The sequence below is a fragment of the Neovison vison genome, chromosome 12 (genome assembly GCF_020171115.1).
Source record: "Neovison vison isolate M4711 chromosome 12, ASM_NN_V1, whole genome shotgun sequence".
NCBI lineage: Eukaryota > Metazoa > Chordata > Mammalia > Carnivora > Mustelidae > Neogale > Neogale vison.
In genome coordinates this window covers 12,279,727-12,351,815 of record NC_058102.1, presented here as the reverse complement: position 1 = coordinate 12,351,815, position 72,089 = coordinate 12,279,727, and the positions used below count along the sequence as shown (strand labels likewise).

The window sequence follows — 72,089 nt, the reverse complement described above, 5'->3', positions numbered from 1 at the left end:
CCAGTGCTCCATGCAATCCATGCCCTCTATAATACCCACCACCTGGTACCCCAACCTCCCACCCCGCCCCCGCCACTTCAAACCCCTCAGATTGTTTTTCAGAGTACACTTTAAAAAAAAAAAAAAAGAAATGCAGAATCCCAGGCCCCACCCTAGATTGACTGAGTCCAAATCTGCATTTTGACAAGATGCCCAGGGGTCTCACTGGAGTGACAGAAGCCTCAAGCCTTCTTTTAGGATACAGCTTGTGGTCGCCCAGGCTCCTAGCCTGACCCCTCCCACATGCTTCACTTCTAGAGTTTGCTTTGCCTCCAAGAGAGTCCTACCTACATTCCACTTTGATAACTGTATCCCTTGTTACTAGCATTCTTCCATGTAACTGTTTTGGGAGGGGATCCCTGCCTACTGGCCCCAAGCTCTCCACTGGGAACCTCAGTCTAAAATTTTGCAGTCTTGTCAGAAGAGAAAGTATGATCCTGTAGGTCTATAGATTCCAGATAGATTTTGGAATTAGAAAATCATGGGTTTGAATCCCGAATCCACTATTTAACTTGAAGTAAACTGCAAACTCTCCCAAGTCCTACCTGTGACATGAAAGCAAGAAACCTCCAAAGCAGGATTTTTAGGAGTATTTCATGGACCACAGAATAAAAAGCCAATCAGCATTCAGCACCGAAGGCCCAAGATAGGTGTTCAATAAATAGGTGTTCAATAAATGTTAGTTCTACTCCCATGCTCCTCCATAGATGACTGTGTAAATCTGCAGACAAGCTTCTATGATCCTGACATCATGACTCAGCGATCGCTTCCCTAAATTTGTTAGAATACTCCAAGCTATGGGTAATAAAAGCCCTAACTGAAAGTGGCTTAGATGATAAGGAATTTATTATCTCACATAATAAGAAATCCAAAAAAAACTCCGGAGTGGTCAGTTCAATGGTTAAATACCACCTTCAAGGCCCTAAGTGCTTTGCTTGCTTTCTATTCTGCTATCTTTAGCATGCCTTATAGGCCCAAGAAGACTTCAGCACTCCTAGGCATCACATAACACATTCAGAGAAAAAGGAGTTTCCTACCATGTTTTTTTTTTATTTTTAAGATTTCCAGAAAAACAAATAACCAACTTTCTCTCTGTCCCCTGGACCAAGATTGGACCATACACCCATGACTGTACTGTTCACTGGTTAGGCCAATCAGTATCTCCTCCCTGGGGCTGAGAAAGGGCCCAGCATTTAATGAGGCACATAGTTTTTCTGAGCAAGGAAACAAGGTAGGGGAAGCTTTTGGCAGATCAATCAACAGTGTCTGCCATACATCTGCTTCCCAGGGTGGGTCTTCCCACCACAGCCTAACTAAAGCATTACCCAAGCCAATGGCCACATTCTCAATATCCACCTGTAACACTGGTTCTCAAATTCATGTGCATCTTGGAATTGCTTGGTGCATTTTTTTGAAATACTGATGCCCATTCTCCATTCTAGAGATTCTGAACCTGAGGATTATTTAAATTTCCTGAGATGAGCTGATGTCTGGGAACCACTTATCTATACCAGCAGTTCTCAACTTTTAAGGTACATCAGAACTGCCCCTAGAGTTTCTGATTCAGGACATCTGGGGCGGGGCCTGAGGGTTTGCATTTCTAGCAAGTTCGCAGGGGATGCTGATGGTACTGATCCAGGGATCACAGCTAGAGAACCACTGGTCTAGATTAGTGCTTTTTAAATTCAATGTACATATGACTCACTTGGAGAATCTTGTTAAAATGTAGTCAGTTATCATATGGTTTCACTTATTTGTGGAGCATAACAAATAGCATGGAGGACATGGGGAGTTAGAGAGGAGAAGGGAGTTGTGGGAAATTGGAAGGGGAGGTAAACCATGAGAGACCATGGACTCTGAAAAACAATCTGAGGGTTTTGAAGGGGTGGGGGTGGGAGGCTGGGGTACCAGGTGGTGGGTATTATAGAGGGCACGGATTGCACGGAGCACTGGGTGTGGTGCAAAAATAATGCATGCTGTTATGCTGAAAATAAATAAAAATAAATTTAAAAAAATGTAGATGCAGGTGCAGGGGCCCAGGAGTTTCATTTACAAGATGCCAGGTGATGCTTGCAGCCCAAACTACACAGCAGAGTGTAGAGCAGAGCTTAGCAAACCAGGGCCTGTGGGCCAAATCCAGGCCACTGCCTGTTTTTGTAAATAAAGTTTTATTAGAACACCATCTCATTCATTTATTTACACATAGGCTATGGCTGTTTTTTCAGCATCAGAGTTGAGTGGTTGCAATAGAGACCACATGGCCTGCAAAGCCAAAATATTTACTCTCTGGTACTTTACCAAAAAAAGTTTGCAGAACCCTGATCTAGAATGACCACTGGTTTTCAATTTTGGCTGTACGTTGGGATCACCTGGAGACTTAAACGCTACTGATTCTACTCTTAGAGATTCTAATGTAACTGGTATGGGGTTCAGCCTGGGCATCCAGATTTTTCTAAACTTGCCAAATGGTTCCACTGGGCATTTGAGAATTGCTGGTCTCCTGGATGTCCTCCCAGCCCCTGCAGCTGTGCCAGACCTTCCATCCAGTACACCCTTTATTTTAGCAGGGCTCTGCTTCCAGGCTTCCGGTTTATCAGCTGCTCTAATTAAACAAGACAGTCCAGGAGGTCCTGAGCCATGCCCTTCCTCAGGGGAGCATTCTGGAGGAGTTTCCATTCATTTGGATATGTGAGATTTGGCGCACACATTCACAGTACAAAAATGGACATCCCCATCCCTTCTCAGCTAAGCCTCATCTAGACTGAATTTGCTAAAAAGCCATCCGGCCCCCCAACCCATTGAGAGAGACAATGGTGACATTGTCTCTGAACCATGGCATGAAGCCACATACCAGATGTGCTCCTGAAAAAAAAAACGTGGAATGTCCTTCTTGGAAGGAAAGAAAAGAATTACTGACAACAGGAAGAGGGTTGTCAGGCCTCTGTTTCTAAATGCAGTGCACAGGCCTTTGGCCACAGACCCCCATTAAAGTCCACGGGAGTCCTCAGGTAAAACACTTGCAGAGTCCTTTAGAAAACCTTGAAGCGGGTGCCTGGGTGGCTCAGTGGGTTAAGCTGCTGCCTTCAGCTCAGGTCATGATCTCAGGGTCCTGGGATCGAGTCCCGCACCGGGCTCTCTGCTCAGCAGGGAGCCTGCTTCCCTCTCTCTCTCTGCGTGCCTCTCTGTCTACTTGTGATCTCTCTCTGTAAAAATAAATAAATAAAAATTTAAAAAAAAAAAGAAAACCTCAAAACTTGGCTTCAGAAGAGCTTATTTATTTATTTTATTTAAATTCCATTAACCAACATAAAGGACATCATCAGTTTCAGATGTAGTGTTCAATAATTTATCAGGTGCATTTAACACCCAGGGCTTAAAAAGTCATATGGGCATGCTGGCAAATCAAAAACTAAAAACCATTCTTTCATTATGGATTTGTCCAAATCCATAAAACACCAGGAGTGAACCCGGATGTAAACCATGAACTTTGGGTGGGTACAGTGTGTGAGCTTCAGTGCCGTTGTCACAAATGTACCTCCTTGTTGGGGGAATGCTGGTAATGGGGGAGATTAGGTGGGGGCAGGGGATGTATGGGAAATGTTTGTACCTTCCCCTATAACTACTCTTATAAATAAATTAGTCCCACCCCTTCTGCACATACTCTTTAGCTTGGGGACTTCAAGACGTATTGGGTGGATATATATTATTTTATCTCAAGAACCACATTCCCCTTACTTTGAAGTCACAGCTATCTCCAGGAGGACGTTTCAACTCCACCAACCATGGGAGCTGCCACCTTCCACAGCTTCTGTGCTGCTGGCCACCGGTGATGGGCTCAGGAAGAAGCCCTGATTCCATCTGGGCCAGTTCCCTGGGATATCAGGGCAGGGAAAATGAACCTCAGTCTTTCTCTCGTGGGGAGTATGAGCTACATGAGAAGAGGAGTGTTGGCACATTTCCCAATATGGGGCAAAGCCAGCCTGGAAGAATGAAGCCAACATCCAAATAAAGCAAAGGTGGGATGGGGAGCGAGTCTTTGCAACATTCAAGACCCCATTCCTATTGTCCCTAAAGTACAGCTGTACCCCTACCCATGATCATTTGAGCCAAAGCATCCCCTTTTTGTTTGAAGTGGTTTTAATTCTGTTTCGGATACATGCAACTGGTTATTGTAGGGAAACACCACCAGACAAAGCATCTTGGTGAGGGGCTGCTGTGAACCGGGATCCCTCAGCTGGACCCAAGGTGCAGCACCCCCTTGGTGGGGCTCAAGCAAAGAAAATAAGGGGTGCAAAGTTCTCTTGATACCACAGGGAGGAGGAAAGGGCATGTATTGTCTATGTCTCTACAGCCATAAAGCCACATAATTACCTCCAACACTCGGCATCTTAACACAAGCACTTACTCTTTGTATTCCAGGCATTCTACCGAGGTGGGTTGGATTATTCTCAATTCTTCACTTCCTCTCTGTTATAGAAATGCACGCCCTTTGCCATGTAATTCTCCAGCACCTCCCAGTAGATTTTTTAGATTTCTCCACTCCATTGATGTTGGGCTCGATCACATGACTTGCCTTAGCCACAGGGACAGGAGAAGATTGAAGTGGGCAGAGATTTTGAATGTGCTTACATAGTGTGGCTTGGTTTCCTGTGCTCCATCACTGCCCTAGGAAGAGCTCGCCCTTGGGAGATGCTGGTCCCAGCATGGAGTTATGCAGAGCAGCCCTGAACCTGGAGCCAAGCCCAGGAAAGCCCAGCAGAACCACAGCTGACTCACAGGACCAAACACTTGGTGCTGCATGTCAGTGAGCCTGGAGCTACTTGTTACCCATCATCATCTCAGCAGACACCTGAAGGGCAGAGGGAGTGACCAAGGTAGGAGGTACTTCCTACAGCATAGATACTGTGCTAGGCACCTAGCATTACTTCTAACAACTCAGTGTGGTGGACATGATCATCCCCATTTTATGGACTGGCAATGGAAGCTCATGGAACTTATTTTCCCAATTTAACAGTACAAATAATGACAGCAGTTTGACAGAGTCTGACATGTACTGTACAGTAGATTGTGATGCTTGGTCCTCAAAACTGCATGGGCATTTTTTTCACTTGAGTTCAGGAAACAAACAGACACATGTTCCAAAGGGTCCTGGCCCTGATGGTTGGATTCCTATGATCATCAGATCCACCAGAAGACAGGAGACAGGAGCCCAGTAGTGGTTGTGGCTGTCAACCAGAAGGAGAGAAAGCTCCACCTAGCTCTTGCCAGGCTGAGGGATGAGGCCCAGTGTGCAGTTTCAACGTGTGGAAAGGTCATACGTTCCCCCCCATTCGGGTGCAGTGTTGCTCTAGCCCATCTGGGAGCTCTTCCTTCCTTATCCCCTGTGAGTAAAACATCAGTTTTACTCACAAAGTACCCAGCTCAAGAGATGAACCACATTTGATTCGTCCAAACTAGTCACACAGTCTTATTTCCCTTTGCTAGGCACTAGGTCCATGTATGGGCAATCAACACAGTTCTGGAAATTAACATGTTGGGTAAGGTCTATGAGGTGCTTCTAGGAATGCTATGTCTCCCTAATAAGTGAGGGACACACTCTCTCTTACTGTCTGATCATTGGCAGGAAGGATATGCTGCTCAAAGCTGGCACAACCATACTTCAGTCATGTTAGGAGACATCACCTAACACACTGAGAATGACAGAGCAGGAAGACAGAAAGATCTGGGTCCCTGACCATGGCACTGAGTTGTTGAAACTGTCCTGTAACTACCTAATTTCCTGTTACATAAACAATTAATCTTCTTTTACTTTAAGCTACCAGTAGTTCAGCTTTCTATTATTAATAGCCCAATGCATCTGTCTTAGTCATCTATTGCTGCATGAAATTAAAACAAACTTAACCATTTAAAATAAGACACATTTATTGGGGCACCTGGGTGGCTCAGTGGGTTAAGCCTCTGCCTTCAGTTCAAGTCATGGTCTCAGGGTCCTGGCATCAAGCTCCAAATCAGGCTCTCTGCTCAGCAAAGAGCCTGCTTCCCCCTCTCTCTCTGCCTGCCTCTGTCCCTACTTCTGATCTCTCTGTCAAATAAATAAAATCTTTTTTAAAAAAGACACATTTGGAGGGAGGAGTCAAGATGGCGGAGAAGTAGCAAGCTGAGACGACATCAGGTAGCAGGTGATCAGCTAGATAGCTTATCAGACCATCACGAACACCTACAAATCCAACAGGAGATCAAAGAGAAGAAGAGCAACAATTCTAGAAACAGAAAAGCGACCACTTTCTGAAAGGTAGGACTATTGGAGAAGTGAATCCAAACTGACGGGAAGATAGACCGCGGTGGGAGGGGCCAGCTCCCGGCAAGCGGCGGAAGATGGACCACAAAATCAGGACTTTTAAGAGTCTGCTCCACTGAGGGACATCGCTCCAGAGGCTAAACCGGGGTGAAGCCCACGCGGGGTCAGCGTGGCCCCAGGTCCCGCAGGGTCACAGGAGGATCGGGGGTGTCTGAGTGTTGCAGAGCTCACAGGCATTAGAGCGGGAAAGCCGGCTGCAGAGACAGAGCCAAGGAGTGAGCTCTGAACTCAGGGTTACCTTGAACCAGTCACAGGGTGGGTGAGCTCAGAGTGCGGCCGCAGGCCAGGGAGACAGGAGTGATTGAGAGCTTTTCTCTGAGGGGTACTGAGGAGGAGTCAGGCCCCGAGCTCTCGGCTCCTCCAGGCTGGAGATTGGGAGGCTGCCATTTTCATTTCCGTCCTCCAGAACTCTACGGAAAGTGTTCAGGGAACAAAAGCTCCCGAAAGCGAACTGGAACCGAGCAGATTACTTAGCCCGACCCCTGATAAGGGCAGGGCAATTCTGCCTCGGGCAAAGACACTTGAGAATCACTACAACAGGCCCCTCCCCCAGAAGATCAACAAGAAATCCAGCCAAGACCAAGTTCACTTACCTAGGATAACAGTGGAATTCCAGAGGAGGAGAAAGCAAAGCATGGAATTCATGGCTTTCTCCCCATGATCCTTTAGTCTTGCAGTTAATTACTTTTTTTTTATTTTATTTTTTTCTGCTAATTTTTTTAACCTTTACCCTTTCCTCTTTTAACGTTTTTTAACTAGTTTATCTTAAAAATACATTTCATTAAAAAATAATCTTTTTTGAAACTTCATTATTATAGTCATATTTTATCCTTCATTGTGTCTAACTTTATTTTTTGTATACACATAGGGGTTTTTCTTCTAAAAAATTTGGGGTACAATCTTCTTCTAATAGATCAAAATATACCCTAAATCTAGCTCCGGGCTTGTTCTATTCTCCAGCTCGAGGAAATTCTCTCCACTTTCTTTGTCTTTCTTCTCCCAACCAACTTAACATTATCAACTCATTTTTTTAGAAATTAAAAAAAATGTTTTTTCATCTTTATAGACATATTCCATCCCTTCATTGTGTTTACCCTTATATATGTCATTCTTTAAAATTTTGGGAGGTCGTTTCTTCTAAGAGACCAAAATACTCCCAAAATTAAGTGGGTGATCCTGTTCTAGTCACCAGTCTAATATATACAAATATTTTTTTCTTTTTTATATTTTTTCATTATTTGTTTTCTTTTTTAAAAATTTTTTTTGAACTTCTTTTTATCCCCTTTCTCCCTCCCACGATTTGGGGTCTCCTGATTTGGTTAAAGCACATTTTCCTGGGGTCTTTGCCACCCATTTTTTTTTCCTTTTTTTTTTAAGATTTCATTTATTTATTTGACAGACAGAGATCACAAGTAGGCAGACAGGCAGGCAGAGAGAGAGGGGGAAGCAGGCTCCCTGTGGAGCAGAGAGCCCAATGTGGAGCCCGAACCCAGGACCCTGAGATTACAACCCGAGCCAAAGGCAGAGGCTTAACCCACTGAGCCAGTCAGGGTCCCTTTGCCACCCTTTTAGTATTTTATTTCCTCCTTCATATATTCTTATCTGGACAAAATGACAAGGTGGAAAAACTCACCACAAAAAAAAAAACCAAGAGGCAGTACCGAAGGCTAGGGACCTAATCAATACAGACATTGGTAATATGTCAGATCTAGAGTTCAGAATGATGATTCTCAAGGCTCTAGCCAGGCTTGAAAAAGGCATGGAAGATATTAGAGAAACCCTCTGGAGAGATAAAAGCCCTTTCTGGAGAAATAAAAGAACGAAAATCTAACCAGGTTGAAATAAAAAAAGCTATTAATGAGGTGCAATCAAAAATGGAGGCTCTTAATGCCATTCCATTCAAAATTCCACCGGCATTCTTCAAAGAGCTGGAGCAAATAATCCTAAAATTTGTGTGGAATCAGAAGAGACCCCGAATCGCTAAGGAAATGTTGAAAAACAAAAATAAAGCTGGCGGCATCACCTTACCTGATTTCAAGCTTTATTACAAAGCTGTGATCACCAAGACAGCATGGTACTGGCATAAAAACAGACACATAGACCAGTGGAACAGAGTAGAGAGCCCAGATATGGACCCTCAACTCTATCATCAATTAATCTTTGACAAAACAGGAAAAAATATACAGTGGAAAAAAGACAGTCTCTTCAATAAATGGGGCTGGGAAAACTGGACAGCTATATGTAGAAGAATGAAACTCGACCATTCTCTTACACCGTACACAAAGATAAACTCAAAATGGATAAAAGACCTCAACGTGAGACAGGAATCCATCAGAATCTTAGAGGAGAACATAGGCAGTAATCTCTTTGATATCAGCCACAGCAACTTCTTTCAAGATACGTCTCCAAAGGCAAAGGAAACAAAAGCGAAAATAAACTTCTGGGACTTCATCAAAATCAAAAGCTTCTGCACAGCCAAGGAAACAGTCAAAAAACAAAGAGGCAACCCACGGAATGGGAGAAGATATTTGCAAATGACAGTACAGACAAAAGGTTGATATCCAGGATCTATAATGAACTCCTCAAACTCAACACACATGAAACAGGCAAACACATCAAAAAATGGGCAGAAGATATGAACAGACACTTCTCCAATCAAGACATACAAATGGCTATCAGACACATGAAAAAATGCTCATCATCATTAGCCCTCAGGGAGATTCAAATTAAAACCACATTGAGATATCACCTTACACCAGTTAGAATGGCCAAAATTAACAAAACAGGAAACAACATGTGTTGGAGAGGATGTGGAGAAAGGGGAACCCTCTTACACTGTTGGTGGGAATGCAAGTTGGTGCAGCCTCTTTGGAGAACAGTGTGGAGATTCCTCAAGAAATTAAAAATAGAGCTTCCCTACGACCCTGCAATTGCACTCCTGGGTATTTACCCCAAAGACACAGATGTCGTGAAAAGAAGGGCCATCTGTACCCCAATGTTTATAGCAGCAATGGCCACAGTCGCCAAACTATGGAAAGAACCAAGATGCCCTTCAACAGATGAATGGATAAGGAAGATGTGGTCCATATACACTATGGAGTATTATGCCTCCATCAGAAAGGATGAATACCCAACTTTTGTAGCAACATGGACGGGACTGGAAGAGATTATGCTGAGTGAAATAAGTCAAGCAGAGAGAGTCAATTATCATATGGTTTCACTTATTTGTGGAGCATAACAAATAGCATGGAGGACAAGGGGCGTTAGAGAGGAGTAGGGAATTTGGGTAAATTGGAAGGGGAAGTGAACCATGAGAGACTATGGACTCTGAAAAACAATCTGAGGGGCTTGAAGTGGCAGGGGGGTGGGAGGTTGGGGTACCAGGTGGTGGGTATTATAGAGGGCACGGCTTGCATGGAGCACTGGGTGTGGTGAAAAAATAATGAATAATATTTTTCCGAAAATAAATAAATTGGAAAAAAAATGGAGGCTCTTACTGCTAGGATAAATGAGGCAGAAGAAAGAATTAGTGATATAGAAGACCAAATAACAGAGAATAAAGATGCTGAGCAAAAGAGACACAAACAAATACTGGACCACGAGGGGAGAATTGGAGAGATAAGTGACACCATAAGATGAAACAACATTAGAATAATTGGGACTCCAGAAGAAGAGAAAGAGAGGGGAGCAGAAGGTATATTGGAGAGAATTATTGTAAAGAATCTCCCTAATATGGCAAAGAGAACAAGGATCAAAATCCAGGAGGTGCAGAGAACCCCCCTCAAAATCAATAAGAATAGGTCCACACCCCATCACCAAATAGTAAAATTTACAAGTCTTAGCAACAAAGAGAAAATCCTGAAAGCAGCCTGGGAAAATAAGTCTGTAACATACAATGGTAAAAATATTAGATTGGCAGCAGACTTATCCACAGAGACCTGGCAGGCCAGAAATAACTGTCATGATATATTCAGAGCACTAAAAGAGAAAAACATGCAATCAGGAATACTATATCCAGCTAGGCTATCATTGAAAATAGAAGGAGAGATAAAAAGCTTCCAGGACAAACAAAAACTGAAAGAATTTGCAAACACCAAACCAGCTCTACAGGAAATATTGAAAGGAGTCCTCTAAGCAAAGAGAGACCCTAAAAGTAGTAGATCAGAAAGGAACAGAGACAATATACAGTAACAGTCACCTTATAGGCAATACAATGGCACTAAATCCATATCTTTCAATAGTTACCCTGAATGTAAATGGGCTAAATGCCCCAATCAAAAGACAAAGGGTATAAGAATGGATAAAAAAACAAAACCCATCAATATGCTGCCTACAAGAAACTCATTTTAGACACGAAGACACTCCCAGATTTAAAGTGAGGGGATGGAAAACAATTTACCATGCTAATGGACATCAGAAGAAAGATGGGGTGGCAAACCTTATAGCAGATCAACTAGATTTTAACCCAAAGACTATAATAAGAGATGAGGAAGGACACTACATCATACTCAAAGGGTCTGTCCAACAAGAAGATCTAACAATTTTAAATATCTATGCCCCTAACATGGGAGCAGCCAACTATAATTAATAACAAAATCAAAGAAACACATAGACAATAATACAATAATAGTAGAGGACTGTAACACTCCCCTCACTGAAATGGACAGATCATCCAAGCAAAAGATCAACAAGGAAATAAAGGCCTTAAATGACACACTGGACCAGATGGACATCACAGATATATTCAGAACATTCCATCCCAAAGCAACAGAATACATATTCTTCTCGAGTGCACATGGAACATTCTCCAGAATAGATCACATCCTGGGTCATAAATCAGGTCCCAAATGATATCAAAAGATTGGTATCATTCCCTGTATATTTTCAGACCACAATGATCTGAAGCTAGAACTCAATCACAAGAAAAAATTTGGAAAGAACCAAAATACATGGAGACTAAACAGCATCCTTCTAAAGAATGAATGGGGGGCGCCTGGGTGGCTCAGTGGGTTAAGCCGCTGCCTTCGGCTCAGGTCATGATCTCAGGGTCCTGGGATCGAGTCCCGCATCGGGCTCTCTGCTCAGCGGAGAGCCTGCTTCCTCCTCTCTCTCTCTGCCTGCCTCTCTGCCTGCTTGTGATCTCTCTCTGTCAAATAAATAAATAAAAATCTTTAAAAAAAAAAAAAAGAATGAATGGGTCAACCAGAAAATTAAAGAAGAATTAAAAAAATTCATGTGTTGGAGAGGATGTGGAGAAAGGGGAACCCTCTTACACTGTTGGTGGGAATGCAAGTTGGTGCAGCCTCTTTGGAGAACAGTGTGGAGATTCCTCAAGAAATTAAAAATAGAGCTTCCCTACGACCCTGCAATTGCACTCCTGGGTATTTACCCCAAAGACACAGATGTCGTGAAAAGAAGGGCCATCTGTACCCCAATGTTTATAGCAGCAATGGCCACAGTCGCCAAACTATGGAAAGAACCAAGATGCCCTTCAACGGATGAATGGATAAGGAAGATGTGGTCCATATACACTATGGAGTATTATGCCTCCATCAGAAAGGATGAATACCCAACTTTTGTAGCAACATGGACGGGACTGGAAGAGATTATGCTGAGTGAAATAAGTCAAGCAGAGAGAGTCAATTATCATATGGTTTCACTTATTTGTGGAGCATAACAAATAGCATGGAGGACAAGGGGCGTTAGAGAGGAGTAGGGAATTTGGGTAAATTGGAAGGGGAAGTGAACCATGAGAGACTATGGACTCTGAAAAACAGTCTGAGGGGTTTGAAGTGGCGGGGGGGGGTGGGAGGTTGGGGTACCAGGTGGTGGGTATTATAGAGGGCACGGATTGCATGGAGCACTGGGTGTGGTGAAAAAATAATGAATACTGTTTTTCTGAAAATAAATAAATTGAAAAAAAAAAGAAGGATAAAAAAATAAATAAATAAAAGTAATAGAACCTTAAAAAAAAAATCATGGGAATAAATGATAATGAAAACACAATGGTTCAAAATCTGTGGGACAAAGCAAAGGCAGTCCTGAGAGGAAAATATATAGCAATACAAGCCTTCCTCAAGAAACAAGAAATGGGGGCACCTGGGTGGTCCAGTTGGTTAAGCCTCTGCCTTTGGCTCAGGTCATGATCCCAGGGTCCTGGGATCGAGCCCCGAATCGGGCTCTCTGCTCAGTGGGGAGCCTGCTTCCTCCTCTCTCTCTCTCTCTCTCTGCCTGCCTCTCTGCCTACTGTGATCGCTCTCTGTCAAATAAATAAATAAAATCTTTTTAAAAATTAAGAAAGAAAGAAGGAAGGTCTCAAATACACAACCTAACCCTACACCTAAAGAAGCTGGAGAAAGAACAAGAAAGAAAGCCTAAACCCAGCAGGAGAGGAGAAATAAAGATCAGAGCAAAAATCAATGAAATAGAAACCAAAAATACAATAGAACAAATCAAAGAAACGAGGAGCTGGTTCTTTGAAAGAATGAATAAGATTGACAAACCCCTGGCCAGACTTATCAAAAAGAAGAGAAAGGACCCAAATAAATAAAACCATGAATGAAAGAGGAGAGATCACAACCAACACCAAAGAAATACAAACAATTATAAGAACATACTATGAGCAACTCTACACCAACAAATTTGACAATCTGGAAGAAATGGATGCATTCCAAGAGACATATAAACTACCACAACTGAACCAGGAAGAAATAGAAAACCTAAACAGACCCATAACCAGTAAGGAAACTGAACAGTCATCAAAAATCTCCAAACAAACAAAAGCCCAGGGCCAGATGGCTTCCCAGGGGAATTCTACCAAACGTTTAAAGAAGATCTAATTCCTATTCTCCTGAAACTGTTCCAAGAAAGAGAAATGGAAGGGAAACTTCCAAACTCATTTTATGAGGCCAGCATCACCTTGATCCCAAAACCAGACAAGGATCCCATCAAAAAAGAGAATTACAGACCAATATTCTTGATGAACACAGATGCGAAAATTCTCACCAAAATACTAGCCAATAGGATTCAACAGTACATTAAATGGATTATTCAACACGACCAAGTGGGATTTATTCCAGGACTGCAAGGTTGGTTCAATATCTGCAAATCAATCAGTGTGATACCACACATTAATAAAAGAAAGAACAAGAACCATATGATACTCTCAATAGATGCTGAAAAAGCATTTGACAAAGTACAGCATCCCTTCCTGATCAAAACTCTTCAAATCGTAGGGAGAGAGGGCCCATACCTCAATATTATCAAAGCCATCTATGAAAAACCTACTGCAAATATCATTCTCAATGGAGAAAAACTGAAAGCTTTTCCGGTAAGGTCAGGAACACGGCAGGGATGTCCATTATCACCACTGCTATTCAATGTAGTACTAGAAGTCATAGCCTCAGCAGTCAGACAACAAAAAGAAATTAAAGGCATCCAAATTGGCAAAGAAGAAGTCAAACTATCACTCTTTACAGATGATATGATACTACCTGTGGAAAACCCAAAAGACTCCACTCCAAAACTGCTAGAACTTGTACAGGAATTCAGTAAAGTGTCAGGATATAAAATCAATGCACAGAAATCAGTTACATTTCTATACACCAACAATAAGACAGAAGAAAGAGAAATTAAAGAGTCAATCCCATTTACGATTGCACCCCAAACTATAAGATACCTAGGAATACATCTAACCAAAGAGGCAAAGAATCTATACTCAGAAAACTATAAAGTACTCATGAAAGAAATTGAGGAAGACACAAAGAAATGGAAAAAGGTTCCATGCTCCTGGATTGGAAGAACAAATATTGTGAAAATGTCTATGCTACCTAAAGCAGTATACACATATAATGCAATCCCTATCAAAATCCCATCCATTTTTTTTTCAAAGAAATGGAACAAATAATCCTAAAATTTATATGGAACCAGAAAAGACCTCGAATAGCCAAAGGAATATTGAAAAAGACAGCCAAAGTTGGTGGCATCACAATTCCAGACTTCAAGCGCTATTACAAAGCTGTCATCATCAAGACAGCATGGTACTGGCACAAAAACAGACACATAGATCAATGGAACAGAATAGAGAGCCCAGAAATAGACCCTCAACTCTATGGTCAACTAATCTTCGACAAAGCAGGAAAGAATGTCCAATGGAAAAAAGACAGCCTCTTCAACAAATGGTGTTGGGAAAATTGGACAGCCACATGCAGAAAAATGAAATTGGACCATTTCTTTATACCACACACGAAAATAGATCAAAATGGATGAATGACCTCAATGTGAGAAAGGAATCCATCAAAATCCTTGAGGAGAACACAGGCAGCAACCTCTTCAACCTCAGCCGCAGCAACTTCTTCCTAGGAACATCACCAAAGGCAAGGAAAACAAGGCCAAATATGAACTATTGGGATTTCATCAAAAGCTTTTGCACAGCAAAGGAAACAGTTAACAAAACCAAAAGACAACTGACAGAATAGGAGAAGATATTTGCAAATGACATATCAGATAAAGGGCTAGTATCCAACATCTATAAAGAGTTTAGCAAACTCAACACCCAAAGAACAAATAATCCAATCAAGAAATGGGCAGAGGACATGAACAGAAATTTCTGCAAAGAAGACATCCAGATGGCCAACAGACACATGAAAAAATGCTCCATATCACTCGGCATCAGGGAAATACAAATCAAAACCACAATGAGATACCACCTCACACCAGTCAGAATGGCTAAAATTAACAAGTCAGGAAATGACAGATGCTGGTGAGGGTGCGGAGAAAGGGGAACCTTCCTACACCGTTGGTGGGAATGTAAGCTGGTGCAACTACTCTGGAAAACAGCATGGAGGTTCCTCAAAAAGTTGAAAATAGAGCTACCCTATGACTCAGCAATTGCACTACTGGGTATTTACCCTAAAGATACAGACGTAGTGATCCAAAGGGGCACGTGCACCCGAATGTTTATAGCAGCAATGTCCACAATAGCCAAACTATGGAAAGAACCTAGATGTCCATCAACAGATGAATGGATAAAGAAGAAGTGGTATATATATATATATATATACAATGGAATACTATGCAGCCATCAAAAGAAATGAAATCTTGCCATTTGCGATGACATGGATGGAACTAGAGGGTATTATGCTTAGCAAAATAAGTCAATCGGAGAAAGACAACTATCATATGATCTCCCTGAAATGAGGAAGTGGAGATGCAATGTTGGGGGTTTGGGAGGTAGGGAAAGAATAAATGAAACAAGATGGGATTGGGAGGGAGACAAACCATAAGAGACTCTTAATCTCACAAAACAAACTGAGGGTTGCTGGGGGGAGGGGGGGTTTGGGAGATGGTGGTGGGGTTATGGACATTGGAGAGGGCATGTGCTATGGTGAGTGCTATGAATTATGTAAACCTGGCGATTCACAGACCTGTACCCCTGGGGATAAAAATACATTATATATTTATTTAAAAATTTAAAAATTTTTAAAAAGACACATTTATTACCTCGGTTTTTGGAGGCCAGGAAGCTAGGCACAACAGCTGGGTCTTTTGCTTCACGATCTCTCAAGAGACTGTGGTCAAGGTATCCACTGAGCCTTGGGTCTTGTCTGAAAGGACTCACGCTGTGACACATTTGGGGTCCTTGATGGCTGTTGGCTGAAAGCCACCCTCAGTTCCCTGCCAATAGGGCTGCTCCACGGGACAGCTCACAGCCCAGCAGCTGCTGCATTAAACTAGCAAGACAGACTCTTTCTGCACAATGTAAGGCAGAATCTTCCAGAATGTATTCACAGTGGTGACATGCCTTCTCCTTTACCATACTTAGATGCACTCATGGGCCCCACTCACTCACATGTGTTCCAAGAGGTGGGAATTATTACAGTAGCTGCCCTATAACCTGCCCACCAATACCCTTACTGATAATATCTATTAAGCAAATTCTTGAAATTAAAATCCTCCCACCTAACTTTGCCTGGATCCTGGGTCAAACAAACCACTTTCTAAAAAGTACTTCTGAGGCACTTGGAAAATTTTTAATATAAACTATATATCAGATGAAAATCATGTTAATTTTGTTAAGTGTGCTAATGGCATTGTGATTACATAAGAAATAGACTGGTTTTTAGAAATACATAATACAGCATGTTGAGATGAAATGCCACGATGTCTGAAGTTTGCTTTCAAATATTTCATCCAGGAAAAAGAAAAAAAAAGAATAGAGCAAATGTGCAAAAACATGGTAATTATTGAATCTGAGTAATGAATATATGAGAATTCCTTGCAGTATATCTCAACTTTCAAGCATGTTCAAATTTTTTAATGATTTTTTAAAATCTGGCTAGCCTTTTATGATCTCTTTAAAAAAAAAAAAAAGAACTCCACATGAAACACAGAGGATTGAGAGAAAGTATGTTCAGACACAGGTGGCTCTGAGCTGATGATGGGATCGTCTTTGAAGGTCCCTGCCTCCTTCTCCAGTCTGCTGCACTCCTACCCACGTGCCCTATCCCTGCCATCCAAAAACATGTCCAGCTCCCCAAACACATGGTGCTACTCTGTGCCACCTCCAAGCATTTGCATTGTCTGCACCTTTACCTTGGGATTTCTTCCAACACCTCCCTCAATGCCATCAATCTGTTCCACCTCCAAAACTCACCTCAAGTGTCATTTCTTCAAGGAGGAATTTCCTGACCCCCATCTGCTACATAGAATGGACCCTTCATCTCTGGAGCTCCCATTGTGCCTTATACAGATGATTATTATAGAACGTATCACAATATATTGAAATTATTTATCTTCAGGCCTGATTCCCCCACCAGACTGAGCTTCCTGAGAAACAGGTTTCTCATTCTTCCCAGATTCCATAGTGATTAACACAGGGCTTGGCACATGGTAAGTGCTCAATAAATGTTTGTCGAATAAATAAATGAATGGTTGAATGAATAGACAAATAAGTGAAAATATCTAGCACATAGCAACAATATCTAGACACCCAGTTTCAATGTATTGATCAGATCGTGATGAGTCTCATGAAAGCTTCAGCTTAATGATTTCCACAACCCAGACAAGCCCCCTCCCCCACCTCCAGACAGCTGAGTCTCCTTGGTCTAAATATGGGGAGTGCTGCAAATCCCAATACAGAAAAGTCTTTAGGACACTGATTTTAAGACAAAGCACCAAGCGCAATTCCCTTGTGTGACTCAGCGACAGGCACCAAGAAACAGTTTCTAAAGAGATGCTGCAGAAATTGTCTTAGACTTGGCCTGAGGATAGCTTTATTGACAGCTGCCATTCTGTGCAGGCAGAACTCAGAATGAGAATCTGTGATAAGAAGGGTCAATATCAAGAATTTTCTTTAAAAGTTAGAGTTCTCCAGTCACAGGAAAGGCTGCCTCATAGAACCAGGAGTTCACCATTCATCCAAAAGTAAACAATTATTTATTGAGCACCTACTGTTCCAGGTGTCTAGGTTGCTACAGTGAACAATATAGAAAGAGAACTATCTCTTTCTTGTCTTGAGGCTCAGGTGTGTGCAGCGGTTCTAACTATGTCTAAGACAAGACATACCGTCTTGAGACAATATGCTGGATAAGTCAAGGTCATGCCAGGTGATTCCAAAAGTACTACAGAGGGGGTCCCCTCAATCTAGACCCCTAGACATTGGACAAGATGATCCCTTAAGTCCCTTCCAGATATAAGATCTGTTTTTCTTGCCCTAATGATCCTTTAATTATCAATTTCATGTGGGACAAGTGGTTTCTAGGAATCTTCTAGGGCAGGTACAGATGATGTCCATTGTCAAAGAATTTAAACTTAGTCATATCTCAACAAAGTTGATAGGCAAAGGAATGTAAACTTGAGGAAGCAAGATCCATGGGTGTCTGGTCTGCTGCTACAGTCAGAGAGCTTGGCACACAAGAGACTCAATACAAATTTGAATAAATGAGTAATTGGAGTGGATGGCAGGGGACAAAAACAAAGGGACGTTGCAGCTGGGTGGTCATATAGCAGGGGGACACTGTGTATTTGAGGGACAGGAAGAGTACAAACAATAAGGGTAAAGGGATTCCAAAAAGTCCTGCTGTGCCTTTTAATGTCCATTCCCTTTGTCATTTTCACAAAGGGATTGCAAATAAAAAAGTAATTACCTTTTTAGTTACTTTTGGACTCTGGACTGATAATTCTTTGCATGAGATTCATGCAGAGACAAGATGCAAGGTGGCCTATGAGTTACCAAGTGTGATTTTTTTTTTTTTTAACATCGTAGGAGACCCTAACATTCGTCCACTGGCAGTGATATCTGCAAGACACACCAGTCTTGCCAAGATGATTATTTCATAGAATTAGCTTGCCATATTGCATACCTGAGCTGCTGAAGGGCATTCCTAAGGTTCACTGATTTACAATCAGTGCCTAGTCCTGTTAGCTTGTCCACTTTTCCTTTGTGTGCTCCGTTCATGCCGCTGCTGAGGACAGAGGCCAGATGCACTGTTGAGAAAGGATCAATGAGAAGGTCTGTTGCATGGTTTTGATTGGTCAGTGACAGGTGCATCCTCTCATAATCGCTCTTGCGATGTGGGTCGTCCAAAGCAGGAAGACAGGAAGTCTCAGATGGTTGTGCCAACAGAGTTAGAACCACTGCACACACCTGAGCACTGACTTCTCCAGGGGGTGGGGGAGGTGTCAGTGAGCCACTGGATTGGACGACCTCTCTGCCGGTGGACACCAAAACGCTCTTGCCTTTTAATTGCCTCTTCCTGCTGCCACGACTCACATCTGCTCCATTGCACTAAATACCATAGCCTTCAACACTTCCTGTCTCTCCAACACCAAGTGTTACCTGAATTAATCCATGTAAAAGTCTCCCAGAGTTAGCCAAATATTATTGACCCAGTATTACCAATCCCACAGTCATGCAGCTAATAAGGAGGGAAACAGAAGCCTATGATTGTATTCCAACCACTCTGTTTTGGCCTGAATGTTTGTGTCCCTCCAAAATTCGTATGTTGAAGCCCTGAACAATGTGGCTATAGTCGGAGATGGGCCTTGGGGGAGGTAATTAAGGTTCAATGGGGTCATAAGGGTGGGGGCCTTCATCCAGTAGGGCTGGTGTCCTTGTAAGAGGAAGAGACACAAGAGATCTCTCCGTCTCTGTCTCTCTCTCTGCACCCCCACAAAGAAAAGTCCACGTGAGGACACAGAGCGGAAGGGGCCATCTGCAGGCCGGGAAGAGAGCTCTCACCAGTTACTGGATCCACTGGAACTGTGACCATGGACTTCTAGCTTCAGAACTGTGAGAAAACAAACGTCTGTTGTTGAAGCCACCAGTCCGTAGTACTTTGTTCTGGAAGCCTGAGCAGATCCATACAAACCCCAGCACCTTCCCCTCACTCAGCCCCTTCCCTGGCTTACATGTGCCAACAACATCAAATTTCAGGAGATGCATCACTTCCTCCATCAAACCTTCTGGCCCGGGGCTCCTGGGTGGCTCAGTTGGTTAAGAGTCTGCCTTTGGCTCAGGTCATGATCTGAGGGTCCTGGGATCGAGCTCCGTGTCAGAATCCATACTGAGCATACTCAGTCTGCTTCTCCCTCTCCCTCTTCCCTTCTGCACACCTCCCCCCTCCACTGGTGCTCTCTCTCTCTCCCTCTGCCTCTCTCTCAAATAATTTAATAAATCTTTAAAAAAAAAATCTTCCTGACCCTCCTTCCGTGAGGCCCTATAGAGACAGACGTCAGTAACCATGACAGCAACAGCGGTTCACTGAGCACATCCTATAATCATGCACTGAGGTATGCATCTATCACTTACTCCTCCCATCCACTCTTACGGAGGCACAATTTCTAGCCCCATCTTACAGGTGAAGAAACTGAGGCTGGGCACCTCGCCCAAGTAAGTGACAGGGCCCAGATTCAAATCTTGAGAATCTGACTCCAGAGCCCTCGACCTTGTCCACTCTCACAGCAGCTAATACTTTATCACCTAACCTGTCTGTCCCTCTGTCTCCCCTTAGCTTACTGGGAACTCCTTGGGGCTTCGTCTGCTCTGTCTCTGAGTCTCTGCCCCTCCAATGCCTGGTGCACCTTGGGTCTCACAAAAGCTTGGGGAATGAATGAATGAATGAATGAATGCCTCAAAGTCACACTGGTGGCCACATGTCAGTGATGGGAAATTCTTCAGTCCCCTGGGCTGTGGTTATTAACAACCCATCTCAGCGTGGGATAATGAAAGTGACAGCGTGTGTGCCGTCTGTCCACACAGCCTCCCGTTTCCATGCATGCACGTCTGAGTGAACAGATAACTCACGCTGAGATTTACTTAAAAGGCATTTAACTCAGCTCACACGTCTGCCGACCAAGCCTATTACTTGCAGAAATCTATTCCATGCATTACCATTTTGATTTCCAGCGCACAGAGACAGTGGTGGGTTGGTAGGATTTTTTTTTTCCCCTTGCCAGTTGAGTTACTGTCTGCTTTTGTGGAATAAATTGCTATAAATTGAGTTACCAGCACTCTAAAATGGGGAAATATATTCTCGATGCTATATGGGCAGCTGACAACATTATGGAAATACACAAAGAGCGTGTTCAAGTTTACCCGAATGGTGGCGAGCTATGATGGATGGTGGGAGGATGGCGGGGCGATGGGGTGGCCTCAGGCCCAGACATTCCGCTGCCTGCCTGCCCTCCCTCCCCAGGCAACGGGGGCAGCCTCTCCAAGCGGAGTTTTAGCAATGAAACTCCAGGAAAATCAAAGCCATGAGGATAAACAAGGGGGCTGATCCCAAGAAAACCCAGCTTGGGAAATAAAATAAAACCAGCCAAGAAGGATGGTACTAGGGACGCTGTCAGTGCCCTGTTCATATTCCCTCGGGAGCTCTTCTCAGTCATGTGCCCACCTCTCACCTTCTCAGTGCTTTGCTTCTAAAGGCTACACTGGCAAACTCTGTGGAAGCTTGGCCGGGGGCTACTGGAGTGGCTTGGAGCTTTGCAAACTCCTGGGGGCGGCTCTGGTCTGGCATGAGACTGTGAAAGCCCAGCGACCTTGCTTAGAGTAGGGACAGGCTCTGAGGTCTAACGTACACTCCAGAGCATCCCATGGAGTCAGGTTGATGCTGGGGCCTCACCTAAAGCCAAGAATTTGCTTGACTTCTTTCCTTTCCTTTCCTTTCCCTGTCCTCCTCCCCTCAATTCTCTTACAGGTGTTTCCTGGGAGCACCAACTTAATAAAGGATTTGGACATGAATGTTCATCTCAGGGTCTGCCTCTGGAAAGGACGCAGGGTTTGCAGTCAGGAGACCTCCACCAACTGAGACAGGATGTGCGAGTCCAGGAGCCAATGGGACAGCAAGTATCCAGGGACCTAGGATGGGAGCTGAGGACAGCAGGAGGGTCTCCAGCGAATCAGCTCCAATCTGCCAGACCCAAGTTCAAGAAGCCAGATGACGATATTACTAGACAAATAAGAACTTTCCTGACCCCTTCTCTCCTTTCCCCTCACGTCATCCTTACCCAGCGCTCCACATCTCTAGAAGGGTCAGAAATAGCAGTCCTCAGTGGAAAAGAGAGAACTACCCCCCTTCCCAAAGCCAGCACCCTGTCTGCAGTGGTCCCTACCGGAGAGGGGATGGAGGCAGACTACCCAGCAAAACACCAAAGACTGGACATTCCAGTTTCTGAACCTCGGTTCTGTTTTGTACCTTGAAGTGACCATAGAACTTTCTCTCCCCTCAGTTGACCATTAGAGCCACAGGAGCCCCTGAGTTTCAACCCAGGGCCAGGGAGGAGACAGCTCTCCCCGAGCCAGGATTAGAGTGATGGAGAGGGCAGGAGAGACAACAATTACGTGGCTTTGGGGATTAAACCCTACAAGTCCCGGATGTTCAACATACAAGTTACACACCCAATACACATCTGCCACTAGCATTATTACTACCATTTATATTGCAATTGATCTGCTCCAATTAGCGGTTTCTTATGCCGCTAAGTCAGCAGTGTCGTCAGCAGGAAGGCCCCAGAAAGAATGGAAACTGAAAGCTCAGACAGAAGCCTGCTGCTGGCAGGGATGACAGGGCATACACCGGGACTGGCCACCCAAAGCCATCTGCACCCTGCTTGCCCCTGCCACTCTCTGCTTTGAGGCTGGAAAGGGAAACACTCACCTGCTCAGCCTTGTGAAGTCAGGTGACACTGTTCTGGCCAAAGGGATGCAGAGGGAAGACCCTAGAGAGGCGTTCTTCCCCACTGAAAAGACAAAGGTTCTCAGCTGGGAGTTATGGCCCAGAACAGGGAAACAATGCTCAGAGAAGCAGCAGCTATTTTGTGACCATGAGGTCCAAGAAAGGTGGAGCCAAAGTCCCTGCTGAAGTCATTGGGCTTCTGTCCCACCTCTGGCCGACTTGCCCCACATTGCTTCTTGCATGTGATAAATACACGCTTTGCCTTTTTAAGCCACCACAGCAGAGCTGTCTGGTTCTTGTTCCTCACCAATATGCATGAAGAAGGCTGACCTAGAGAGGCTATGGAGGGACAGGGGAAAATGTGGAGACACTTAGGAGGTAGAACTGATAAGACCTGCTGTCTAATTGGATATGAAAGGAGGGAATCAGGGTTGAAGAGTGTCTTTCCCACAATAAGGAATAGTGGAGTAGGAACAGGGAGCCCTGAGTGGCTCAGTCGGTTGAGCATCTGACTCTTGGTTTCAGCTCAGGTCATGATCCCCAGGGTCGTGGGATCAAGTCCTGCATCAGGCTCTGCGCTCAATGCAGAACCTGCTTGAGATTCTCTCTCCCCCCCTCTCCCTCTGCCCCTTTCCCCACCTCACCCCAGCCCAGCACAGGAAAGCCTCTGACAAAGATTAGGGCTTTGTCTAAGCCTAGATTCCCCCCAGAAGGAGCCTCTGATGCAAGAATTTGTGGACGAGAGGTGTATTTGTGACATGACCCCAGAAAACACCAGAACGGGAGTTAAAAGTGAAAAGAGGGAGGGAGTGACAAGGGTGTGGTCATTGGGCAAATGGCCCATGAGCAGCCAGAGATCCACCCTGAGTTGGAGTGCTGGGAGCCAGCAGGAATGGCAACCCCAGAGCCACCCCCTGAGGGGTGAAGGGAACCTACAACACTCATTGGTCATGAGATGGGGGCTGCTGCTGGGGGCTGATTCCTCACACTTCCTCTGCGACCCCTGCCCAGGAGCCCATAGAAAGCTCCAGAGCCAAGAGAGGCAGGGGCTGCCTGAGAAGGCAGCCAGTGATCACTCTAGTCAAGAAAGGCAGGGCACCCCAGCCTCTGCTCCCAGCACCTGAGAGGAAGGAAACTGAGTCTGTGTCAAGGCCATAGACTTTCCTACTTCTCCTATAGGTCTAACCAAGGAGGGAAGAGCAGAAGTGGGGAGAGCGTGGAAGGGCAGGGCACTGCCACGGCCAGCAAAGTAGGTGAGGCTGGTCAGAGGGCAGGAGAGCAAGCAAATCCATGTGCGGCCCTCTGAGGAACCCGCACGGGGGCCCCATTGCTCTCAACCTTCTCCATCCCCCTTCGAGGGCAGGTCCCTAGAGCGGCAGATCCAGCCGAACTAGAGAGGAGAGCATTATGTGGAACATGGAACTGAGGTTCTCAATGGCAAATAACCACAGAGCTTTAGGATCTGCCTGCAGTGGTGTCGGGGGGAGGGGGGTTGCACACTGTGTCCCCACCTGATTGATAAGGTCACATCCATATGATGACCAGATACAGAAGCCAGGGGCTTCCCCCAGGTGAGCTCATGTACTCCTCCTTGCAATATTCCAAGGAAGGTATTAATGTCCCCACAGCAAGCTGAGAGCTGTGAGGCCTGGAGAAGTAACACAGTTTGCTTGGGATCATACAGCCGATAGATGGCAGGGTCTAGACTCAAATCCAGGTGGCTCTGTCCAACTTGCAGATTAATTTTGGATGTGTCGGTCACTGACTGGTAGGTCCATCTGGACAAATTATGGTCCACACATACAAGAGAATACTACTCAGTAATAAAAATGGAACGGACTACTTGATATATCAGAACATGGATGAATCTTGAAAACGTGGCAAGTGAAAGTAAGCCACACACAAAAGACTACATTCTAACGGGTTCCATTTATATACATTCTATAAAAGGCAAAACACAGTGACAGAGGGCAGATTGGTGATGGTCAGGGCCCCAGAAATGAGGGAGGCAAGAAGGCACGAGGAAACTGGGGTGGGGGAGTGGTAGAAATGTTCTGTAGCGTTACTGAATACTTGTGTCCAAACTTAAAAGTGCCCACCTGCAATAGTCAATCACATTGCATACAAATTATATGTCGATAAAGCGGAGAAAATGTTGGACCACCTTGAGTTGAAGGCAGTGGGATATGATGGTGAAGATGGGTCTGGAGCCCAGAGGAACACCTGGACTGGAGAGAGATGTACAGGTCATCGGGATGTCCATGATGGTGGAAAAGGTCACCCAGGAAGAGCGGACAGAGCAAGGAGGGCCAAAGAGGGAGGGTGCAACCCCACAGAGCCTCAAGAGGTAGGGACAAGCTCAGGAAGGAGATTGCAAAGGAGCTATCAGAGCAGCAGAAGGGAAATCAGGAACGTTGTCCAAGAAGTGAGCAGAAGGCCACTGTGTAGGTTCTTGACTTCTCCCTGGCTGCGCTGGCTCCGGAAGCCAGAGTCACAGACTGGAAGGTAAGAAAAGCCAGTAGAGGGGCGCCTGGGTGGCTCAGTGGGTTAAGCCGCTGCCTTCGGCTCAGGTCATGATCTCAGGGTCCTGGGATCGAGTCCTGCATCGGGCTCTCTGCTCAGCAGGGAGCCTGCTTCTCTCTCTCTCTCTCTCTCTCTCTGCCTGCCTCTCCATCTACTTGTGATTTCTCTCTGTCAAGTGAATGAATAAAATCTTAAAAAAAAAAAAAAAGAAAAGCCAGTGGAGGCTGCGAGGAAGACTTCAAATGTAACACGATGTCAATAAAACCATATCTATCAATAATCACTCTCAATGTGAATGGCCTAAATGGGCCCATAAAATGGCACAGGGTTGCAGATTGGATAAAACGACAGGACCCATCCATATGTTATCTACAAGAGACCCATTTCGAACCTAAAGATACACCCAGACTGAAAGTGAAGGGATGGAGAAGGATCTTTCATGCCAATGGGCCTCAAAAGAAGGCTGGGGTAGCGATTCTCATATCAGATAAATTAGATTCTAAACTAAAGACTATAGTCAGAGATACAGAAGGACACTACATAATTCTTAAAGGGACTATCCACCAAGATGATCTAACAATTATAAATATCTATGCCCCCAATATGGGAGAAGCCAATTACATAAGAAAACTGTTAATCAAGATAAAGAGTCATATTGATATGAATACATTAATAGTAGGAGATCTTAACACACCTCTCTCAGAAATAGACAGATCATCAAAGCAGAAAATCAATAAAGAAACAAGAGCATCGAATGACACATTGGACCAGACGGACCTCATAGATATATACAGAACATTCCACCCTAAAACAACAGAATACTCATTCTTCTCAAGTGCACATGGAACCTTCTCCAGAATAGACCACATACTGGGTCACAAATCAGGAACTCAACCGGTATCAAAAGACTGAGATGATTCCCTGCATATTCTCAGATCACAATGCTTTGAAACTAGAGCTCAATCACAAGGAAAAGTTCCGAAGGAACTCAAACACCTGGAAGCTAAAGACCACCTTGCTTAAGAATGCTTGGATCAAAAAAAAAAAAAAGAATGCTTGGATCAACCAGGAGATCAAAGAAGAACTGAAACAATTCATGGAAACCAATGAGAATGAAGACACTTCGGTCCAAAACCTATGGGATATAGCAAAGGCAGTCTTAAGGGGGAAATACATAGCCATCCAAGCCTCCCTCAAAAAAATTGAAAAATCCAGAACACACCAGCTGTCTCTACACCTTAAAGAACTGGAGAATCAACAACAAATCAAACCAGCTCCACACATTCGAAGGGAAATAATCAAGATTAGAGCTGAGATCAATGAGGAGGGAGGGAGGGAGGGAGGGAGTCCTCCCTGGTACTTCCTAGATAGTAGAGGAAATGTGGACTCCCCTCCTCCTCTCCCCCTGCCCACTGTGTTCACCCAAAGTTATCCCTGATTTCTCAGGCACAGAAACAGAACACCCCACCCCATGAGGACTCAAGACTTCCCCCGAAGCCGTTAGCAGAACCAAGGAGACTCTGTGAAAGGTGCCACAGCAGAAAAAGAAGAAAGGATATGGAGAGAATCTAGAGTAAATATCTGGCTGGAAGGAACTTTACAGGTGACTTCTATCCAGCATCGCCCTACCTGTAATCCTTAGCAACTGAGACCATGGAAATCTACTGTCCATGCAGCTGAAAAGCATCAAGCATCCAGCCTCCCAAGCTTGAGCTACTGAAGCATTTGCATGAAGCAGGAGAATACAGATTTAGAGAACCTGAAGCTTATTCAGAGAGCCCTCTTATAGAACATAGTCCATTATGAATGCAAAATCGGGTGCAAAAGTAGAAGGGGTCTGTGCGGGTGAAGGACCCGAAAGCATCAGCTTTACCTGCTTACAGAGCAATTCCTCCTCTGACCACAGCAAAGGTCCAGGGGAAAGCATTTCTGAACTGGGCCAGCAGCACCCTCTCGTGGGCACACGGAGGAAAGCCTCACGGAGGCCAGAACCTGACACCAACACCTGCACAGGTAAGTCAGGGTCAATCTGGCCATCAGCTTCCTCCATGTTCCCCACCAGCCTGTCGCCCCAGCCCCCAGCCCCAGAGCTATATAATCATCATCAGAGGCTCAGAGATCAGCTTCGAGACTTACAGTTATTTGTGCCTTGATTTGAAGCAATTAACTACCCTTCTGAGCTTCAGTGTCTTTTCCCGTAACTAAGATTTAACTAAATAAGAGGGTGGTTCTAAGAATTCAACAAGATGACTCACATGTAAGCGCTGCCTGATACAAAGGGCATTTGGACATGTGAGTTACGTTTTAAGGAAAACATACTGACATTGGCGTATTTTCTGCGTCTCCATCAACACTTAAGAAATCGCCTGTACCATGCACTCGAGAAAACCCGCCCAAGGCCCCAGTGACACCAAGCAGGTTAGAGAGGGCCTGTGCCCACCTCATGCACCACTCTGCAGACCCCAGAAGGGTGAGGGGGCATTGACTCTTCTCCAGAGCCCCCCACCACCACCAGCATTTCCCTGTCTCCCTGGCCATCACAGGCTTTAGAAAAAACCACTGAGTGGGGTGCCTGGGTGGCTCAGTCTGTTAAGCAGTTAAGCATCTGCCTTTGGCTCAGGTCATGATCCAGCAGTTCTGGGATTGAGTCCCAAGTCGGGCTCCCTGCTCGGGGGGGAGCCTGCTTCTCCCTCTCCCTGCTACTCCCCCCTGCTTGTGCTGTATCTCTGTGTCAAATAAATAAAATATTTATTTTTTTTAAAAAAAGTATACGGATGCCTGGAGACCCCCTACACAATGTGAGATGGATGGGGCGAAGGGAGCATTTTCTTTTTTGACATATTTTGACATAATTGCAGATTGAGAAAAAAGTTGCAAGAACGTAGCACAAAGAATTCTCATGTGCCCTCCCCTCAAATTCCCCACACGTGCCCTAACACCACACATGCCTTCTCCCTTTCTCCGTCCCTCCCTCTTGGTAGACAGGTATCTGTTTTGTCCCCGAACCATCTGGAGAAAGTTGCAAGTGTCATCTTCCTTTGCCCCCAAGTCTTCAGTGTGTGTTTCTCAGCAAGGACATTCGCTTACACAATCACAGCCCAATTATCAAAATAAGGCAATGAACATAAATGCAATGCTAACATCTACTGCAGGAACCTCATTCAGATATCAGCCACTGTCCCAATAACGTCTTCTGTGCAAAAGAAAATCCAGGATCATGATTGTGTTCAATTGTTATGTCTTTTTATTCTCTGTCAACCTGCAACAGTTCTTCAGCTGTGTGTGTGTGCCTGTGTGTATAGACACATATCCATACATGCATGCTTTAGGACATTTTTTAAGACTATTTCTACAGCAAATTTAGGTCAACAGCAAAACTTAAGAGAAGGAGGTACAGATTTCCCTCATATCCACTGGCACAGACATTTTTTAAGAATACAGGCTAGCTGTATTATGGAATGTCCTTCGTTTTGAATTTGTCTGAGGTTTGCTCATAGTTAGATTCAGGTTGAGCATCTTAGCAAGAACATCAAAAATTTATCATGCCATCAATTTATCATGTGACTGTAGATGTATCACTTAACCTTTCCGAATGTCACCCTCCTCATCTAAGAAGCCAAAATGATGAGATCAGCCAGGTTCCAAAAGGAGTTCTTAAGGGAATAAGATATGTATCTTGAACTACCAAGTAGACGAACTGGTATTTGTGAATGTGATCTTCAGTTTCCTGGGGGGCAGAGGAGGGGCGCAGAATGGGCAAATACATACACCACACTAATTTCTCTTATGCTGGACTTGACCAGGAAATTGCAGCTTTGAGAATGTTTTGGAAGAGTGAAATTGAAGAGGTAAGTAAGTTTATTTCAGGTCTGTGTGAGGGGGGAAACATTGTTTCCATCACCCAGGATTAACTTCCATCAGCCCTCTCTTGGATAAGAGGAATGAAGCAGAGGGAGAGAGAGACAGTAGCCCACAAATCAGACGGAACAGACCTCAGGAAGCCAAGGGTAGCAAAAAATACAGAAATCCACTCAACCACTTTGGAAAGCAACTTGACAATCTCTGGCAAAGGTAAATATATGCCCTAGGATACAGCATTTCTATTCCTGGGAGTCTCCTCAAAGAAATTCTCACACAACTGCACAAGGGACTTGAACAAGATTATTGTGCTACTGCTTATAATAATGATTTAAACAGATACAAGGTAAATGCCGACGTGATGAAAATGAATAAATCAAATATGGCACATTGCAAAAACAGAGTACTATACAGATAAGAAAATTAATTACCTGGACATACCTGCACCAATGTAGACAGAGGGCAAAGATAAGTGTGTGTGTGTGTGTGTGTGTGTGTGTGTGTGTGTTTTATAGCTTGATCTCTGATCAAGGTTTTTTTTAAGATTTTATTTATTTATTCATGAGATGAGAGAGAGAGAGAGAGGCAAAGGCAGAAGGAGAAGCAGGCTCCTCAAGGAGTGGGGAGCCCCATATAGGACTCCATTCCAGGACCCCAGGATCATGACCTGAGGCAGATGCTTAACGGACTGAGCCAGCCAGGCGTCCTGATCAAGGTATTTTATGTTTTCTCTTCTTTTTCCTGATCAGTCCAACTAGACATTCATCAGCTGTATTATTCTTCTCAAAGGATGATCTTTTTAAAATAAGCCTTTTATTTGGAATTGTTTTATCTTTTTTAAAGATTTTATTTATTTGACAGAGAGAGAGTGTGAGAGATCACAAGCAGGGGGAGAGGCAGAGGGAGAGGGAGAAGCAGGCTCATGACCTGAGCAAGAGGCAGACGCTTAACCGACTGAGCCACCCAGGTGCCCCTGGAATAATTTTAGACTTACAGAAAACTCGCAGACAGAAGCGAAAGTTCTTGTACAACCCCACACACTGTTTTGGTTTTCCCTAACGTTATTATTTCATATGACTCTTATAAATCCGTCAAGTCCAAGAAACCCACGTTGGTACATCACTGTGAACTAAACTGTAGACTTTGGGTTTTACCAGTTTTCTATCACTGACCTTTGGCGGTTCCAAGGTCCAGTCTAGGATGCCACTTTGCACTGAGTTGTGTTAGTCTCGTTTTGCCTCTGACAGTGTATCAGTCTTCTTGTTTCTCTTGATAAGTCATGAGAGGTACGGTCAGGTATTTTGTAACATGTCCCTCAATTTAGGGTCTGTCTGTGTATTTTTTAATGATTAGGCCAAGATTGTGGGTTCAGGAGAAGGACACCACAAAGGGCAAGTGTCCTTCTCAGCTCATCGTATTTGAGAAGCCCCCCTCACCCACCTCCCCCACTTGGCCCCAAAGCCACGTTCCCAGACACCAGTCAACGGCCAAATTCACTTGTAGACTTTTCTAGGGATAGTAGCCTTGGGCCCCCGGAAGTGAGCCTTATGTGCACATAATGTCTTCTTTTTCTATGGATGCTTTTTTTTAAAAGATTTTATTTATTTATTTGAGAAAGTGAGACAGAGAGAGAGCACAAGCAAGGCAAGTGGCAGATAGAGAGAGAGAGAAGCAGGTTCCCCACTGAGCAGGGAGCCCAGTACAGGATCCAATCCCAGGACCTTGGGATCATGACCTGAGCCAAAGTCAGATGCTTAACCGGCTGAGCCACTCAGGTGCCCCTCTATGGATGCTTTTAAGGTTTTTTTCTCTATCCCTGGTTTGAAGGAAATAGATTGTGATGTGTACTGGTATCATTTTCTTTATGTTTGTAAGTTTGTAAGTTTGTAAATTCATAATTTTTCCTCTCATTATTTCTTCATTCATATATATATATATTCTTCTCATTATTTCTTCATTCATATATATGAGAATATTTATATATTCATTCATATATAAATATATATATTTATATATTAATATATTTAAATATATATTCCTCTCATTATTTCTATATATAGAAATCATAATATTTATATATATTTATATATGGATATATTTAAAATATATATATATTCCTCTCATTATTTCTTCATTGATATATATATTCATATATTTCATTCATATATATGTGCATATTTCATTCATATATATATGAATGAAGAAATAATGAGAGAAAAATATATATATATATGGTTTTTTTAATACACTCTCTCCTCTTTCAGGGGCTCCAAATGCACTTCTATTAAGCTTCCAGTTTTCCCACAGTTCCCTGATCCTCTTCATTTTGGGGGTCTTTTTTCCCCATGATTCATTTTGGGTTGTTCACCTCACTGTGTCTTCAAAGTTCATTCACCTTCCCTTCCTGAGTATCTAATTGGTCATCAATCCCATCTCGCCCATTCTTCATCCCAAATGTTGTAGATTTCACTTCCAGAAATTCTGAGTCTTGTTTTTTTTTTACATTTTTGACACCTTTATGTCAGTGTAACTGACATGTTTTAAACTGTGCATATTTAAAGTGTGATACTTGATGGGGTTTTGACATAGGCAAATGCCAGCAAAATGGTCACCACACTCTAGGTAATGAAATACCACCCATTGTGTTGGTAAACCACAGTGGAATCAGACTAGAAATCAAGAACAGAAAGATAACAGAAAAATCTCCACATGTTTGAAAACTCAGCAACACACTTCTAAATAATCCTTGAGTTGCAGAGGAAGTTTCAAAGAAATGCACAAAAGCGCTGAACAGAATGCAATTATGATGAATCAAAATTCACGGAACCACAGCTAAGCAGGGCTAAGAACACTGACAGCATTAAATGCGCACATCGGGAAAAAGGGTCGGTCTCAAATAAGTCACGGAAGCTTCTGCCTAAAGAACCTAGAAAAATTAGAGATATTCAAACCCAAAGGCAACAGAAAGAAGGAAACAATAAAGAGCAGAAATCAATGAAATCGAAAAGAGAAAGACAATGAAGATCAGTGAAACAAAGATCAATAAAAGTGACACATGGGGTGCCTGGGTGGCTCAGTGGGTTAAAGCCTCTGCCTTCAGCTCAGGTCATGACCCCAGGGTCCTGGGATAGAGCCCTGCATCGGGCTCTCTACTTGGTGGGGAGCTTGCTTCACTCCTCTTTCTCTGTCTGTCTCTCTGCCTACTGTGATCTCTGTCTGTCAAATAAATAAATAAAATCTTTTTTAAAATAAATAAATAAATAAAAATAAAACTGACGCAGGGAAAGAGAAAACAAAATGCCACGACCAGGAATGAAATGGGGTATCACCACAGACCCTGCAGACACCAAAAGAATAAGGAAATATTAAGAACAACTCTACATACGTTTGCAAGTTTATGAATTTCTCTCTTTTTTTGACAGAGTAAAAAAAAATTACATATATTTAAGGTATACAACATGATGTTTTGATATATGTATACATTGTGAAACAATGAATACAATCAAGCTAATTAAGACATCCATTACTTCCTATAGTCATTGTGTGTGTGTGTGTGTGTGTGTGTGTCCTTACACTTAAGATCTCTCTTAGCAAATTTCAGGTACACAATACACTGTTACCAACTACAGTCACCATACCTTACACTAGGTCTCCAGAACTCAGCCATTTTTAATTAGAAGTCTGTACCCTTTGATCAATATCCCTCCTTTTTCCTCACCCACTTCCAGCCTCTGCTAACCACCATTCCACTATTACTCTAAGTTTGAAGAGTTTGAGTTTGGGGGAAGGGGTATTGGTTTTTCTTTTTTTTTCCTTTTGTTGTTTTTTGTTTGTTTGTTTCCACATATAAATGTTTCTGGCTTATTTCATTTCAGATAATGTCCTTGAGATAGATAGATAGACAGACAGACAGACAGACTGGTAGGTATATTTCATTTATCTGTTCAACTGTCAAAAGACACCATGGCTGTTTCCATATCTTAGCTATAGTGAATAATACAGAAGTGGACATGAAAAGGCAGGTATCTCTTTGAGATGGTGTCTATGACTTGATTTCTTTTGGGAATATACTCAGAAGTGGATTTCTGGGGCCCATGGTAGTTCTTTTTTTAATTTTCTGAGGAACACTGTTTCCCACTGGCTACACCAGTTCACATTTGTACCAACAGAGCACAGGGGTTCCTTCTTCTCCGTGTCCTCCCAACACTGGTTATCTTTTGACTTTCTGATGATAGCCATCTCTGACGGGTGTGAGGTGATCTCTCATTGTGGTTTTGATTCGAATTTTGCTGGTGATTAGTGACACCGAGCACAATTTCATGCTTCTGTTGGCCAACCATGGGTCTTCTTTGAAAAAACATCTATCGAGGTCGGTTAAGAACAGATAATCGGGTTATCTGTTCTTATGTTACTGACTTGCATGCGTTCTTTGTGTATTTCGAACATTAAACCCCTACCCAGTATATGATTTGCAGGGGTGCCTGGGTGGTTCAGTCGGTTAAGTGTCCGAATCTTGATTTCAGCACAAGTCATGATCTCACGTTGTGAGACCCTGCAATAGGCTCCATTCTGGATGTGGAACCTATTTAAGATTCTCTTTTTCTCTCATCCTCTGCCCCTTCCCCCCCAAATATGTGTGTGTGTGTGTGTGTGTGTATGATTTCCAATTATTTTCTCCCATTCCATAGGGTACCTTTCCATTTTGTTGACTTTGTTCTACTGTGCAGAAACTTTTTAGTTTGGAGTCCTACTTGTTTATTTTTGCATTTGTTGCCTTTGCTTTTAGTGTCCTATCCCCCAAAATCCTTGCCAAGACCAATGTCAAGGAGCTCTCCCCCTGTATTTTCTTTCCTCTAGCAGTTTTATAGTTTCAAGCCTTCCAGTTCAGTCTTTAATATATTTTGAGTTGATTTTTGTATAAGATAAAGGAAGGACACATTGTTTGGGCCCTGAAATCTACATTCTTCTCCCCACCTTTCAGTGTCTTATTACACTTGTTTGTTGTTGTTTTCTAAGATTTTATACACTCATTGGAGAGAGAGAGACAGAAAGAGCGTGAGCAGGGGGAAGGGCAGAGGGAGAAGCAGACTCCCCACTGAGCAAAGAGCTTGAATCCAGTGCTTGCTCTCAGGACCCCAAGATCATGACCTGAGCCAAAGGTAGACACCCAACAGATTGAGCCACCCAGGCGCCCCTGTTTTTAGGGATTTTAGTTGTACTTAGTGGGAGGATCTGCCCAGACCCGGGGGACTTCCCGAATCCTTTTTATATTTTCCGTGTCTCTGCTTTGCATGCTTGATCTTTGTTCTCCTCTTGAACATATGGAATATAGTTATAATTACTGTTTTAACGTCCTTGTCTACTAATTCTATCATTTGTGTCTTTTATGGGTCTGTTTATATTGATTGATTTTTCTCCTCGTTATGGGTCATAGTTTATTGCTTGTTTGCATGCCTGGTGATGTTTATTGACTGCCAGAGATTGTGAATTTTAGCATGACATGCAATGGGTATTTTGTATTCCTATACATAGTCCCGGGGTTTGTTCTGTGATACAATTAAGTTACTCAGAAACAGTTTGATCCTCCCAAGGTTTGCTTCTAAGTTTTGCTAGGTGGGATCAAAGCAACCTTTTATTCTGGGCTACCTTTCCCCCAAAACTGAGTGTTCTGCAAGACATCCTATGAATTACAAGGTTTTTCTGTTCTGGCTGATGAGAACCCGAACTATTCCCAGCCCTGCATGATCTAAAGGAATCACTCTCTCTAATCCTTTTGAGTTCTTTCCCTAGCTTTAGATAATTTCCTCACACACGTGCACTGACTGATCCTCAGCAGAAGACTCAAGGGGGGCTCCCTATAGTGCCCAAAAGCTCTCTCTGGGCAGGGCTCCCCTCACTCACACTCTGCCTGAAAATCCCAGGCTCCCTGACCTCTCCAAACTCCCAGCTCCATCTCCACAACTCGGGGAGACCATCAGGCTTACCTAATGTTATACTTCCCTTCCCCCACGCTGAGGTCTGGACATTTAGGCAGTAAACCAGTGCAATCACAGAGTTAACTTTGTCTGTCTTCCACATCCCAGGGATTGCTGTCCTGTGCTGCATGATATTCAAGGTCTGAAAACCCTTACCTTCTATATTTTGTCTGGATATTTTTGCCAATTGTTTCAGGCAGTAAGAGAAATCTGGTCCTTGTTATTCCAATTTGGCTAGAAGCAAAGTCTCCCAAACGTAGTACATTGAACCAAAAACACAAATTGCTACCAAATGGTTCTATACAACTTACCTAGCTTTGTGAAACAATGATGGTACAGTGCAATCCAACATAACTCCATATGTTATTTGTGTATAATAGTAACTAATACCTACAGCCCCTTCCAGGTATCAGGCACTAATGTGTAAGGGTTTCGTTTTCCTTATTTCAATTTTGAGAAGATAGACATAAGGGCCCAGAGATATATAGAACTTGCTCAAGTTCACACCGCTAGAAAGCGAAATGGGGTTAGACTTTAACCCAGTAAGTCTGGCTCCTGAATTAATGCCCTGAACCATTAATTAGGCTACTCTCACCTCTCATATACGTGATCAGAGCATGGACAGGAGGGATACGCACCAATCTAAATTCCTCTGAGAAGAGAGGAAAGGGAATGAGCTACTGGTACTGGAGACAGAGATGCGACTCAAACTGTTTTCATGTTTTCTTTCCTAAAATATTTTTAAATTAAATAAAATTTTAAAACAAGCCAATATAAGTAGAATAGGGGAGCCTGGGTGGCTCAGTTCATTAAGCATCTCTGCCTTCTGCTCAGGTCATGATCTCAGGGTCCTGGAATCAAGCCCCATGGTGGGAATCCCTGCTCAGCAGGGAGTCTGCTTCTCCCTCCCCCTGCTCTCTTGCGCTCTTTCTCTCTCTCAAATAAATATAATATTTTAAAAATTATATATATGCACATATATATTATATATAATATTAATATTTGTTTAATCTGGGAGTACACGAATTCATGGGTACACGAATATTTGTACTTTGAACTTATAAGTTTAAAATTATTTTCCTGCAGGGATGGGGGGAAGAAAAGAAGAAACAGAGGGTCACCACCATCAGCTAGAAATGTGCAGTGGGGGGAGAGACAGCCAAGTGGGAAGGAGAGGGCGGGTGCTGGCCCCAGCCCTTCCAGACTAAGTATGAACTCTCTGTGTGGCCCTACCCTCCCCAGCACACCCACTACTGACCCCACTGCTTGTCATCCTGAAGATGTGATGCGGCCCTGAGCCTCCCCGCCTCCTTTTACCCAGTTTCTTCCACCCAGAATGCCTTCCCACCCTATCCCACCAACCATACAGACACAGACCAGCTCAAGGGCTTCTTCCTCCTTGGAGCCCAGGGACTAGGGAGCTCTTCTGGGCTCCAGGGGACAGGGAAGCCCCAGCCAGCTCACAACAAGGGTCTGGGGGGGGGGGGAATCCCTGGCTCACATGGTAAAGCACGAAGGGGCAGCGGACAGCCTGATCCAGCACCGGGAAAGCTCAAGCTGCTGGTTATGATTACCAGGCTGGGGTTCCATGGCCATTTCTGAGGTCTGGACACTGACATCTGCTACAGAAGACAAGCGAGGGAGTGGGCAAACCAAACCCATTGCTGCCACAGTTTCTGTCACTCTCCCAAGCAGCTTTCATCTCCATCGCCCTGAGTCCCCGGAACAATGGTCTGCCCCACTCTTCATTCAACAACAGCTAATCAAAAGGACTCAGTGAGCACCTACCGTGTGGCTGGAGGGACAAAGATCATATCCTTGAGGCACTGGGAAAGGACGTGTGTCAAAGGATGACTGCAGTGCGGGGTGGGAGCTGCATATAATCAGGTGTGTGGGAACATAGAGCCTGATTGGAGAGGGGGCATTCAAGCTACGTCTTGAAGAATACATAGGAGCTTTCTAGACGCCGAGCTGGCAAAAGCAGTGGAGTGGAGGGACACAGTACACACAATGACATGTGTGCACTATGGCGTGGATGCCCAATAGGGTACTGCCTGCTTGGGGAACGGGGAGGTCAGTGTGGCTGGGGCAGGGATCTAGGGAGGGGCTGAATCAAGGCGGCACACAAGACCGGAGCTGCTCAAAAGCAGGAACTGAGCATCATTGCCTCATCGCAGAGGTTTTACTATTTGTCATCCCGGAAGAGATTCCTCTGGCCTTTCGTGGAGCGACTCTCACCCTGTTCCAACTTAACGGGTTTGGCCAAGAACAGTCCAGCACGTCACAGAATGACCACATGACCCCAAGCCATCCAATCATTCTTCCCTACGATTCCTTCCCGCAGAGCAGGTGTGGGGAAGCCGTCTTCCCTCTCCGGTCAGGAGACTGGAAGCACAGAAGCCTGGGCCACCCGTGGCCGTGACTCCAGGCCCATGAGGATGGCCAACTTGAGAGAACAGAGCTGGGAGGGAGGGATCTGAATCCCTAGACCCGGAGGCCAGGAGGGCCAGCTTCTCTCTGGCTCTTAATGCTTTTTCACATGAGCCATTAACTTCTTGTTGCTTATGGTAGTTTTAATTAGGTCCCATCACTCAGCCAAAAGGGCCCTGTCCCGTGCATATCCATTGGGCCTAATACAACAAAGCTTCTCCAAACACAACTGGAGAGGGCAAAGCACAGGAAAACAATCCGAAGAAGAAAACATCCCAACGAAGCACAACTTGAAGGCCACCTTCTTCCACCAGGCGCTGGGAAGCTTACTGAGGTCCAGCCGGTCACAGAACAGCCCCAGCCCCCAGGGAGCACCCGATCCTCATACATCTCAGACGCCAACCTCATGTCGTCACAGGACACGGTGCTCTTACTCCCAAAGCCCCCCATGACCAGGCCCCTCCCCACCTCGGGCTACCAAGCCATCTTCCTTTCTTCCTTTGCAAGTTGCACAAACAAAAGAACCATGGCAGGATACTCAGTCGAGAGGCTGAGTCCATCAAGGCTCAGAGGAAGGCCTTGCATCCATTCCAGACGCTTCGGCCTCCCAGCCCTCACCACTAGCAGGCAGCTGACTGCTGACTAAGCCACCAGCCTCAGCCTCCAGTCCCCGGTGGGCACCTCATCAGAGGATCACGGGGTTTTTTTTTTGTTTGGTTGGTTTTTTTAAAGATTTTATTTATTTATTTGACAGAGACAGATCACAGTAGACAGAGAGGCAGGCAGAGAGAGAGAGAGAGGGAAGCAGGCTCCCTGCTGAGCAGGGAGCCCGATGCGGGACTCGATCCCAGGACCCTGAGATCATGACCTGAGCCAAAGGCAGCGGCTTAACCCACTGAGCCACCCAGGTGCCCCGAGGATCACATTTTAATAACAATCTCCACCTCCACTCCCTCCTGGTATCCCTTACCCTACCTGGCATTTTTATCTCTACCTTTGATCACTACCTAACATGGTCCCTATTTATTTATTTTCTGCCCCCCACCCTAATTAGAATGTAAGCTCAGTGGGCAGGGGGGCTGGGGGCGGTCAAAGACTCTCCGTTTTGTTCATTGTTCTCTTCTGAACACCCAGGACAGTGCCTGACGCAGGCCATGCTTCCAATCGGTATTTGTTAAATGAATGAACGTGCACACAGTGATACAAGACTCGAGGAAGGCAACAGACTGAGGAGCGATGGACTTCAGGTCTTCAGGAGATTAAGATGGGTAATAACTTGATATGCCCAAACTCAGGTGGGATAAAAGAAGGGACTGGACAAACGCGACGCTGAGGCAGGCAGGTCCACATTACTGGTAGAGCTGGGTGGACACCTACTGTACTTTCCTACCTAACACTCCTTTCCCCATCTGACAATCACCTCTGATTTTCCTTGAGTTCATCCTGCTTTGGCAGGGGTGAGCCTGAGACCTGATTTAGCTCATCAGCATGCCCCACACCTTTGCTCATAGTGATTGAGGGTGCAATTCAGGCAATGAGAGCCTCCCAAAACAAACGGGTAAAGAAACTTCCTGTCCAGGGACACGGGTAGTTGGAAGGATGGCCAAACCTACAGGCAGAGTCATCACCTGGAACCTGAGAATAAAGCCAACTCAAAGGAAAGCACTTCTGGCAAGAGACTTGAGTCCTCCCTGGACCCAGCCATGCCCCCAGGTACTAGACATTTCAGTCATGTCAGCCAATAGATTCTCCTTTGCTGGTGTGTTATTTTGAATTGGGATTACATCACTCGCAACTGAAAACATCTTGACCGATACTGAAGAACAAGGGGCGAAATACGTTCTCATGGTTCTTCAGTACATCAGAGGGAAGCCTAATATCAGGCAAGGTGTCCCAGAACAGCAATCCCATATGTTTTGGTGAAACTTACTGACTATCTTTCCGGTGAGCGGGATGGGGCCTTATTTACTATTCACAGTTACCTTTTGGGAATAAATTCAGCCACTCTGAATGTTTCTTTGAACATCTCAGCATCTCACAAGTGAAAAGCAATGATTAAACAGAATCCAATATTCTACTCAGCGCAGAGGGAGAGAAAGCTTCACATGGTGAAAAGAGCACTGAGCCAGGAGTCCAATAATCTGGCTTCTAATCCTTATCCGATCACTAGCAGTGTGTTCTGAGTCAAATCATCTGCTTCTCTCAGTCTCAATTTCTAAATCTGCAAAGTGAGCAGCATTACTACATCCCCTTCAAGCACCCATCCAATTCTGGACTGGAAAGCCTACTAAGATAGGGATTCCTAATCTTTGATAGGCTCTAACCCCCGAAAAACACCCATGTGCACAAACCCCTAATGTTGCACAGTTTCATGGGGTTCATAATGCTAGGAACCAATCTAGATCTCCAACCTCTCCATTCTCCAATAACTAAGGCACTAGCCTCTTCTTGAATTCCTTTAGCAATGGGGATCTCGCTACCTTACAGAGTAGCCAAAGAAGAATGAACTGCTCTAGAAGAATAAGTTTGTCTTCACAGAGAACCAGGATCTTCGCACAGTAATTTCCAGAGCCAGTCACAAAAACCCCTCTTTCTCCTGTGTGTGGCATCTCTTCATTTGCCCGAAAACAGTTTCTAACTTTTAAATGCAAATAATTTGTGAGGAGAAATGCAGAGGATTCGCCGTGGAAGTTATTTTATGATGCGTTGTTAGAAAAACATGTCCTTCCACCTCACCCGAAGTATGCCAACCCCCCAAACATAAATGCCAAATTCCAAACAAGCACCGCTGCTATTAATCTGCATGATCTAGGTTTCGCAGAGAGAGAATTTAGGTACAAAAATATCCCGAAGGAAACGGCAGAGTCTTGTGGAAAGAGCGTTCATTAAGACTCAGAAGACTACCTGTGTGCGGTTGGGCAAGTCACTTAACCTCTCTGAGCCTGTTTCTCATCTGCAAAATGTGACCAAACCTACCTCACAGGGATGCCGTGAGGATTAAACGATATAATGTTCAGAAAGCTTCCAGCCCAAGCCTGGCCCCACCGAAAATTCTCAGTCAACTCGGGTTCCCTGGCTCAGCCAGCGGCGCGCTTCTTTCGATGCACTCGGCACTCTGTCAGGAGCGGGATTCCCCTTCCCCAGCCGGAGCCTGCGCTCTGGGCTCGACTGAGGCTCCCTGGCCGCTCGCGCTTTTCTCTCCTTCTCCAAGATGGCGGCGGTCGGCGGCGCTGAGGCGGGATCCGGGCGAGCCGAGTGAAGGTAGCGGCGAGCGGAGCCCCCACGAGGCCGGCCTGGGCCCCCTCCCCGAGGCGGCAGCGGCCCCGCCCCGCCTCCACCCGCCGCTTGGGCCCGCGACACCGCCGCTGGGGCGCTTCAGGCCCGGTGCGGCCTACCCCAGAGGCCGAGCCGGGGACTGGAGTAGCGGCCGCAGTCCGCCCCCGGGAAGGGGCTGGAGCGGGCCGCCGAAGGAAGGCGGGCGGGAGCTGTTCAAATGGGGAAGGCGGGAAAGCTGCGGGGCCGGGAGGGGGCGTGCGGCCGCCCCGGGGGCCTGTGGGCACGGGCCGCCCCTCCCCCTGCCGGGGCCGTCTCCGCCCTCGGGGGCGCCGGGAGGCCGCCGGGGACGCGGGGACCGGGTCGGGGCCGCGGTGCGGCTCGGGACCCGAGGTGCGGGGTCCCCGGGCTGTCAAGGCGAAAGGGCCACGGGGCCGGTGCGGCGGGAGGGCAGGGCCCTCGGCTGGCTGGAGAGGATGCGAGGAGCTTTCTTCTTTTCCTCTTTCACAGAGCTTTGTTGAACTAGCTGTTGCTGCAAAACGGCCGGGAGAATCCCATTGGTTTGCGTGAGGACCGCACGAGCGGTGGTCCTGGGGGCTCTCTGTATAAATAACCCGGTGTTGTGTGTCCTTTTTGCGGGCGACCCAGTTGGAACGTGCCTTCGTAGTGCGATCTCCGTACAGGCCCGTTTCCCCCCACAGCTATTACTTGTAGATTTACTTTATATTATGCATCAGAGGAGCACCTTCTCCCCCCTCTCTTTGCCGGTTAAGCAGGTGGCTGATTATATTCCCTTATAGCAGAACAAATTAAAAAAAAAAAAAAAACTCAAAGGAAAGCCTGTTGATTGGACAAAGCTTGTCAAAATTTGTACTGGTGGGTTTTTTGGAAATGTGTGTTGCCGGCCGATCTGTGCGGTGGTCGTGGTTCCGCTTAGCTGCCTTGCAGTGATAGGATTCAATCCCCGTGCCAGGCTGTCGGGATCTCCGCAGTTTCCAGAGCTGGCAGGGGCTGCGAGTGCTGCATAGGTAGGTTCCTGGAGAAGGGAGTGGCAGGAATTCGGAGTCTCGGTGTTCTGAGATTGGAGGAGATCTCTACAAAAATGACAGGACAGCACCTGCGCTCTCCCAGAAGTAAACAGTAACAGCAACAATTTGGAAACTGGCAACAGCTGGATGTGCACCTTCCTTCCTTTTTCTACATGGCCAGGCAATGGGAGTTCGTGGAGGGAGTGCTGGAAGAGAACCCCGACTCTTGAACAAGGCTCTCATTCCTGGACTAGACCCGGAATTCAGGATTTTGCTTACTGCTCAGATCAGGGGCTTAATATGTTCCCTCTTTTTCAACACTCATTTACATTCCGGAATGAAGAAGCTTGTTAGCAATTGCTGGGGCTCAGATTACCTCAAACAAATCACCTTCTGAAACTCTTTTTTTTTTTCCCAATAATTATCATTTGGATCTGCAAGATAAGAAAGTACTATGCCTGATGATTTTCGCGTTTTCATTCATCACGTTGGTAATCCCGAAAGCTGTGCCTGAACAAAATGCTTCTCTACACGTGGAACAGCAGCTCCGCCTCTCCGTTTTCAGATCCTGAAGAAGAGTCCCAGAAGAGCCATTCAACAGTTTGCACATTGCATGAGTACACGCTTTTTGTGGTGGCATGTTTCTGGCCTCCATACCCAACATTAAATAATGAATTTTCACGTATGTTGTCATTTCTTAGCACACTAAGAGGAACATAATCGTAAAACTATCCCTGCCTCTTGAAGTTGACAACATTGAATTCTATACACTCCAAAATGATGGAATTCAGGAGAATGGGTTTTAATACCTGTTTTACTTTTGCCAACATTTAATGTAATTATGGCCTCTGCTTTCTAATGTGAAAATCAAACCTAATGTTTTTCACTTTCCTTAATCCCACAATGCGCAGCCTAACCCTAAACTCTGAACTTACCATGGATAATATTCAAGACCTGGAAAGAATATCAGGGGGTCATTTGATCCAATATAAATGTTGTCCTAACTCTGCCTTTCTTCCAAACTATTGCTTGAGACTTCTTTATCTGGTTTCATCTTTCCTTTATGAGTCAGCAACCAAAACTAACCCCTGAGCTGCAATAATATCTTGATTTTAAAGAACCTAAAAACTCAAGGTCCATCAGCTTGCCCAAGCTGTGAGTGGCGTAGTCCATTGCATTCAATTTCAGTTCTTTAAATTCTTGACTGCTCCAGTTCTTTAGGGAACCAGCCTTGCCTTCAGGCCCCGCTCTTTTTTTTTTTCTTACAGGTAATTTAATCCTGTAATTTCTAAAATGCTTTTCAGTGTTTTAATGACAATTTCAACAGCAGCAGGCGTAATTCCAATACACAGTGCTCACACCAGCACGTGTTTTCTGTGTTGTCTGTGCCTCTGAAGATCAACTCCTGATTTCCTGTTCCTTTTCACAACTTTTTAAATCCACTGGTGGTTTTTCAGAGCAGTCAGTTAAGAGACCATGAACATTTTTTTTGTGATTCAGAGGTCACATCATGGTTTTCTTTCTCATACTGTCTTCGGAAATGCTTATTCCTGCTCTGACTGTTAAATTGTTCGACTCTGTTTTATATCAGTTTTGATGTTACTAAAATGAAAGCTGGCCTGTAAGTCTCAGGGCCTGCCTTTGCTTCATTTAGAAGTGCATTTTCTTGTTGTTGACGACAGGTTAGTGGCCATATTTATGACATTGAATATTTAAGAGTATTTCCTTATCAAACATTCGTAGCCAAAATTTACTTGGCATGAAAACATTTAACTTCAGGTCTCAAGTTGTGGCATTTCTTGGCATTACCAGCCTATGAAAACTAATGGGACCTATATACATTTTTCTAATAACGTCAGTATATTGTGCCAGTGAGAGGGCATAAGATTTTCAAATGAATGCACATGATTCCCTATGGCATTTCCCCTTCCTTCACCACTTTTGGAGTCAGCACCACTTGTGTGGAAAAGGGAGGGCAGTAATTTCTGTTTGAGAAAGTTGAGAATGCTGGGGCATGAAAAACTAGCTACATGATGTACGCTGCCTCGTATTTCTACATAAGCTCTGACCTCAAATCCCCTTCATTTCCTATGAAAAGCCCTCAGAACAAGCAGTTCTCTGGTTTATCACTAAAATAATTCAATCCCTTTGGTTTCTTTGCTTCACTCTAGATTCTCTTAGCTTTGACCAAGTCCATTCTTCCTTCTCCTTCTCAGGGAAGTGGAGAAATGCTTTTTTTGTTACTTTTCTTAACGTTCCTTGTAAATCATTCTTGGTAATTGCTTTTTCTCTTTGTTTGTTCAACTTAGGCATGTCTGTGCACTGGATTTTATCTGACTTGTGCAATTAAATCTTTTTTCCTTTCGTTTATTTTAAATGTAACTCTTAGGAGAGTTTCTCTTGTTAATCAGATTTTCTTTCACAAGAGTTACATACTTCAGTATTAACCATACCCACATGAAGGGACTGGCAATGTCTCACTGAAGAGCCCTTCAGCATTTCTAGATTCCCCATGTAGTGATGAAGGTAAAATAAAATGTAAATAAATAAGCAATTTGATCACCTTTTAAGCATTTCACTAACCGGATGAGAACATTTTCAATATATTTAGAACGTCATTCTTAAATTTCCTGTAAAGATTTCCTGTAGGATTTGTGACATTGTCTGTCCTTAAAGTACCTGAAGAACTTTACCTTAGAGTCCAGTCTGTGTACTCTATGGCTGTGACAAGTCTGTGGCTTGTCATTGTCAAAGTGACATATAAACTTGAATGTCCAAAAAAGAAATTTTAACAATTTCAAAATAATATTTAGAACATTTAAATTACAAGAATTCTTCAAATCAATGAAAACCTTAATAATCATAAAAATTTCACCACCAATGGTCAAATGATAATTCTTATTTTCACCTAACCTTTAAAAAAGGCCTGACAGCCTTGAAAGCTGTCATGTGACCAACTAATGGAAAAAGTGTCCTTGCTTTTACATGTCTACAGTTTTAAGCAAATTCACATAGGCCAACAAAATGCATACCAAAAAATTACACTCTAAATGTCTTTACTATCCCTATGATGTTATCATCACTTCTGTTTAAACTGTAATACAATAGATTTTAGCCTGTCACAGGTCCACGTGGTAGAACTTTATGGTCTGGAATGTTTACTGTAATCTGTCTTCCTCTGCATCCTGCTTTATCTGTGCATTTTGTCACCATATTGAACCTGTCCCTCTGACTTAATGTCAGTGTTTGCCATCTCACTGTTGTCAGTCCTGTTGGCATTTCAGGAATTCTCATTTTGAGTTATTTTTTATTACATGGGAGGTATTCTATATACTTCACCAAATCATAACTCTAACTCATAAATCAAATCAAATTAAGCCCAGTACCACTTCCTGCAGTTTCAACCCCAGTATATTTACAAACAGAATGAGGAGGTGACAAGACACTCCCTGTATCTTGCTGCCCTTGGATCACTACGCATTTCCATCTGGAAGGTTGCTTCTCCACAGTGATTTCGCATTACAGGAGGGTTTTCCTTCTTTGTTTCTCAGACCTGGTCCTGTAGACCGGAAGGAGCCTGGACACAGTGACACATTCACAAAGGCCCTGCAGGACCGCCATGGCTTATGATGACTCCGTGAAGAAAGAAGGTATGACCCCTTAATCTGAGCAGCATTCCAAAGGGGGTTTCCTCTTCAATCCTTGCAGCCCATGGACATAGAGACCAGGACTGGCCACCACAGCCTGGACTCCCAAGTGATGGTCCAGAGCAGTATTCTGACACCCAGCCTCCACATCATCCCCCAGACTGGGCCCATGGAAGCGAAAACCAGGACAGGGTTCCAACCTGAGAGTCTGAACTCTTAAGTCTCTGTAGTCTATTGGGGCGATCCCCTGCAGCACTCGTGGTCCTTGCCAGCTCCAGTGTGCAGGAGTCTGGGGATAGGAATCACATTTTGGACTCCCACAAAGCAGCACAGCACGTGAATCCTTATTCTTTTCAGCCTTACCTCTGCAAGTCTGTGTCCACCTGCCAAATCACAACTAAGAAACCATGTCTGAGGATGCACACGGGGCCTTTGCATAGCGTGGAAGCATTGTTTCTTCAGGTTTGGTTCTTGTATTTGCAGCCAGGTCATCAAGAAATAGTCTTGTCCTCCTGGATCCTAGCCAAGTATTCCAGTGGACTTGTTGAGATGCGATTTTAACTTGGAAATGGAGGGACTGTTGCATTACATACGTGGTGATCTGGTTGTCACTTACTTGCCTTTCTCCTTTCCTTTCCCAAATGAATCTGGCTTTCAGATTGCTTTGATGGTGATCACAGCTCTGAGGACACGGGACTAGCCGCTGGCCGAAGCCAACGAGAAAAGAAACGTTCTTACAAAGATTTTTTAAGGGAAGAGGAAGAAATCGCTGCTCAGGTCAGAAATTCTTCCAAGAAGAAGTTAAAGGTAAATTCTAAACATAGGAGTTAGGAGAGTTTTTAACCATCTCACGTCCTGTTTCCTAGTACTTGAAGAAAGAAGCGTGTTTTTAAAACTTTAAAAGAGAAACATCGTTTGCTGTCTACTTTTAAGTTTTACTTTGTTTTCCAAAGTCAGAAATCAAAGAACAAAATTGGTTCCAAACTGCTGTTGCCTCATCATCTTACTCAGTGGTCAATTCTTCTTCCTCTTCAATTCCAGGATAGTGAGCTTTATTTCTTGGGGACGGACACGCACAAGAAGAAGAGGAAGCACTCCTCTGATGATTACTACTATGGAGGTAAGGAGGGGAAGGGGCAGCAGGTGGGATGAGCACATCACTGGTTCTTGGAGTCGGGGTAGGGGAAAGGGATCCAGATGTTGCTGACTCAGTGGCCTATTTAACAGGACAGTGGTTCTTGTTCTGAGTGCCGATAAACCAGTGTGAAGGAGGAGAGAGGTGGAGGGCTGGTATTTTGGAGGATTCAGCATAGAAGAACAGTCTTCATTTGTGATACACCAGGTACCAGGTTCCTTCTCCCCCCAATCATCCACTTATCTTCTGCCCATTGTTACCTAGCATCCCTTTTGCCATATGTAGTCCTGGGCCCTCTGGCCTGCACCTGTGGGTTACCTCTCAGTACAGTGCCTATCCACTCAGAAGACCAGTTTTTCTTAGCTCTCTTATGCGCACAGCTGATGAGACTAACCCTTTACTAGAACAGGCTTGTCCTGAACGTGGAAGCAAATGACACTCTGTCTGCAGTGTAACCTAAATTGTAACTGCTCGTAATCCCGCAGCTTAGTCCGTTCTTCTGGGTCTCCCCTCTCTGGCTGCTGTGAAGACTCAGTGAAGCGAACTCAGTGGCAAGAACTGTGTCCAGGGTCAGGCAACATCTACTGAGCCAAGAAGGACATGGGCGTCATCAGGAATCAGTGGAAGGGCCTCCCCTCAAATCATTTCTCTTAGCCTCTTCCTCTTGTTAGTTGAGTTTTTTTGGTGAGAGAGGAAACTTGGTGGAAGTTGGTTTGTCGTGTGGACATTACTCTCTCTGATTATTTCCAGACCTTTCGTCTTTGGAGTCGTCACAGAAGAAAAAGAAGAAGTCCAGCCCGCAGTCTGCCGATACAGCCATGGACCTGTTGAAAGCCATCACTTCCCCGCTGGCAGCAGGCTCCAAGCCCTCCAAAAAGACGGGGGAGAAATCCTCTAGTTCTTCAAGTCATTCAGAGAGTAAAAAGGAACACCACAGGAAGAAAGTAAGTGGAAGCAGTGGGGATCTGTCCCTGGAGGATGGTGGTTCCCACAAATCCAAAAAAATGAAACCGCTCTATGTGAACACAGAGACACTGACCCTTCGAGAGCCCGATGGCTTGAAGATGAAACTGATTCTCTCACCAAAGGAGAAGGGAAGCAGCTCAGTTGATGAGGAGCCTTTTCAGTACCCCTCTCAACAAGCGACTGTGAAAAAATCCTCTAAGAAATCAGCTCGGGATGAGCAAGGTGCTTTACTCCTAGGACATGAGTTACAGAGCTTTCTGAAAACAGCCCGGAAGAAGCACAAGTCCTCCTCAGACCCGCGTTCCTCTCCCGGCCCTGAAGGCTGTGGGGCGGATGGCTCCCAGTTCCCAGAATCCCACAGTGCTAACCTTGATCTTTCAGGACTGGAACCTATTCTAGTAGAATCGGACTCGTCCTCTGGTGGGGAGCTAGAGGCTGGGGAGTTAGTCATCGACGACTCTTACCGGGAAATCAAGAAGAAAAAGAAGTCCAAGAAGAGCAAAAAGAAGAAGGACAAGGAGAAGCATAAAGAGAGGCGGCACTCCAAGTCCAAGAGAAGTTCAGGCCTTGCAGCTGCCACCGTGGGAGAGGTCGGAGTGGCACCCGGCCCTCCTCCCAGCATCCCCCACCCTGGAGCCGCTGCCACTCCCCAGCCACTGCCCAGCCTCCACACAGACGGGCATGGTGAGAAAAAAAAGAAAAAAGAGGAAAAAGACAGAGAAAGAGACAGAGGAGAAAAGGTAAACCATTTTTTTAAGTGTGGTGGTTAAGAGATGATAGTAGTAAACAGACTTGGAATTAGGCAGCTGAGGTGAACAGCGGGGAGCGTGGGGAGGCCAATCTGATGGAATGACATGAGATGTAAAACAGGGCCAGTGGCCGAGTTTCTCTGGTGCATAGACAGGAGCAACCTTAATTTTTCCTGGGTTTTCTTAATAGAGTTGTTCTCCCATCGTGCTAAGCGTAAGTTTAGGGATCCCGTTGAACTTGGAATTCACAGAAGGAGCCAAACTTGGTTTCTTTCACTGAGCAGCGCTGTCTGCCTGGGGCAATTGAGAGAGATGAAGAGGTATTCTCTGAGTTCATTCTGAGAAAACACATCTTCAAAATGAGGGAAATAATGACCAAGTTAATGGGACAAGCTAGTGGCTTTGCACTAAGCTCCGTGGGTCACTTACTGGTATTCTTCCAAGTGTCAAATGCATGTTCTTTCACTATGTGAGTGCTTCCTGTTTGCTGGGCCCAGTGCTGCAGTGGGTGGCGAGAGGTGCAGAGCTGGGCAGGACGGAGCTCCTGACCTCAGGGATCGCACTGATTGCTGAGGCGATAAGAAGGAGAAACCAGCCACCTTGGTTTAACTTCTTTCCTGCAACTCGAGAAATCTTCTAGCAGCTGTACTTAGGGACTGGTGACCATGTCATTAAAGGTTTTCTGTAAAAAATAAGCTACCCCTTTATTATCAAAGTAATATATTAATTTTATAAAAATTTAGAAATTCAGAGTCGTAGAAGGAAAAGGTCAGAAAGGTCTGTTTCACCACCTAAGGACAACCATTTTCTTCCCTTTTTTAGAGTCCTGCAAAATAAAATGTCAGATAAAGTCTGAAAGAGGAGCTTCTAAGGAGAAAGTCAAGTGTATTAAGAATTTGGGAATGGCAGTTTCACTTCGGTCTGTAATTGAGGTGCAAGTTGTGTTTTCCACTGCAAAGAGTACCTTTTTTTTTTTTTAAGATTTATTTATTTGGGAGAGGGCACACATAGGATCAGGGGTAGAGGTAGGAGGAGAAAGCAAGCCTAAGCAGGCTTTGTGCTCCTTCTGACTGATGAGGGAGGGGCTCGATCTCAATGACCCTGAACCTGACCTGAGCCAAAACCTAGAGGCAGAAGCTTAACTGACTGAGCTACCCGGGTGCCCCAAAGAGTGCCTTTTAAGTATGTATTTCTCAGAAATTAAAAACGGAACTGTACCTTCTGAGCCAAGAATGAGTGTGAACGTAAAGAACTAGATAGTCGGATACTAGGTCAGGTGTTGCGCATTTGTTTATTTGAAAATTGCTTCATGAAATCACGTATAGTCTGTGTAAGATTCTGCTTATCCTGAGAACTCCCATTCTAGTAATACATGAATAATGCCATAAACTAATCTTATAGCGCTGAATGCAAGATGGCAGGGTGGTCAGAGAAAGCTTACCAAAGAAAACGGATTTCAGTGGAAGGGAATGCAAGAAGGCAGAAAGATGTGTAGGCAGTCACACAGCAGGACAAGTGAATTCTAGTCCTGCGTTTCTAACTGCCTGATAAATACTTCCACCTGGATGCCGTGGGTTCCCCAGACCTCTGTGCCCCTGATTAGCTCATCATCCAGCCTCCTAAACCTGCATCTCCTGCACCATCTGCTTCTGTGTTCCCTGTGTCCTTCTGGTCACCCAGACTCAAAATTGTATGCTTAGAATAATTTTTCTCAATACTTCATTATAAAATTTTTCAAACAAAAAGCTTTGAAATCGGGGGCGCCTGGGTGGCTCAGTGGGTTAAGACCTCTGCCTTCAGCTCAGGTCATGATCTCAGGGTCCTGGGATTGAGCCCCGCATCGGGCTTTCTGCTCGGTGGGGAACCCGCTTCCCCTTCTCTCTCTCTCTCTGCTTGTGATCTCTGTCAAATAAATAAATAAAATCTTTAAAAAAAAAAAAAAAGCCTTTTTTTTTTTTTTTTAAAGATTTTATTTATTTATTTGACAGAGAGAAATCACAAGTAGACAGAGAGGCAGGCAGAGAGAGAGAGAGGGAAGCAGGCTCCCTGCTGAGCAGAGAGCCCGATGCGGGACTCGATCCCAGGACTCTGAGATCATGACCTGAGCCGAAGGCAGCAGCTTAACCCACTGAGCCACCCAGGCGCCCAAAAAAAAGGCTTTGAAATTGTAGTGGACACCATATGCCATCCAATGAAATTCTGAAGTTACCATTTTGCTATTTGCTTTATCACACATCTGTCTGTACGTCAATCCATCTTTTATAATGTATTTTGAAGGAAATTATAGCTATCATACACTCCCCCCCCAGCCCAAACACTTGAGCTTGCATGTCATTAACTTAAGTGCAGTATTTTTTTCCAGGGCTTTTTTTTTTTTTTTTTTTTTTGGTGGAATTTACTTGTGCTCACATGTACACACGTTTAGTATGCCGTTGGGTGAGTTCTGACAATTGCACATACCTGTGTGACCAAACCTCTGTCAGGGTATGGACATTACCATCATCAGAAATAGCATTCTCATACCCCTTCCCAGTCAGTCCTCACTGTTCTGATTTTTTTCCAGTCTTAGAGCTCATTTTTCCATCTCCCTCTTCCCTGCTTTCCCTCTCCTCTGACTACATCCACTCAAGCATTGAGCCTGATACTCTTTCTCCTTTGTAACTTCCACGCCTTTATGTCCTCTACTACCACTGCCTCTGTTACCATCTTGTGCCTCATCCGTCCTTGTACTTAATGTCATAAACGGCCTCCTTTCTGTTTCTTCCCCAATGTAATTAGTACACACGGATGCCAGAATGTTCTTAAGTACAGCTTTAATGTGGACAGTCCTCTGGTTCGGCATCTTTAATGGATCTTTATCTCCTTCACGTTAGAGTGCGGGCTCCGGGAGGACCAGAATCGTGTCTGTCATGCTCTCCACTTCATCCCCATCCCTGAACCTGCAGTCTGGCCTGTTGTTCTTACTCCATAAATACTTGCTGAATGAATAAATACCAAAGTCTGAACCTTTGGTCAAGCATTCGTAATTGTCTGGGATTTAGCCCTAAACCTCCCTTCTGGGCTCTGCCTCGTAGTCTGCATCACACGCGCTGTGTGGAAACCAAACTTGGCCCTTACATTCTTAGCGCTCCTCCTGTGCTTGTGTTTTTGTAGTGATCTTTGTTCTCTTGGATCAGTTGAAGCTCTGCCTTGCCTTCAAGACCTAATCCTATGCCGCCTCTTCCAAGATATCCTGACCCTCCAGTCAGAATTACCTTCTGACTCCCCATACACTTTCCTCTGGGAAGTCACTGCACTTACTGTCCCTTATGTTGGAGCTTTTTCTGTGCATATTCCATTTCCCCTCTAAGACGAAGCTCCTTAGGGACTGTTTTAGTCACCTTACTCTTACCTTCAACTCCTCACTGTCCTTGGTAGACATTTTGTTGTAGATGTCGAATGAATGTATGGATGCAAACTTAAATATTGAAGAGATAGGTCAGGAGCAAACTGTAAAGAGTCTTGAATTAAGGATTTGGCAGCAGGCACTCGGGGCTTACGAGCAGGACTGAGATACACTCTCGGCGGTCATTTAGGAATGTAATGATAGCACCGCCACGGATGGAGGAGACTGGGGAAAGATTGTAACAGACCATCCAGGAGGTTATTATAGCCTGAGGCTTCAGGTGCTGTAAAAGCCTGATAGAAGGGACGCCTGGGTGGCTCAGTTGGTTAAGCAGCTGCCTTCGGCTCAGGTCATGATCCCAGCGTCCTGGGATCGAGTCCCACATGGGGCTCCTTGCTCGGCAGGGAGCCTGCTTCTCCCTCTGCCTCTGCCTGCCTCTCTGTCTGCCTGTGCTCACTCTCGCTCCTCTCTCTCTGACAAATAAATAAATAAAATCTTTAAAAAAAAAAAAAAGCCTGATAGAAACAGCTGAGGAGACAGATTCAGGAGAGGTTCTGAAGGCAAAACTGACAAGAGCTGGCTATAAGGCTTAAGTCTGGGAACACAGAAGCATTAATGAGTATGAAAATGCCCTTAAGGTTTTGAACCTAGGTGCCTTGGAAAATAAAATTATAATCTCCTCCAGTGTAGGACTTATTTATAATTCATGCATGTGGCTAGCAATTGCTAGTAAAAAAAAAAAAAAGGTATTTTTATGTATAGCAAAAATTTTATTAGGAATCGGTATTTGATCATGACTATTCGAACCTGAGATAGTCATACTCGGAATGTAATCATTTATTCATCCAACAAGTATTTATGGAACATACACCATGTTTTTTAAAACCTGACCTGTGCATAAAAATTTCCTGTGGAGTTTGTTTTTTGGCTTTTGGGGTGTTTTAGAGAGAGAGCACACATGCATATGCACAAGCAGGAGTGGGGGTCTGGTGCAGAGCGAGAGAGAGAATCTCAAGCAGGCTCCAGCACGGGGCATAGTCTCATGACCCCAAGGTCATGACCTGAGCCTAAATCAAAAATCGAACACTTAACCAACTGAGCCACCTAGGTGCCCCATCCTGTGGAGTTTAAAAAAAAAAAAAAAAAAAATCCTTCTCTTGGTTTTGTTTCAGTAAAAAAGAGCTATCTAAAAGTCTACCTGGAAGATAGGAAGGAAGGTTTCAGGAATAGCATTCCTCCAACTACAGCGAGCAGAGATGGGAAAGCCAACTGGTAGGAACTCTGAAAGCCTCTGTGTGCCCTTTCTACTTTAGGTCCCATGACCGGGACTGGAACAAAAATAGACAAGCAAGGGGGATGCCTGGGTGGCTCAGTCATTAAGTGTCTGCTTTCGGCTCAGGTCATGATCTCAGGACCCGGGGATTGAGCCCCGCACTGGATTCCCTGCTCAGCAGGAAGCCTGCTTCTCCTTCTCCCGCTTCCCCTGCTTGCGTTCCCTCTCCCGCTGTCTGTCAAATAAATAAATAAATCCTTTAAAGAAAAAAAAATAGTCGAGAAACGTGGTTGGTTTCGGAGAAGATAAGTCAGGGTAGATTTTAAGATGTAAGTGTCAGGAGATTCAGCATATCTGAAGTTCAGAGTGTGGACTGCGGAGCCAAAGCACGTGGGTGCAAATCCTGGCTGTGCCACTTATACACTCCGTGCTGTTGGGCAAGTTGTGTAATTTCTCCATCTAGAAGGCGTGGATGACAACGGACCTACCTGCTAGGCTTGTTAGAACCAGGATCCTAATGTGTGCCAAGGCCCTCTGCGGCCACAGCCAACTCACAGGGGCACCACTGGATGTTTTAAATATATTAAATTTTCAAGAGAAACAGCAGTGTGTGGCATCATCGGTCAGATAACCTCAGGAACTACTAGCTCGAGATAGTTCATGGTTGCAACATCTTACCATGTTCCATTCCTTTCGATAATGCCATGTCTTTTCAAAGCTGGTCTTCTGGGATGGCTATGGTAAAAAGCCACAGTACGGCATGAAAACCCACATGGGCACCCAGCTGAGTTCAGGGACTCTGGCTTTGCCCATTCATGAACATTCAGCAAAAGTTAATTGTTACAGTCATCGCGGGAGACGTTCCAGAGAGCCACGGAAATGCGAGACCTGGAACTCAGTGGAGCAGTTGAAGCTGGGGTGAGAGCTGGAGTGAGTGTTCCTGTGCAGTAAATGAAACCCGTGAGCGGGGAAGAAGGAGGAGAGCCCAGAACAGAATCCCGGAGAACGCGCACCATGGGGCACCCGAGAAGGAAGGGGGAGCAGTGGTGTGGGAGGAGAAAGCAGAGAACAGCCCGTGTCACAGAAGTGAGGGAGCAGACTGTTCCAGAACAGACTGGACTCCGGTAGAGAGACTGAGGAGCTCCAGTGCAGCGGGGAGAATGGGAGCTGGCCTGGCTGAGTCCGTGCAGGGGTGAGAGGCAAAGGCAGCAGGGGCGGAACTCCCACTGGAGAATCTTGATATAGACAAGGGGACTGGACTCTGTCTCCGGGGAAATATAACACTCTCCGTGCTGAGTATTGTCTTGGCAGGGGAGCTTTTTGTGGTTTTATCTGTTTGCCCGTGTGTTGGTTTGTGTCGAATCCTGCTTTCTGGGAAGGAGGGGAGCAATCATCTGGTAACACCTTGATGATGTCCCCTTTGAGGTCATCCCCATGGAGTGGAAGTCTTTGTACTGGAGGAACAGGATCCGGTAACATTGCAAAGACACCTTTCTTTGGGTTTTATAAATCAATAAAAGCCCATTCACAGCCACTCAAAATAGTATCTGTCATGTTGCCACTTCAGAGGCATGCCTCCGGTTATCTGTGTGTTTCCAGAACGTTCGTGTTTCCTCTAAGCAAGCTAAGGCCAGCCAAGTGGTCTGGTGTCTGGCACCCTCAGACATTGTTGTGGATCAAGTGATACCCTGAAGTCTCGGCTGTAGCTAGACTTGTGCTATTACACACGTTCTCCCTCTGGTGAAACCCTAGGTGAGTGACAACAGCAACAAATGGTAAAAGTCAGGAGCTCCCATCTAGTGTGTGTCTAGGCATACGACAGCCGCGGCATTTGGCATCTCTCCAGTCTTCATTGATAGGTATCAGTAACCCCATTTGACAGAGGAAGAAGCTGAGAAGAAAAGATACAGAGCTGGAATTTTAATTGAGGTGTCTTTAACCCCGTGCCCAGTCTTTCAGCTTACTCCACGGCCTTCTAAATCTTCAAGAGATGCTCGTCCAGTGCCGGGTGTCTTCGTCAAAGCTAAAAGTCAGTTCTAGGTCAAAGGAAACGGACGCCGTGTGCTGGTGTCTGAGATCTGTCCCACTGGGACATACGGACATTGTTTCTAAGTCGAAGAGACCGAGTATGAGGACCTGTAGATATCTTGGGCTCGAGTACCGCTGACTCGGTCCTTGTTCTGGTCTGTTGCAGACTTTGTCCTTTGGTGGTGCTTGCTCACGGCTCCCTTGTACAACACAGCGGTATAGATGAACAGCAGTTACACAGAACATGCTCTGCACAGGGCCTGGCCCCGTAAATAGCCGTGGTTACAATTTCTGTTTTTTATGCTTTGGTCTTCCAAAGCATAAAGTGTGCTTGGAAACATCTTTTTAAAGCTTTTTTCTCATCTGGTCATTTTGCATATTAGACCAAGCAAGGAGACTGTGCTCTTATGGTTTTGCTTTTGTTTTGTCTTGTTTTATAATATAACATTGACCTCGTAGGAAGCTGACTGTGCAGTTATCTCACCTCTTTGGACAACTGTGAAGATCCAGAAAGAAAACAGGGTATGCAAGGAGCAAAAACAAGTTTCCTGCAGCTCTGAAGAGCGCTTCGTGGGTGCTGGGGAAAGGAACTCTGGCCAGAGATGAGTCACATGACCTCCCTGCCCCTGTTCTGTTCGTTGCAGAAGGGTGAACTAGCACCCAGCCTGTGGATTCACACACACAATTCTGAGACTTTTTTATCCACCTAGTGCTTATTTCTAATGCACTTAAGTTGTGTCAGGCACTGGCCAGGTGCTGTGGATTAAAGATGAGTAAGTTGCCTGGCCAGCCAGCATCTTTTCAACTCCAAGGATGCTCTCGGTGTAGGAAGAGAGGCCGGCAAGTATGTCAGTGAGTCGAGCCTGTGTGGAGTGCCGAGGGAGTACAAGGGAAGCCTGGGCTGTCAGAAAGGTTTCCTCAGGCGGGCCATATCATCTAACCGAATCTTAGTGCCAAACAGGAACTATCTGGTAGAAACGAGGAGTAGATATTTCATTTGAGGAATGAAAGGTGTGTGTGAAGGTACTGAGATACCAGAAGGCAGAGGATGTTCAGAGAAGCACAGGAAGTCCGCATGACTGAGGTAACGCCGGCAGAAGGTTCGAGTAAGCATGGAGAGGCAGGAAGAATTGCTGCAGGCCTGCCTTCTAGGAAAGGGTGGTGGAGCTGAGTCATAATTAGTACATTATGACGAGAACAGCTATATCTATGGTTTGTAATATGTTCTAAGCATTGCACTAAGTGTTTTATCTGTGGTGTCTCAGTGAATTTTCATAGGAACCCAGTGAGGTGAAGACAGTATCATCTCCATTTCACAGAAATAAGCTCAAAGAAGTGAAATAACGTGCCCAGGGCACCCTCCTGTTTCAGGGGCAGAACAGGAACTTGAACCCAGGTCTTTGTGATTGCACGATCCATGTTCTTTCCACTATACAGAAAGGTTGTTTAAATTATACACAGTGGTTGGTGTGTTATGAGGCATAACAGACATATAGAATATATTTTAGAAAGATTTCCATTCAGAATGGTTCAAATAAAAGCTTTGGTGTGAAAACCTTACTTCTCTGGCACCTATTCTTTTAGCCAGATCAGATTTAGGGATCTCAGTCAAATTGGTTGAGAAGAACATCATGGTTACAAGTACAGGCTCTGAGGCCAGGCTGCCTGCGTTCAGGTGCTCGCCGTGCCTCTCCTACCTGTTGGACCCTGGAGCTCAGTTTCCTCATCTTTAAAGTGACAGTAATGGGGCACCTGACTGGCTCAGTTGGTAGAGCATACAGTACTTTATCTCAGGGTTATGAGTTTGAACCCTGTGTTGGGCAGAAAGATTACTTTAAAAATTTTAAAAATTAAAAAAATAAAATTTCCCTCATAGGGTTGTTGTAGGGTTTAAATCAGTTTCTCCAGGCAATGCTTTTATACGGCCTCTTACATAGTATTACTATCAATGAGGCAATTGGGTTCTTGGCATGAGCAGAAGAAAGCCAATTTTTTGGTGGTTTGTTTTGTTTTGTTTTGTTTTGTTTTGTGTTTGTTTTATGTATTGCCTGGGAGTGGGGGTGGGGGGGAGAGAATCTTTAGCAGGCTCCACGCCCAGTGTGGAGCCCTATGCATGACTCAGTCTTATGACCCTGAGATCATGACCTGAGCTGAAATCGAGAGTTGGCTGCTTAATGAACTGAGCCACCCAGGAACCCCTTGTTTTTGTTTTTGTTTTTGTTTTAAGGTTTCATTCATTCATTCATTTGTTTTAGAGCAGGAGACAGCTCCTGCACATGGGTGCAAGGTTGGTGGGGGCAGAGAGGGGGAGGAGGAGAGAGAGAGAATCTTGAGTAGACTGTGCACTGAGCATGGAGCCCGACACAGGGCCCGATAGCACTACCCTGAGATCATAACCTGAGCTGAAACCAAGAGTCTTAACCAACTGAGCCAGCCACCCAGGTGCCCCAAACCAAGGTTTATTTTTAGGATTTTATTTTTAAGATTTAAGATTAAGTTATGTTTTGCCTTGGGCCCCAGATGTTTTATCCTTCAAAAACTCTTAGACTAGAGTTTTGGGTGGGCTTGAAGAGGGATTTTTATCAGATTGTCAAAGAGTTCTATTTCCCAAGACTTAATCATGACTGCTTTACAATATGCTTTTGACAATTTAAAAAGTTACTCTTTGAAAGGTCTTGATATTGTGGTATATGTCATCAAACACTTAAAAGGAGCTTCTGGCTGCACAATTACAACATTGTGAGTCACACTTAGTAAGTGGATTTGTTGGCAGTCGTTTGCTACTAATAATAAAGTATATGATAAAGTACCCAAGTTTTTGGAATATTACCACTGTATTAAGGGGAGTCCTGTTATTCCAGATGTAACCAGTGTGATTCACTTGCAGTACTGTGTATTTTCTTGCATTGGAAAGTCTAGAGTGGAATTCCTGGCCTTGTCTTTGGAATCATGTAGAAATGTTTTATATGCATAGAAATCATCCATTGTTTGTATATTTCTAACTACTAAACTACATTTAGAACAATCTCTGTGCCCTCGAGAAAGTTGGACTCTTTAGTTGGAATTCCAGACTTTCGGTCCACAGAGGGGAGTTGCATTTTGCATGGTGTTTAAGTTCTAAGGTCAGCACATAAGGTGAGAATTTTAAGTAGTCCAGGTTTCCCTGAAAATCCCCAAGGAAGGCCAGCTTCACAGCTAAGGCTGATAGACTCTGAGTCCAACAGAATGCCAGCCCAGTGCAGCTGGTTTCTTCCCAGCACCAGGTGGAATCATTGGCATAGATTCAGGAGCCATAATTATTACTTTTTTAGTTGTTAGCTACAAATATCAGAATCACACTTGAGTAGTGAGTTGCACACACTAAGAGATGGATAGGAACTATCTAGGGAAAGCAGATTTATGCTCTTTGTCACACTGCTCCAAGAAGTAGGTTCGTGGAATCACCCAGACTAATCAGTCCATCTCTCACGCGTGCAAATGGCCAAATATAGAACTTACATGAACTGCCCTCTGTGTAGTGCCATCCCATTGTATCTGGAGCCTGATAAAGGGGGATTTGAAGGAATTGAGCCTTAGAACATTTGTGGTTATGCAGCTGCTCCCAAGTTATTAACAAAGATGCAGTACCCAGAACTTAACTTCTGTAGCATCTTAAAACTGGCTTCACCAGAACACCAAAAATAAGACCGTCACTATTTAGATGAATTGGTTGAAGTAAAGGCCTTGTTGCTGTTCTCTTTATCAGGTTGAGGTCAAATGATTTTACCTTATTATCCTTCACCAACATTCCTTATTTAAGTTTTTTTCTAAAAAGGCTTTTCTAAATTGGCTTTTTTTTTTTCTAAAAAGGCTTTTCTAAATTGGCTTTTTGGTTGCTACAACTTCTATTTTGAAAAATGCAGAGGGAATAGAAAAGAACGGATAGTAGTTTTCCATTGTAGCCTAGCCGATTACCACAAATCTGGTGGTGCAAAACAGCATCCACTATCATCTCACAGCTCTCTGGATCAGAAGTCCAGACAGCGTTCATCTGGGTTTTCTGCTTGGTTCTGGCCAGAGCGGGGGTTCTCTAATGAGGTGAGACGTCCTGTCCTCTTCAGACTCTCGGCAGCATTCGGTTCCTTACAGTCGCAGAACTCGCAGTATCTGTTTTCCTCAAGTTCAAGTAGAGCAGGAGGGTGTCTGCTGTTGTGTCTGTTCTCTTCAAGGGCGCTTCTGACTTACCAGGATAAGTCAGGCTTACTCAGGATGCTCTCCCTTTTGATTAACTCACACTCGACTCACTAGGGACATGGGGCCCCTGGGTGGCTCAGTTGCTTAAGCATCCAACTCTTGATTTTTGGCTCGAGTCATAATCTCAGGGTCATGAGATGGAGCCCCGCATTCAGGCTCTGCACTCAGTGCGGAGTCTGCTTAAGATCTCTCTCTCTCCCTGTCCCTTCCCCTGCCCTCTCGCATGCATGCTCACTCTCAAATAAATTAATTAATTAAAAAAAAAAGGTCAACTCACTAGGGACCTTAACTCTATCTGCAAAGTCCCTTTTGCCATATAACAACAATCATGGGAATAATATCCCACCATATTCACCAGCCCTGCCCACACTCACCAGGAAAGCATTCATTATACAGGGCGTGTAAGCCAGCAGGTGGAAATCCTGGGATCCGTCTTGGAATTCTGTCTGTGAGAGAAATAATACTGTAATAATGTTACCAAGTACCTACCGAAGTGCCAGATACTGTTTGATTAATTCCCACCTCTTCCTCAAATGGTATTATCCGTGTTTCACTTACAGGGAGACTAAAGCTCAGGGATGAAGCAGTTTGTGTTGCTAATAAATAGTATGGTCATGGTGGCATCCAAAGCCTGGGCTCTTTCCATTTTGCTATATTACCTTGCTAAATCCTGTCACTCTTCCCTCCCTATTTGTGGAGGTGTCATGATACAGGGAAGAATAAGCATGTTTCATGCACGAAGCAGTTTGTTGAAGCAAGAGGGATTCATCTTCCTCTGACTACCAAAGAATTGTCTTCAGTTATTATTTACTTCTCACATTGTACCACAAGAATGTGAGTAATAAAATAATGATAAACTACAAGTAACAGGAAAAGCAAGGTCAGGAAACTTAGTAAAAGACTAGAAATCAAAACCAAAGGAACAAAAGAAACATAGATTTGGCTCTTGGCCTTCTGGTCCCAAAGGAAAGGGAAATTATATGGTTCTTCTTTTCAAAGACAAAAATAGCCCAGGACTGGATCAAGGTTTTCTCAGCACGTAGTTCTCAAAGAAACATGTAGCATGGGATGGTAGGAAAAATGAATGGCTTTACAAGTGATCATCAAATAGTGGCCACAATCTGAAAAATCTAGTCATGTAACAAGTGGTTTTTATTAAGTAAATATTAAATATAATTACAAATTAAATATAATTAGAGATTATCCTGTTTAAGAAGCTGGTTAGGGGTTTAGAACTCTTCCCTTGATGAAAAAGTATAGGTCTCTTCTCTGTTTGGTAACCGCGGATTCAGGGTTACTTGACCTGTGTTCTAATGAAGTCTTACCCTATTCTATTTTTGTGACACTAGCCAAAAAAGAAGAACATGTCAGCCTACCAAGTGTTCTGTAAAGAGTATCGCGTAACCATCGTGGCTGACCATCCAGGTATAGGTAAGAACATTTCTGGTCTTCAGTTTTGTTACTCTCCATTTGTATTCCTGCTGCTGTGCAGTTAATTCAGCCAGTCAGCAGGCAACTTCTTCCTGTTGTATTAAAATAACACAAATCTAGGGGCACCTGGGTGGCTCAGTCGGTTAAAGCCTCTGCCTTCGGCTCAGGTCATGATCCCGGGGTCCTGGGATCGAGCCCCGCATCGGGGTCTCTGCTCAGCAGGGAGTCTGCTTCCCTTCCTCTCTCTCTGCTTACCTCTCTGCCTACTTGCGGTCTCTGTCTGTCAAATAAATAATAAATAAAATCTTTAAAAAAAATAATAAATAACACAAATCTCATTTTTCCCTGCAGTTCTGAAGTCACTTTAGACTTTGTCTTGGTCCACCCCATCCATAAAAGAGATAAGCTTTCTGTTTATAGCTCTTAAAATGACAAAATGGGAAACTGAGTAAGGTGAAATATTCTGAAGTACATTATGTGAACCTGAGTAACGTGAAATATTCTGAAGTACATTATGTGAACCTGCAGATGTTTGTCTCCAAGATCCTTTAGCTAACCCTTCCCTTAATCTGGCCCTTGGGTGTGAGTTACAGCAAAAGGACTTAACGTTGCTCATATTTGTCTCTGAGTCAGAAGTTAGTGAGGTGAGAAAAATGCTCTGCCACAGACCTTGACAAGTCACTTCACCTCTACAAATCTCATTTGCCTAATGTGTACGATAGCTTCCCAACCTACTCGTCAAGGTTGTTGGGAGGTACACATGAAGTGCTGTAAAAGATGTGAGAGCTTTATTAAAGCGTGACCTTGCCATACAAATGGAAGGGCAGCGTTGCGCTTCTGGGCCACTCGAGGGAAATTCTTTGGTTCTCTGCTTTTGAAACTTGCTAAAAATCTAACAGCTTTTATCAAATTCCATAGAACATAAGTTTTCTTTAGCCCAAGTGGATAAGCTCTGTAAAATGAGATCGAATTAAAAGACACCAGAAAGATGCTTAAGGGAGAAATCCCTGGAGAATAGATGTGCGAGAATTTGAGCCTGTCTCATGACCACTAAGATAGCCCCTTCCCTCCCAAGAGAAAAGAGTCAAGAAAAGTGGTGGGGTTTTAGTTCGGTTTTCTAGAAGAACCTTGTGCTATTTAAATCTGAGCTTGGAAAATTCTTTTTCTGGCTTTGCTCTTATCAGTCTTCTGTTTGGTTTATTGTCAAATCTTTACTGTGTTAACATTCTTTTTACTCTTTTATGGCAGATTTTGGGGAACTTAGTAAAAAACTGGCTGAGGTGTGGAAGCAATTGCCAGAAAAGGACAAACTGGTAAGTACACTTCCTTACAAACACAGTTTTCCTTGCTTTATGCCTTCCAAAATGTGTCATTCTCATATAGCCCATCCAGCCAACAGTGAAAACAGTGGAAAAAAATCACAAATCAATAGAAAATCGTTTGGCAGAGCACATTAACACTGGCCGGTGCCAGTTTACTCTAGTGAGGAGTCAGCTGCAGGAAGGCTGTCTTATCTAGCCTCATCTAGTTGTTTTCCAACAACCTTATATTTGAGCCAAAAGATGGCCTCACTTGGGCAGTGTTTACGGGTCAAAAGAGAATCTAAAATCAGCCCTTTCCTGCAAACAGCCACTGGTAAGACCAGATCTGAATGGAGGAAGGTCACCTCCTCCTGGCTACTGCCGATCAGAATTATGGGCTCTGCTCACTAGGTGAGCCGGTTCCGGGTCCTTCTCCTCATCGGCCATTACCAAATAATCCATCCCACTATCACATAGCCAGGAAGACAATGGAAACTGGTCCTATTGGAATCATTCCCAGTCACTCTCCATCCAGGTGATGTGAAGATGATCTGGGAATTCATCTGGGTGAAATGAAAATATTTGTCACCCAGGTTAGGTTATCTTTCGTTCCCATTTTCCGGGTCATTGTCATCCTGTGGTTGGCGTTGCCATCCAGTAGGATGGCATATTGAACCCCATGGACAGCATACTGAGCCACATGTTTACCCCATGGTTTTACATTTCGACCTGCAAGTAATCTCAAAATTCATGCCAAGACCTGCCTGTTAGCATGGAGGAACATTAAGAGTCCTCTACTAAGATACCACGGTGGTCAGCATCTGAGACCTGTTCAGTAACCTTCAGCTTCAGAGTTGCTGTTCAGCCCCCACCTGGCCCCCTCCAGGCTTTCCTTTCTTTCCTTCACTCTCCTCTCCCATAACTGCTTTCCCTCTTGTGTCTTGTCCTGTTTCATTTATCATAATTTCTTTGGCCCTGATCTGACTGCAGATTTGGAAGCAAAAAGCTCAGTATCTGCAACACAAACAGAACAAAGCAGAAGCTACAACTGTGAAAAGAAAAGCATCCTGCTCAGAAGTTCCCGTGAAAGTAAAAGGTAGTGACTGCGACCCTCTGTTCCTTAGAGCGTTGTGAATCTTGCTTTTTTACTAGGAATCGGGAGAGCAGCCTGTGTCAGAAGCAGATCTTGATACTGAGATGTTATTACTGAATATTACAGGTTGCAAAAAAAAAATTTAGAAAATGTAAATCAGAAGTCACCAAACTTTTTCTGTAAAGGGCCAGAGTAACACTTTAGGTCTTGTGGTCCATAGACACTCTTTGTCACATATTCTTTATTTTTTCTACAACCATTTAAAAATGGAAAACTATTCTTAGCTCACAGACTATACAAAAACAAGGCTTGGGCCAGATTTGGCCCACAGTCCCTCCTTTTGCCAAATGCCTGGTATAGCTCATAAAAGGGGGAAAAGCAGGAAGACTATCTTTGTGATGTTCCAAGCCATAGGCAAGCGTTCTCTATTTCATCTCTGTTCTCAGCTTCCTCTGCAGGAGTACTGTCACCCCAAAAGAAATCCCCGCCCACCACCATGCTGTTGCCAGCCTCTCCAGCCAAAGCCCCTGAGACAGAGCCCATTGATGTCGCTGCTCATCTGCAGCTGCTGGGGGAGTCCCTAAGCCTCATCGGACACCGCCTGCAGGAAACCGAGGTGAACGTGACTGTCAGTCACTTGTTTCTTACAGGATATGAGTCCATTTACTCCTTCCACACGCATCCATTGAGCAACTCCTGTTGTGTGCTAGATTATTCCAGGTGCTCGGGAGACAATGATGAAGAAAATATATACCAGTAGAACCGTCCAGAGATTTGGACTCTTCGTATTGGCTCTCAAAGTTTATGCTTACACCATTGAACAATGGCACAGAAAGGAGTTGCAATCTCCTATAACTTTTTTCCCCAGTTTTTATTGAGATATAATCAACATTTGATCCTGTAACTTATTTTGATCTTTTTTTTTAATGCAATGGGAGAAATGAATACAAATCCCATGGAAATTTTAATCACTTGTACTTAGAAGACAGTTTGAATTTTTCTGCACATTTCCAGTAAGGTCTTGGGTAGACAGAGTAAACTGTACAGGGGATTAAGAGTGCTTCTGCTTCTTTGAAAATGGGTAGCAAGGGGCACCTGAATGGCACAGTTGGTTAAGCGTCTGACTCTTGGTTTCGGCTCAGATTGTGATCTCATGGTGATGACAATGAGCCCCATATTGGACTCTGCGCTGAATGCAGATTCTGAATGCTTAAAACTTTCTCCTTCTCCCTCTGCCCCTTTTCCTGCCCTGTCGCCCTCGTGCTCTCTCTCCTGCTCTCTAAAGTAAATAAATAAATCTTAAAAAGAAATAAAATAGGTAGCAAATAGGGAAATTGAGATTCTCAAGCTCTTCATTACTCCGTGTTAAATTATACAGCGCTGTGTGCCCTAGGGAGATCTTTGTCCCTTTAAGCTTCAATTTCAAAATCACTTAACCTGCAAAGCTGTCATGTTCCATTTCTATTACCATATTGCCCCCTTGGCTAACTCAGTCGTGTAGTATTTCAGTTTTCCACTGGGTCCTAATAGGACATTCCAGCAAGGAAGTCAGTCTTTGCTACTAAAGCCATTTCTAAGCTGAGAAATCAGTGTTGGAATATGAAGCTATTCACTTGCTTCTCTGTTGAAGTTGTATTTTTTTTTTTTAAGATTGATTTATTTATTTGACAGAGAAATAGCAAGCACAAGTAGGCACAGCGGCACACAGAGGGAGAGGGAGAAGCAGGCTCCCCGCTGAGCAGGGAGCCTGATGTGGGGCTTGATCCGAGGACCCTGGATCATGATCCGAGCTGAAGGCAGCTGCTTAACCGACTGAGCCACCCAGGCGCCCCAAAGTTGTGTTGTTAATATTATTCAACAAATAAAATGCCAAAGACCACAAAAGATGAAGGTTATTCAAGTTTTTTGGCTAATTTCAATAACTTAGCAGGTTTCAAAACAACTAGGGTATTTTCATACAGGTTCACATATTTAAATAGATACAGATATTTCCAGAATAAAATATCCTGGGATCCTTATTTATGATTCTTAGTTTCCTAAAGTTAGAAGTAAAAATGATTTGTTTTATGCCCCTTCCATATTCCACACTTCCCCTGATATTTCCATTTAGTTTAGCAAATATTTGTTGAGTACCTAGGCATTATTCCAAAACTTGGGGAAGTAGAAAATCTGACTCTCTTCCTGATGGTTTCCAGGTGATATCATTAGGAAACTTACAGTTTCACTGCAAAGATAGAGCATATACATAATCAGCCATTAAAACAAGTCAGCTTCTATGAGCAGCTGCTTGGAGAGAGTACACATACATGTGCCTAGAAAAGGGAAAGACTTGCACAAGTTTCCTAGCCCACTTTATTTTATGTAACAAAGGGTCTTATCAAGATCTAATTCACAAACAATAAAGTTTACCTTTTCGAACTGTAGGAGTTAGCGGTTTTCAGTATATTGATGGAATTGTGGCCTCATTGCTACCTAATTCCAGAACATTTTCGTTACTCCCAAAAGATACTCCACACCCATTAGCAGTAATTCCCGATCCCTCTCCAGTCTGCTTTTTCCCAGGCATCAGTCACTTGAATACATCCTCACAATTTTGCAGTTTCCTTGCACCACTCAGTTATTTACCTTATATTTTTATTTGACTAAATCTATCCATGCTTCCGCAATGATATCCTTGATATCACAAGTCTGATATTCTAATTTTTTTCTAATATAATACATCACAATGGGTATGTCAGAATAATTTGTGTTCACCTATATGTTACCTAAAAATACATACTATGCTTTAAGGAACATTGATGTCTACAAGTCACTTATTTACAGATTGCATACTAGGAATCTAGTAAAATTAAGTGACTATTACAAGTGGACACACTGTGGCAGAGCCCAGCATGCGTTACTCCTAACTCTGTCTCCCTCTTTTGCTCTGTGCTGAACTGATACAGCGAGGCTAGCTAGAGAACAAAGGGAGTTAGGGGGAGTCAGGAGAGATTTTGTCAAAGGAAGGTGCTCTTCTAACAGGGCCTGAAAGGATCTGGAGGGTTTTGTCTCATGGAGACTTTGGAGAGAGACCTTCCAAAACCAGAAAATGTTGCACATCTATTTCTTGACGTTAGAGTCTTCCACAGAGATGGACGAGAGGAGCCCCAGTGAGGCCGTAGACCCCCACTTCCACTTTAACCAGATCTTCTAGCTGTTTTGCATATTGAGATTCCATACCAGGGTTTCTTGTAAGTTTTTATTTCAATCCCAGTTAGTTGGGATGCCTGGGTGGCTCAGTCAGTTAAGTGTCTGCCTTTGGCTCAGATCATTATCCCAGGGTCCTGGGATCAAGTTCCGCATCAGGCCCCTTGCTCAGCAGGGAGCCTGCTTCTTCCTCTACTTGTCGCTCCCCCTGCTTGGGCTCTCTCTCTGACAAATAAAACCTTTTTTAAAAAAATTAAATAAATTCCAGTTAGTTACCATGCAGTATAATAGTTGTTTCAGGTGTGCAGGATAGTGATTCAACACTCCATACATCAGTTGGTGCTCATCACAACAAATGCATTCCCGAACCCCCATTACTTATTTCACCCGTCTCCCTGCCTGCCTCCCGTTTGGTAACTGTCAGTTCTCTATAGTTAAGAGTCTGTTTCTTGGGGCGCCTGGGTGGCTCAGTTGGTTAAGCAGCTGCCTTCGGCTCAGGTCACAATCAGGATCCTGGGATCAAGCCCTGCATCGGGCTCCCTGCTCAGTGGAGAGCCTGTTTCTCCCTCTTCCTCTGCCTGCTGTTCTGCCTACTTGTGCTCTCTCTCCATCTCTCTAATAAACAAATAACATCTTTTTTGTAAAAAATTTATTATTTTTTTTTAAGATTTTATTTATTTATGTGACAGAGAGAGATACAGTGAGAGATGGAACACAAGCAGGGGGAAAGGGAAGAGGGAGAAGCAGGCTTCCTACCGAGCAGGGAGCCTGATGCGGGACTTGATCCCAGGACTCTGGGATCATGACCCGAGCCAAAGGCAGATGCTTAACCACTGAGCCACCCAGGCGCCCCTGAAAAAAATTTTTTTTAAAAGAGTCTGTGTTTTGGTTTGCCCCCCTCTCTCTCTTTTTAAGATTTCATTTATTTATTTGAGACAGCACAAGTGGGAGGGGCAGAGGGAGATGGAGAGAGAATCTCAAGCAGACTCCACACTGAGTGCAGTGCCCTGACATGGGGCTTGACCTCAGGACCCTGAGATCTCAACCTGAGCTGAAACCAAGAGTTGAACATTCAACCAGCTAAGCCACCCAGGCGTCCCATCTCGCTCTGTTTTCTCTTTGCTCATTTGCTTTGTTTCTTCCACATCAGGTTTTATCTGAAAAAAAGGGTTTTACTGCTAAAATGATGAAAATCTAGAACACCAACATGTAAGGTAGAGGAAGGCTGAAAATTAAGGCTGTAGCCCAAATTACAGAAGGTCTCAGATGCTCTCAAATGTTTATACTCTGCTATGGAGGAACTGCAGGGATTTTTTTTTTTTTTCTTTTTTTTTTCAGTAGGGAGAGAGGTGATCAGAGCTTGCATTTGGTTTTCTCTGGAAATATCTTCTATTTCAGATTGGGAATGAAAAGAGACTGGTACTGGGGAGAAGTTATATAGCAATAATGCAGTCCACAAATGACAAAGATTTGAATAATTCAACAAATACTTATTGAGGGCTTACTGTGTGCAGAATACCAGTAGTTCTTGAGAGAATATAAAAAGGAATAGGACATGATTCCTGCCATCAAGTTGCTTATAATTCATTAGGAGAGTAAGACATAAAATATTAACTGTAATTAACTATAGGGAAAACTAATGGAATAATTTTTTTTAAGATTTTATTTACTTATTTGACAGACAGAGATCACACGTAGGCAGAGAGGCAGGCAGAGAGAGAGAGAGCGGGGAAGCAGGCTCCCTGCTGAGCAGAGAGCCTGATGCGGGGCACGATCCCAGAACCCTGAGATCATGACCTGAGCCAAAGTCAGAGGCTTTAACCCACTGAGCCACACAGGCTCCCCTGGAATAATATTATTAATTACTAACTGGTTGACTGCTTCCTCAGCCAGCTTTTCAGATGTTCAGATGCCTCAGGTGGATTCTTTCATGTAATTAACACCAAATCTTTATGGGGCAAAATTTATGTTTCTGTAAAAGGGAAGAACAGAGAGGCTAAGTAACTTGCTCTGGAGTTCAGCCCCAAGTGCTATAACAGAGGCTTGAATTTGGTGGTGAGACCTCAAGGTCCATGCTAATCTTAACCCCTTGCTGCATAGCCTCCCCTGGGAAGAGGTGAGGGGAGCCTCTTAGGACAGGGGGAAGGAAGAATCAGTGATGGCAAGGCCTTGAGACTGGACAGTCGTGTGAGTGGTAGTGACTTTAGCAGAGAAAGGATTCTAGGAGGAGAGGAGGTGATCTCACTTTATGGCATGTTGAGATCTGGAAACACAGTGAGAGACCTAGCAGGCAGTTAGAAATGCAGTTTGGGAGGCAAAGATGCTGGTAATAATCATAACTACTGGTACTTTTTGAGCACTTGCCATGTAACTGGGAAGCACCTTACACCTTTTATTTCCCTTAATCCCCTCTGCATAGGCTCATTTACAGCACAGCATAAGAAGCATCTTGCCCCAGGACAGAAGCCATGAGTTGGGGACCCAGTGGTCCTGAGCCCAGAGGTCATTCTCTGAAGGACTCTGCTGTGCTACCTGGCTAGTTGGCATAGTCCCACAGTGTTTCTAGATAAAGAAGGTGCTACCAGAGCTGAGCAGGCACCCTGGCAGCAAGCAGTCTTATTTCTTATCTATTTGAATCACAGAAGCAGGGGAACATTATGAATTGTGCAAGATATTAAAATTTGACATGAACTCGATTTACTTCTTTCTGAGAGTGAACAATTCAACCCAGAAAAGTGGTATCATCAGCTATCAAAAAGCCACAAAGGTGAAGTACACATATGTGTGTGTCACATGTTAGTGTGTAGGACTATAGAACTTTCGTCATTACCACATTGAGCTATATTCATGGAGTTCATAAGAAAAGTACTTCTGCAGATACCTTCTCATTTCTGCTGCAAATTGCAGAGAACTGGCAGGACTTAAAGAACAATGTGAGGAAAGCAACCAGAACATGGAGGGAGCGTCAGGAGTGGGCCTCGAGTTACAACCTACTCTCCCTTCCTGCTCTCCTTTCAGGGCATGGTGGCCGTGTCCGGCAGTTTGTCAGTGCTTCTGGATTCCATCATCTGCGCGCTTGGCCCCTTGGCGTGTCTGACCACACAACTACCTGAACTGAACGGCTGTCCCAAACAGGTCTTGGTGAGTTGTCCTTGGATTTTTTTCAGCCAGACCCCTCAGGAGCCACGGAGGCCCTGCCTTAACGAGCTCTGTTGGACACAGGCTCACATGGCTTCCTGGCAGATGGCACTCCCTCTGTCCCTTGGCCCACACACACGGTACCGTATTGCTGAGTGCAGGCCATGCCTTCAGCGCAGCTAGAAAGTGTGCCATTTCCCTAAACAGTCCTCTGGAGGGAAGCCTTCTAGCCTTGAGGGGCTTCACCTCCTCTGTGGCCTGTTTGGTCTTCTGCACACAAAGAAAGTACAGGAATCTTCTGCCTCTTCTCCACAACGACTAATGGGAAAGAGCCAGTAGAGAAGCTTCTAGCGGAGCAGAGAACAGGCCGCCAGCTTCACGCTCCCGCTGCTTTCTCTAACTCTCGGGTTCCCTTCTCATCTCTCTCCCCTGACAAAGAAATAGGTCTCAGGGAACTAAGGTAGAGTACTCTTCAGCTGAACCTTTTCCCTTGTTTTGCAGTCAAACACACTAGACAACATTGCTTACATCATGCCTGGACTGTGACAGCGTGGAGTCCCGGGACAGAGACCTTATCCTCCACCATTGCTGGTTTGTGTATATAGGACTGTTCCAGATCCCTTCACTGGCCTCCGGGTGTAGGTTTTAAATTTTTATATATATACATATATATGTATATATATGTATATATATATATAATGTACAATATATACATAGGACTGTAACTACTTTGCTTTTAATAATTTTATGAAATGGCAAAGGTTTAGCCAAGAAGAAAACTTGGCATGAATATGGGCTTGGGATTCTTTTTTCTCCTGTGGTGGATAAATCTGCCTTAAAAATCAGTGTAACTTGGGGGCTGGGGGCTTGTTCTGGGTGCCAAGGGCATCTCTTTATGGACAGCTAAAATGTGATTTTTTTCCAAACTCAGTTGTACCTCCAGACCCATCACTGACCATTTGCCTTACCTGTCTTAGAGTCGGAAATGTAATAGGAAAGATTATGGGAAGATGCCAGGTGACTAAACATACAAAGCCTTTCAATTTGAAGTGACCTAGGTAGGAAGTGATGAAATCATTCCCATCTCACAGTTAACTGCAGTGGCTTAGGTGAACTTCGTAGGGGGTTCATTCCAATTCCTGCTACACAGGTGTCCGTGTCTCAAAATTTCTTGTAATCATTGGTACCATTAGCAGCCTCAGTAGGGGCCAAGGAGTTACGTGAGCCCCAGCAGCATAAAACACCTTGGAGAGGGTAAAGTTGTTATTGCACAAGTTGAATTGCATATATTGTGAGATGACCCAGAATATTCCATCTGCAGAACTAATTGCTGGTATCTTCCATCAGCGGCATTAGCTTAGTCACTGAGTCCTCACAGGTTTTGCTGCTTAGTTGCTGGATGGTTGGGGAAGATGAACTTTGCCCAGCATGATTCTTGGGTTCATCCCGTTGGCTCCCCTGGTGGACAGATAGATACCCAGTGTTCTGCATTCCACACATAAGTGAATTGCAAAAAAAAGTACTCGATTCTCATGTAGGTTTATTTATGTGCGCGTGTGAATGTGTTTTAATTATGTGTATTTAACTCTTTAGAATCTCTTAGATTTTAATTTATCCTGTAAATTTCTGTATATATAATTTAATAACAAAAGTCTCCACCAGCAACAGCATGTGGAAGATGCAGATTTGTCATTTTTCCCTCCGTCTTTCCTCTGGTCTCCTCTGAAAACTCCAAATCATCCACATTTTAAGGTATCGTGCCTCAAAAAGGAATCATTATGTCGGGATTCTAATGCTTTATTATTCAATAATGTCAAGGAAAGCATAATTAAAAGGAATGTTACCATTCACAGCTGCCCATTTTTCCAAAGAACTAGACTTTTGCTTCCCAGTTCCAAAGAAGACAGTTGAGCACTTCAGAGCTGTTTTTCAATCTGGTGTGAGATTCCCTGCCAAAACCAAGCTCCGGGGTAACTGGGCTTTCCTCCCCGGGCCTAGATGGAGCACGACAGCATCAAAGTAGATCTTTGAGGACCATGCAGCCAGCCTGCGTCTAACTTAATCCCTTCCCTCTTCCCACCGGAGTGGTCCCGGGGCTTTGTTTCCTGACTGTACTCTGGCTGCTGATCGGCCCTCAGCTCAGAGCGGTTGTGAAGTTTAATTGGGGAAACACAAGGAAATGGGTATGTTTGGGAACCAAAATCAAGAAGAGCAGAAATCTGGGTTTGATTTTGTGTGTTAGACCCTGTGCCACGCCTCATCTTTACCCATGGAAACTTCCTGTTTGACACAGGGTATATCAATGAGGGGCCTTGAAGACACGGATTAGTATGGAAGAAGTCAATCCTACCCTTGTCATTTGTGCACATTAATGAAATCCTGATGAGGACCTACTTTTTGTTTGTTTGTTTTCCTTTAAACCCCAACCCTATTGTATTTGTATTTAAATTTGTACACATTTGTATAATAGTCTGTACCTTGTGGAATTTGGTACTACTAGAGGAAAAACTTTGGATTCAGACCTTCTTGCAGTTTTTATATCATTGTTTTATTTTGTTTTTTAAATTCTAGTGGTTTGATCCAAATCCCATTACAGTTGTATAAAGAAATAAAATTTTGTACTTATATTATTAAAAATCACATTTTTAATATTTGTAGTCCGGTCTCAGGTATCTTTTCCCTGTTGCTGACCAAGTTGCTATGCAATTCTAAAAACTGTCATTTTCTACCTCTGTCCCACTATGATTTTCTTAAAAAGAAAAATCTGTCTGGAATAGAGGCCAAGTTTCTGATCTTAGCCTTTTTCATAACATACATCTTGTTCTGTCTCTATTCACTTTTACATTGTAGAGTCTCATGTTC

The 72,089-nt window shown here is 44.2% G+C and overlaps 1 protein-coding gene across 4 annotated transcripts; it reads left to right on the top strand.

Annotated features, from left to right (window-relative positions):
* Window positions 1-40,558: 40,558 nt before the first annotated feature.
* Window positions 40,559-71,864, top strand: HMGXB4 (HMG-box containing 4). Of its 4 annotated transcripts, none has more exons than XM_044229301.1 (11): window positions 40,560-40,622; window positions 45,214-45,312; window positions 45,968-46,086; window positions 46,351-46,429; window positions 47,195-48,150; window positions 60,428-60,509; window positions 61,758-61,822; window positions 62,801-62,906; window positions 63,350-63,519; window positions 69,108-69,230; window positions 69,729-71,864. In XM_044229301.1, exons 2-11 carry the CDS (start codon window positions 45,282-45,284, stop codon window positions 69,771-69,773), a joined length of 1,776 nt encoding a protein of 591 aa, XP_044085236.1. In that variant the 5' UTR covers window positions 40,560-40,622; window positions 45,214-45,281; the 3' UTR covers window positions 69,774-71,864. The 4 variants fall into 4 exon arrangements, with proteins under 4 accessions (XP_044085238.1, XP_044085236.1, XP_044085234.1 ...); XM_044229299.1 differs by having other exon boundaries at window positions 45,968-46,116; XM_044229303.1 differs by lacking the exon at window positions 45,214-45,312 and having other exon boundaries at window positions 40,559-40,622; window positions 45,968-46,116.
* The last annotated feature ends 225 nt before the right edge of the window (window positions 71,865-72,089 follow it).

Bases quoted from the DNA above. Each gene is read 5' to 3' on its own strand.
- HMGXB4 (XM_044229299.1), top strand. From the start codon at position 45,282: ATGGCTTATGATGACTCCGTGAAGAAAGAAG. The intron at 45,313-45,967 runs GTATGACCCCTT...TCTGGCTTTCAG, and splicing joins TGACTCCGTGAAGAAAGAAG to ATTGCTTTGATGGTGATCAC. The intron at 62,907-63,349 runs GTAGTGACTGCG...CTCTGTTCTCAG, and splicing joins AGTTCCCGTGAAAGTAAAAG to CTTCCTCTGCAGGAGTACTG.